This window comes from Pinus tabuliformis, chromosome 2_1, assembly GCF_031772625.1.
Source record: "Pinus tabuliformis cultivar Carrire ecotype Pingquan chromosome 2_1, CPIR1, whole genome shotgun sequence".
Taxonomy (NCBI): domain Eukaryota; kingdom Viridiplantae; phylum Streptophyta; class Pinopsida; order Pinales; family Pinaceae; genus Pinus; species Pinus tabuliformis.
In genome coordinates this window covers 368,876,747-368,937,061 of record NC_142299.1, presented here as the reverse complement: position 1 = coordinate 368,937,061, position 60,315 = coordinate 368,876,747, and the positions used below count along the sequence as shown (strand labels likewise).

At 37.4% G+C, this 60,315-nt stretch overlaps 1 protein-coding gene and 7 long non-coding RNA genes across 9 annotated transcripts; all 8 read right to left on the bottom strand.

The window, feature by feature from the left end:
• Positions 1-13,890: 13,890 nt before the first annotated feature.
• LOC149200404 (topless-related protein 1-like) lies at positions 13,891-16,016 on the bottom strand. 2 transcript variants are annotated; one of them, XM_089399569.1, is made up of 5 exons: positions 15,879-16,016; positions 15,595-15,766; positions 14,834-15,169; positions 14,279-14,714; positions 13,891-14,158 (listed from the first exon to the last, which is right to left on the bottom strand). In XM_089399569.1, the coding sequence occupies exons 2-3, from the start codon at positions 15,721-15,723 to the stop codon at positions 15,023-15,025; spliced, it is 276 nt and encodes a 91-aa protein (XP_089255695.1). In that variant the 5' UTR covers positions 15,724-15,766; positions 15,879-16,016; the 3' UTR covers positions 13,891-14,158; positions 14,279-14,714; positions 14,834-15,022. The 2 variants fall into 2 exon arrangements, with proteins under 2 accessions (XP_089255695.1, XP_089255694.1); XM_089399568.1 differs by having other exon boundaries at positions 15,595-15,782; positions 15,879-15,991.
• Positions 16,017-16,074: 58 nt separating this feature from the next.
• LOC149200403 (uncharacterized) lies at positions 16,075-36,280 on the bottom strand. The gene is made up of 21 exons (XR_016253364.1): positions 36,022-36,280; positions 35,742-35,862; positions 35,469-35,542; positions 34,885-35,378; positions 34,678-34,744; positions 34,427-34,537; positions 30,671-30,901; positions 30,537-30,568; positions 30,220-30,434; positions 29,991-30,079; positions 28,827-28,900; positions 28,246-28,736; positions 28,007-28,105; positions 27,792-27,866; positions 20,133-20,628; positions 19,895-19,992; positions 19,680-19,754; positions 16,781-16,901; positions 16,611-16,675; positions 16,432-16,503; positions 16,075-16,208 (listed from the first exon to the last, which is right to left on the bottom strand). It is a non-coding gene; the product is annotated as an uncharacterized LOC149200403 (long non-coding RNA).
• A 618-nt stretch (positions 36,281-36,898) lies between these two features.
• LOC149200402 (uncharacterized) lies at positions 36,899-42,225 on the bottom strand. The gene is made up of 6 exons (XR_016253363.1): positions 41,906-42,225; positions 41,667-41,765; positions 41,452-41,526; positions 37,275-37,352; positions 37,110-37,184; positions 36,899-37,007 (listed from the first exon to the last, which is right to left on the bottom strand). It is a non-coding gene; the product is annotated as an uncharacterized LOC149200402 (long non-coding RNA).
• A 1,573-nt stretch (positions 42,226-43,798) lies between these two features.
• On the bottom strand, positions 43,799-44,314 carry LOC149200401 (uncharacterized). Its single transcript, XR_016253362.1, has 3 exons — positions 44,238-44,314; positions 44,104-44,132; positions 43,799-44,001 (listed from the first exon to the last, which is right to left on the bottom strand). It is a non-coding gene; the product is annotated as an uncharacterized LOC149200401 (long non-coding RNA).
• An 80-nt stretch (positions 44,315-44,394) lies between these two features.
• LOC149200400 (uncharacterized) lies at positions 44,395-49,139 on the bottom strand. Its single transcript, XR_016253361.1, has 4 exons — positions 48,724-49,139; positions 48,485-48,583; positions 48,270-48,344; positions 44,395-44,468 (listed from the first exon to the last, which is right to left on the bottom strand). It is a non-coding gene; the product is annotated as an uncharacterized LOC149200400 (long non-coding RNA).
• An 882-nt stretch (positions 49,140-50,021) lies between these two features.
• LOC149200399 (uncharacterized) lies at positions 50,022-55,785 on the bottom strand. Its single transcript, XR_016253359.1, has 8 exons — positions 55,573-55,785; positions 55,334-55,432; positions 55,119-55,193; positions 50,830-50,907; positions 50,665-50,739; positions 50,534-50,562; positions 50,218-50,431; positions 50,022-50,077 (listed from the first exon to the last, which is right to left on the bottom strand). It is a non-coding gene; the product is annotated as an uncharacterized LOC149200399 (long non-coding RNA).
• A 52-nt stretch (positions 55,786-55,837) lies between these two features.
• LOC149200398 (uncharacterized) lies at positions 55,838-56,065 on the bottom strand. The gene is made up of 2 exons (XR_016253360.1): positions 55,992-56,065; positions 55,838-55,906 (listed from the first exon to the last, which is right to left on the bottom strand). It is a non-coding gene; the product is annotated as an uncharacterized LOC149200398 (long non-coding RNA).
• A 642-nt stretch (positions 56,066-56,707) lies between these two features.
• On the bottom strand, positions 56,708-57,624 carry LOC149200397 (uncharacterized). The gene is made up of 3 exons (XR_016253358.1): positions 57,450-57,624; positions 57,228-57,309; positions 56,708-56,790 (listed from the first exon to the last, which is right to left on the bottom strand). It is a non-coding gene; the product is annotated as an uncharacterized LOC149200397 (long non-coding RNA).
• Between the last annotated feature and the right edge of the window lie 2,691 nt (positions 57,625-60,315).

Sequence of the window (60,315 nt, the reverse complement as noted above, 5' to 3'; positions counted from 1 at the left end):
AGTGACATATCATTGAGCCTAACCTCACTGATGTTAAGTTGTCCTTTTGTTATCAATGTGGTATTATATGTGCTATTGACATGCCCTTTGGACAATAGCTTTTCTTCTAATGATGTTCCTGGTCCAAGTGGAACTGGCACATTAGACATGAGTCAAGATGGGGTAATTGGTGGTGTAATTGATTCTTTTAAATCATGCTATCAGTTGCCAATTACACCTAATTACATATTTAACTCACCTTACCCTAATTCAACTAATGCCATCCTTTGGTGGTGTAATTGAGTTGTAAATTACACCTTACCCCAATTGAACTGATGCCATCTATTGGTAGTTTAATTGATTCTTTTAAGTCACTCTCTCAGTGGTCAATTACACCTTATTACATATGTAACTCTCCTTACCCGAATTCAACTAATGCAATCCTTTATTGCATATGTAACTCTCCTTACCTGAATTCAACTAATGCCATCCTTTGGTGGTGTAATTGGTTCATTTAAATCACTCTCTCAGTTGTCAATTACACCTTACTACATATTTAACTTACCTTACTCCAATTCAACTAATGCCATCCTTGAGAGTGACTTTGATGTATCCTTTATCTCATCATTCTTAGCATTCCTTTACCTATTGGACCTAGTCATTTCTTAAACAACATGATTGTCTTGCTTTTTAAGTGGCAGTGATAGTGGGCCACTAGTTGAAAAATTCCACAAATTCCACACTTATAAAGGTTGCAATTCATGTAAAATAGTTCATAATCAAACAAATTAATATTTAATTGTGTTGCTTTGTAAGTGGCAGTGATAGTGGGCCACTAGCTCAAAAAATCCACAAATTCCACACTTTTAAAGCTTGCAATTCAAGTAAAATAGTTCATAATCAAACAAATTAATATAATAAGTTGACAAATAGATTGACAATTGCTAGCATCATAGCCATCTTCACTTGTATATAGATCTCAAACAACTACTCTATTAGGTTGTTGACTAATTGGATTAGGTTAGGTTCATCTATTGACTAATTGTATTAATCTTAGTGAGACACCTTTGAGCTAGGTTGCGATCCAGTGTTGACACTTTGATTGTACGTAGATGTGAAATCTTTCAATTTGCAGGGTTCTTTAGTGATCGATGAGAATGTGGAGATTGTTGATCTAGTGGCTACTACAATTCGATATAGCTAGGCTTCAACAACTTGTACTTGCAATGGATTTATCAATCATTTAGCTAGGTGCAAGAACTAGTAGTTCTCCTTTTTATGTTTTTTCTCGGCAATAACAATTCCACTTTTGTGTTTTATCTTCTCAACAGTAACAATCCCACTTTTTTTGTGTCCTCTTCAATTTATTAGTTGGATTGCTTGTCAATTTGCTTGGATTTGCCAACCTTTTCATGTTAATATAGACAACTAGTAACTTGTCCTTTTGCTTTTCGATTGATGTGTGACTTATTCTAGATGGATTTGGCTTCTTTCTCCAATTATTCTTGGCTATAATAGTCAGTGCCTTACTATCAATATCTTTCAATGTCTATACTTCGAACTTGAAGTTGACCTCTCATTGGAGAAATATTTAGGTATTCCAATAGGACATGCTCTTCACATTCAAGAACTTTTGTGATTTTTTGTCAAGATCGCTGAAATTCACGGAAAGAAATTAACACTCTAGGCTCATACATACCTCAATTTCTCTATATAGATGTTAAATATTTCATTTAAACATAATATAGAAAAGCAAACAATTTATAAAACCATTTCATTAGAAAATGACAAAATTTGTCAAGAAATTAACACTCTAGGCTCATACATACCTCAATTTCTCTATATAGACGTTAAATATTTCATTTAAACATAATGTAGAAAAGCAAATATTTTGTAAAACCATTCATTAGACAATGACAAAATTTGTCGACATAACACAAAAGCAAATATAGATGATTTTATCTTTTTATTATACATTGTGCTTTAACTTAAGCTTTCCATCCCTTCCTTGCATTAAATCAAGTTTTCCAATTTCTATAAGCATCTACCTTCACAAAATTTTTGCTGGATAAAAAATACTCATAAAAATAACTAAAAATCCATAACAATAGCACAAATCAACTCTCAACTAGATATTTTCTTTTTATGAAAAATGAAATGAAAATCAATGTCAATTGTTGAAGCATTAATTCATGATCATGCAATTTAGCTTTGCTTTTTCATATATTTAGAAGAATTTCATGAGCAATAAGAAATTTTTTTAAACACTATCAATAAGTAATCAACTCTCAACTAGATATTTTCTTTCTATGAAAAATGAAAAAAGAAGGCCCTTCGGTTATGAATAATCTCTAATGAAATGAAAATCAATGTCAATTGTTGAAGCATTAATTCATGATCATGCAATTTATCTTTGCTTTTCCATATATTTAGATGCATTTCATGAGCAATAAGAAATTTTATTAAACACTATCAATAAGTAATCAACCTTTCATCAATTAAATTTTTTTGATTATGTGTCTAAACCTCTAAGAAATCCACTGTGTCTAAACCTCTAAAAAAATCTACAATGTCTAAACCTCTAATACAACCACTGTGTCTAAACCTCTAAAAAAAATCCCCTATGCCTAAACCTTTAATGCAAGGCTTAACAAGTGGAGAAGATTTCCAAATTGACATTGTTTCTCCCTTATTCACACTCCAAGAAACAAAGTTGTATGCTAAAACAAGGCTTAACAAATGGAGAAGAGGAAACAATAAGTAGTAAATCAGGCACATTCTAACAATGACCTTTTGTTAGATTGCTTCCCAGCAGCGCTAGCACTAGTGCAAGCGCAACCAATTTATAATAAGCGATATTCTCTCCATGTTATCAAAGCAGCTAGAATTCATGCATTCAGAGATATACAAATTCAAATTGACTCCAAGAAACAAAGTTGTGTGCTATAAAGCAAGGCTTAACAAGTGTAGAAGATTTCCAAATTGACATTTTGTGTGATAAAACAAGGCTTAACAAGTGGAGAAGAAGAAACAATGGGTAGTAAATCAAGCACATTCTAATAATGACCTTTTGTTAGATTGCTTTGCTTCCCAACCCTAGGGCAACCAATTAAGACCTGTAATTAGGGGGACCGTTTCTTTGCTTCCCAACCCTAGGGCAACCACTTAAGACCTGTAATTAGGGGGGCCATAGAGTTAGGGGGCGCTGTAGTTCACAATCTTTTCAGTCAAAGGGAAAGCTGCAGATTGAGTTAAAGAAACCACTCTTAACTAATAGAAAAAACCTTCTCATTTGCCCCTTTAAGCGCGTTATATCACCGTTTACACTCGACCTTGGACACAACTCTCTCTCTAGCCATCCACATGTGATCGCCTAACGTTTTGTACTAGGCTGGGTATAGACTAGCCCTCAGTTCCCCTCCCAGCAAGCAGGTGTCCTGTCCGTGTTCTTCAAGTCCGCAATCTCGCAAGCCAACCGCCCTTTCACCCGCCATCAATCTAGCAAACAGCGAGGGGGTCAACCAATTTATAATAAGCGATATTCTCTCCATGTTATCATAGCAGCTAGAAATCATGCATTCAAAGATATACAAATTCATGCATTCATAGATAGTTACAAGTGCTATAAGCATGCAAGTCAAATTCATGCATTCATAGATAGTTACAAGGGCTATAAGCATGCACGTCATGCAAGTCCTGTAAATTGCAACTACCGATGGTATAAATGAAGCCTTTACAACTTCCACAGGACTAGAGCAATTAAAAAATAAAAAACATTAGCAGTATTCCATCAACTTGTAAATGTGTTAGAAAAGCTGCATAGATGAATCTAGCTAGTAAAGGTTGAACACACAGCTTTGCAGAGCAAAAACACTAAAAGAAAATGGAAAGAAGAAAAGAATGATCCATTCGAAAATATGTTACAATGCTCATGATATAGCATCACTGGGTGAAGATCCCAAGGTAATGCACTATAGTGGTGATCAATGAGAAGACTCAACACCTACAACAAGTTCCGGAGATAACTAGTTAGTTGCGGAGTTAAAGAGAGCAAATCAAGGAGTAAATCATGCAAAAGGAATCTTGCATGCAATCCCATGCTCTAACTAAGAGTCTGCATGTAGGTGTGTAATAGTTCCACCCCCCCCCCCCGAACACCACTATGGGGAAAAATAGAAAATGGGCCCTGGCAACTAAGGCCAAAGGTCACCCAAAATACAATGCAACTTGTACTAAAATTGAGGAAAGAGGGAAAACCTCGTGGGAAAACCCCCCCCCCAAATACAATGTAATCAAAAGAAAAGAGGAAGAAAAATACAGTTGCTAAGCAATTGTGTCCTTCACTCCAAGACAATCGCACAAAGAGCGAAACTTCTGCTCAGTGAATGTCTTGGTGAAGATGTCTGTAGTCTGTTCTGCTGAAGGACAGAACTGCAAATCAATGACCCGATCATGTACAAAGTCTCTGATGTAGTGCATATGGATCTCTATGTGCTTCGTCCGCTGTTGCTGTACTGGATCCCAGCAAAATTTGGGAGTGCTCTGGTTGTCACAGTAGATGACAATGGGCTGGTGGAACTGGACGCCCAACTCAGTGAGGAAGTGTTGTAGCCACAGAGCCTGAATAGTGATGTTGACTACTCCTCGGTACTCAGCCTTAGCTGAAGAGAGAGCAATAGTAGCTTGCTTCTTGCTCGACCAACAGATAGGGCCAGATCCTAGACTGAGTGAATATTCGGAGGTGGACTTGCGATCAATGCTGTCTCCCGCCCAATTAGAATCTGTGAAGCCAAGGAGATTCAATGCAGTGCCTGCTGCATAGTGAATCCCGAAGGTGATGGTGCCCTGCACATATCGAAGGATGCGCGCAACATTCCAATGTAGCTCATGCGGCTCCTGCATGTATCTGGAAACTGCCCCTACTGCATATGAGAGATCTGGTCTGGAGTGGGTGAGGTACAATAAGCTCCCCACTAGCTGTTGGTACAGAGTGTTGTCAACTAATGGAGTGTCACCTCCATCCTCAAGGCGGACCCCAAATAGAAAAGGAGTCGGCGCTGGCTTGCAGTCACTCATGCGAAATCTCTCGAGGAGATCCCGTGCATACTTAGCCTGAGAGAGTTTGATGCCTGTGGCATTCTGGCTGATCTCAAGACCAAGAAAGAAGTGTAGTGGACCCATGTCCGTCATCAAGAACCTATCATGCAAGGCCCTCTTGACTATAGCAATGGCTGAAGCTGAGCTGCCAGTGATTAGGAGATCATCTACATACAAAACTAAGATAAGAAGAGAATCATGTGTCCTAAGCATGTAAACATTCGGATTAGACTTACATCTTTCAAATTTTTGTGATAAGAGAAAAGAATCTATCTTTGGGTACCAAGCTCTCGGGGCCTGCTTAAGGCCGTAGAGAGATTTCTTCAGTCTGCAGACCAAAGATGAATCCTGAATGAAACCATGTGGCTGCTCCATGTAGATCTCCTCAGATAGGTCTCCGTGAAGAAAGTCATTCTTCACATCCATCTGATGTACTTCCCACCGCTGGGCAACCGCAATGGCAAGTGTAAGGCGTATGGAATCCATCTTTGCTACTGGAGCAAAGGTCTCATCATAATCAATGCCATTCACTTGTTGGAAGCCTTTGGCTACTAGCCTTGCTTTCCGTCTGGTGATTTGCCCATCTACAACACTCTTGGTCCTGTAGACCCATTTGCATCGGACAAGTTTTCTTCCTGAAGGAAGGGGGACCAGATCCGAAGTTTGGTTCTCGAGGAGGGAGTTATACTCCTCCTCCATGGCGGACTCCCAAGATGGATGCCCAACAGCCTCAGTATAAGACTGTGGATCAGAAGACTGAACCAAATGACAATGCCAGGAGGGCGATGGTTTAGTGGCAGTGAGGACAAGAGGAGGCTCAATAAACTCTGAGCTAGTCCTCTGCAAATCAGAATTATCCCCCACAAGACCATTTCTAGCAGCTGGTTGGTCTTGTGCATATATCTCACGTAAGCTCCTTGTTCTCTGATTTATGATAGGGGAATATGATTCACTGCTGAAAGCTCGATCTGGGCTTGGATGTGGATCATCTGGTCTTGTGCATATATCTCACGTAAGCTCCTTGTTCTCTGATTTATGACAGGGGAATATGATTCACTGCTGGAAGCCCGATCTGGGCTTGGATGTGGATCATCATTTGCATGCACTAGATTTGTATCTGAAGACTCTGTCTTTGCATCTGCATGCTCTTCCTCGGCATCTGCATGATCTGTATCTGCATCTGAGTGCACTGAGTCATCATCGCGGACATGAGGTAGATAAAAAGTGTCTACATGCGGCGCTTGAGATGCATGCAAGAGACTTTCCTCAAATTTGACACTTCGCTCAATGATGAGCTTGTCCGTAGAGGGAATCAGGAGTCTATATCCCTTCACACCATCAGGGTATCCAATAAAGATGCACTCAATGCTCTGTGGATCAAGAGCTTTCCTCTTTTCAGAGGGGATCCGGGCCCATGCTCGAGAGCCGAAAACACGGAGGTGAGTGACCTCTGGTTTAGTGCCGCTCCAAGCCTCAAAGGGGGTCTGATCCTTGATAGACCTATGAGGAGATCTGTTCTGGATGTAGTTAGCACAATTAAGTGCTTCGGCCCAGAGCTTATGAGGTAGTGACTTGGCATGCAACATGCAGGAAGCCATCTCTTTGAGAGATCGGTTCTTTCTCTCAACAACTCCATTCTGCTGCGGAGTGTATGGAACTGTGTACTACAACTGTATGCCGGACTGAAGGCAAAGGTTCCAAAGTGCTGTGTTAACATATTCCCCCCCATTGTCTGTACAAAGGGCTTTGATCTTTCTCTTTGACTGTGTCTCAACTAGTGCTTTAAAATCTTCAAAGTGCTCAAAAACTTCAGATTTGTTCCTGAGAAGATACACCCAAGTATACCGTGAGAAATCATCAATAAATGTAAGCACATACATTGGTTTGTTGATGGAAGGATGAGGAAAAGGCCCCATGAGATCACTATGAATTAGATCTAGAGGAGAGGATGCTCTGTGAGTCTTGCCGGTGTCAAAATTTTCTCTGGGATGTTTGCCAAGAACACACCCTTCACAAACTCCTTTGGAGAAACTGATATTTGGCAAGCCTTCCACCATCTCATTCTTGCTTAGCTGCTGCATATACCTGTAATTTAAGTGACCAAACCTCTCGTGCCAAAGCCTACTACTATCATCAACATGTGTAAGCAATAAGGAGGATTCAGATTCAATAAATTCAGAAAATGTATACAGTCTGGCTCCATTGTTTACCTCACCAGTTGCAATTTTGGCACTGCTATGTAGATCATATATGTTCACTACATCTGGAGTGAATTCCAATCCCTTTCCGGTGTCGGGATGAGTGATCTGATAAACTAAAAGCAGGTTTACCGAAAGTTTTGGAACATGAAGCACATCTTCAAAGCTTCCGTGTAAAAGTTCCACTCTACCTTTTCCGGTGACCTCAATAGGTGAGTCATCTCCCATGAGGATGGGAGGTCCTTTGCATGCATCCAAAGAAGAATAGACTTCCTTTGCAACAACCATATGATGTGATGCACCAGAATCTATAATCCATGCATCAGGAGAAGAATTAATTGCAACTAAAGCATGAAAATTGTTACCTTTCTCATGTGGCGGATCCTCAGTTTTCTTCTTGGCGCCCTGAGGGATGTGGTCCCCAAGGTTGTGCTTCTGAAGGATTTCTGCCATTTGGTCAATTTGTTTCTTCATGCAAGAGGATTTTGGATGGAATCCTCTTTGACAGTAGGTGCATCTGTTTCCTTTCTTCCCTTTCTCATTTCTCAAGTCGGAGGAGTCATTGAAGGGCTTGGTGTACCCTTCCTTCTTTGGATGGGAATGTGCTTTTCCTTTGTCTTTTTGCTACTGATTTTTCTGATTTGAATCAGATCTGTGATTTTTATTGTGGCTGCCATCATGCACAACAAGTGCATGTGCTTTTGGAGGTTTGATTTTCCCCATGCCAATGAGTTTATCTTGCTAAAAAATAAGGGACTTCATAAATTCTTTGAGAGAAGGCATAGTGTAGTATTTACCAGTTGCGAGCCTTACTGAATGAAATGTAGACACGAAGACGGAGTATTCCGGTCCGAGCTTTGACATAATAGAGAGAACTTGGCGACTCTCCTCCTTGGATTTGTCAATTCCACAACACTTGAGTTGCAACAATAGATCATTATATTTGGTGAAGAAGTCTTGAATTCTATCATAGTTCCGTGGATCCAATGATAGCAGCTCCACTTCGAGCAGATGTCCTTTCATCTCATCCTGTTTTCCATAGAGATCTTCAACCTTTTTCCAAATCTCATTGCGAGTATTGCAGGAAGATAGATGAAATTGCAACTCTGGAGAGATGCACATGCATATGGATCCGTGGGCCTCATCCATACGGTTGAGGTACTTGGATTTCTCTATGGCTGAAGTGGGTTCCACTTCTGTAGCCATGGTAATCCTGTACAACCCTTTATGGCGAAGGTATCGAGGTCCTTCCATTCATGATAGTTGTACGGTGTTAAGATCGATGCTTTGGGAAACTCCATTTTTCTGTCAATTTTCGATCTCCAAGCTGTAATACTTGCAAAATAAAGTATTGGTGCGCCTTTTATCTAGCAACCTGTGGGCTCTGATACCATGTAAATGTGTTAGAAAACCTGCACAGATTAATCTAGCTAGTAAAGGTTGAACACACAACTTTGCAGAGCAAAAACACTAAAAGAAAATCGAAAGAAGAAAAGAATGATTCATTCGGAAATATGTTACAATGCTCATGATATAGCATCACTGGGTGAAGATCCCAAGGTAATGCACTATAGTGGTGATCAATGAGAAGACTCAACACTTACAACAAGTTTCAAAGATAACTAGTTAATTGCGGAGTTAAAGAAGGAGCAAATCAAGGAGTAAATCATGCAAAAGGAATCTTGCATGCAATCCCATGCTCTAACTAAGAGTCTGCATGTAGGTGTGTAGTAGTTCCAACACAACTGAGATTCTTGAATGTTACTAAGATTGTGTCTATGAACCCCGAGGGGAAATCCTCAACCTCTCTTCATCACATTTGAACATTCAAATTTGATGGACTAAGAGCCATACAAATCAATTCTCTTGAAACAACCAATTTTGATTGTCCGTTGATGTCAAGTCTATCCATCCATTTTTATTTTCGATCTTTTCTTTGGATTATCATCTCATCCACTTTTCTGCCCTCCTTGTTCCTCTCCTCTCTGCCCTACACAATCCTCGGCATACGCTGCAGATCACTCTGTTTTCGCTTATCTAGGATGCCTATCGATTTTAACAGGGAGTTCTCCACTTTCCAACATATTTCGGACTTCAAAAAAAGGGGGCCGAGTGTGTAAGCGCGGATTGCAGGTGACGGTGACAAGAATGGCGGGGAAGTGAGAAGTACCCGACGACATCCAAGGATGAATGTAGACGGACAGGGATAATCCTTCTGGAGGAGGAGACTCACCCATTTAACTCGTTTGTTTGGCAAACAAGTCGAGACATTTGTTTATAGTATTTCCAAAGGACTAGAGCAATTAAAAATTAAAAAATATAAGCAGTATTCCATCAACTAAAAGATTCTTGCACTCATATATAGTTACGAGAGCTCTGAAAGATTCTTGCATTCATAGATAGTTACGAGAGCTGCAACTACCGATGGTATAAACGAAGCCTTTACAATTTCCAAACAATTAAAAAATTAAAAATATGAACAGTATTCCATCAAGTGAAAGATTCTTGCTTTTGGTAGATATATGTATCAATAAGTTTTTATTGATAGTAAACAAAAATGAAAAAGAAAAACGAAAAATGAAAAAAATTATTGAAATATCTGAAAGATTCTTGCTTTTGGTAGATATATGTATCAATAAGTTTTTATTGATAGTAAACAAAAATGAAAAAGAAAAACGAAAAATGAAAAAAATTATTGAAATATCTGTGTCAATATGTTTTTTAACAGAAGTCCATAAAAACAAAAATGAATTTGTTTATAGTATTTCCAAAGGATTAGAGCAATTAAAAATTAAAAAATATGAGCAGTATTCCATCAACTGAAAGATTCTTGCATTCATATAATTTCCAAACAATTAAAAAATTAAAAATATGAACAGTTCAACTGAAAGATTCTTGCTTTTGGTAGATATATGTATCAATAAGTTTTTATTGATAAAATTATTGAAATATCTGAAAGATTCTTGCTTTTGGTAGATATATGTATCAATAAGTTTTTATTGATAGTAAACAAAAATGAAAAAGAAAAACGAAAAATGAAAAAAATTATTGAAATATCTGTGTCGATATGTTTTTTAACAGAAGTCCATAAAAACACAAATGAATTTGTTTATAGTATTTCCAAAGGACTAGAGCAATTAAAAATTAAAAAATATGAGCAGTATTCCATCAACTGAAAGATTCTTGCATTCATATATAGTTACGAGAGCTCTCAAAGATTCTTGCATTCATAGATAGTTACGAGAGCTGCAACTATCGAGGGTATAAACAAAGCCTTTACAATTTCCAAACAATTAAAAAATTAAAAATATGAACAGTATTCCATCAACTGAAAGATTCTTGCTTTTGGTAGATATCTGTATCAATAAACTGAAAGATTCTTGCTTTTGGTAGATATCTGTATCAATAAGTTTTTATTGATAGTAAACAAAAATGAAAAAGAAAAACGAAAAATGAAAAAAATTATTGAAATATCTGTGTCAATAAAGAAGTCCATAAAAACAAAAATGAAAAAAAAATACGAGAGCTCTCAAAGATTCTTGCATTCATAGATAGTTACGAGAGCTGCAACTACCGATGGTATAAACAAAGCCTTTACAATTTCCAAACAATTAAAAAATTAAAAATATGAACAATATTCCATCAACTGAAAGATTCTTGCTTTTGGTAGATATCTGTATCAATAAGTTTTTATTGATAGTAAACAAAAATAAACGAAAAATGAAAAAAATTATTGAAATATCTGTGTCAATAAAGAAGTCCATAAAAACAAAAATGAAAAAAAAATACGAGAGCTCTCAAAGATTCTTGCATTCATAGATAGTTACGAGAGCTGCAACTACCGATGGTATAAACAAAGCCTTTACAATTTCCAAACAATTAAAAAATTAAAAATATGAACAATATTCCATCAACTGAAAGATTCTTGCTTTTGGTAGATATCTGTATCAATAAGTTTTTATTGATAGTAAACAAAAATGGAAAAAAATTATTGAAATATCTGTGTCAATATGTTTTTTAACAGAAGTCCATAAAAACAAAAATGAATTTGTTTATAGTATTTCCAAAGGACTAGAGCAATTAAAAATTAAAAAATATGAGCAGTATTCCATCAACTGAAAGATTCTTGCATTCATATAATTTCCAAACAATTAAAAAATTAAAAATATGAACAGTATTCCATTATTGAAATATCTGAAAGATTCTTGCTTTTGGTAGATATATGTATCAATGAGTTTTTATTGATAGTAAAAACAAATGAAAAAGAAAAACGAAAAATGAAAAAAATTATATATGTATCAATGAGTTTTTATTGATAGTAAAAACAAATGAAAAAGAAAAACGAAAAATGAAAAAAATTATTGAAATATCTGTGTCAATATGTTTTTTAACAGAAGTCCATAAAAACACAAATGAATTTGTTTATAGTATTTCCAAAGGACTAGAGCAATTAAAAATTAAAAAATATGAGCAGTATTCCATCAACTGAAAGATTCTTGCATTCATATATAGTTACGAGAGCTCTCAAAGATTCTTGCATTCATAGATAGTTACGAGAGCTGCAACTACCGAGGGTATAAACAAAGCCTTTACAATTTTCAAACAATTAAAAATTAAAAATATGAACAGTATTCCATCAACTGAAAGATTTTTGCTTTTGGTAGATATCTGTATCAATAAGTTTTTATTGATAGTAAACAAAAATGAAAAAGAAAAACCAAAAATGAAAAAAATTATTGAAATATCTGTGTCAATAACAGAAGTCCATAAAAACAAAAATGAAAAAAAAATACGAGAGCTCTCAAAGATTCTTGCATTCATAGATAGTTACGAGCGCTGCAACTACCGATGGTATAAACAAAGCCTTTACAATTTCCAAACAATTAAAAAATTAAAAATATGAACAGTATTCCATCAACTGAAAGATTCTTGCTTTTGGTAGATATCTGTATCAATAAGTTTTTATTGATAGTAAACAAAAATGAAAAAGAAAAATGAAAAAAATTATTGAAATATCTGTGTCAAACAGAAGTCCATAAAAACAAAAATGAAAAAAAAATTCATATGTTTTTTATATAAGTCCATAAAAGCAAAAATGAAAAAAAAAAAAAAAAAAATTCATATGTTTTTTTTACGTAAGTCCATAAAAGCAAAAATGAAAAAAAATCTTGCTTTATCTGTATCAATGTATCAATGTTTTTTTACAGAAGTCCGTCAAAACAAAAAACAAAGGCTGCGACAATAGAAAAAAAATATTAGTAAATATATGTATCAATGCTTTCAATAGATATCTGTATCAATATGATTTTCTATTTTTCAATAGATATTTGTATCAATATGATTTTTTTTTTACAGAAGTCCGTCAAAACAAAACACAAAGGCTGCGGCAATGGAAAAATATTAGTGTAAATTTTTTACAGAAGTCCATCAAAACAAAACACAAAGGCTGCGGCAATGGAAAAATATTAATAGTAGATATATATATCAATGTTTAAACAATAGCCATCAACTGAAAGATTCTTGCTTTCAGTTGATATCTGTATCAATGTTTCAACAATATTCATCAAGCTTTCCATAAATATATGTATCAATGTTTAAACAATAGTCATCAAGCTTTCCATAGATATCTATGTCAGTGTTTAAACAATAATATTGCAGAAACTCGTGCATTTTTCCTCAATTGAATTACTTGAATCTGAGCTCCAATAGTATTCCCAAGTCTGACAAAGTTTCGGCATAAACGAGATTTAATAAATATAATATTCCCGAGTCTGGCAAAGTTTCGGCATAGACCAGATTTGTCTGAATGCATATGAACATATGAAAATACTCGTGGTACAAAGAAAGGGTAGATATATGTATCAATGTTTAAACAATAGCCATCAACTGAAAGATTCTTGCTTCCGTAGATATCTGTATCAGCCTTTAAACAATATTCGTCATATCTGTATCTGTATCACTGCTTAAACAATATTCGTCATATCTGTATCTGTATCACTGTTTAAACAATGATATTGCAGAAACTCATGCATTTTTTCTCAATTGAATTACTTGAATCTGAGCTCCAATAGTATTTAACCCAAAAATGCTGACCGAGTTACTAAATATAATATTCCCGAGTCTGATAAAGTTTCGGCATAAACCAGATTTGTTTGAATGCACATGAACATATGAAAATACTCGTGGTACAAAGAAAGGTTAGGTTTCAAAAATAGAAACTGAGAAACCCTCGGCAAGAATATTCATGAATTACACTCCAAAAACAGACCATCAATTTTTACACGACCTAGAAAGATATAATGACCAGGATTGCCCCTAAATACTCAAGTAGCATTTACAGTTGCTTAATCTCCATGTATAGTACTAAACAATATCTGATGAAAATTACAATCTTGGTAGGAATGCCTCGAAAACTGGAACACAAGTGAAGCATTTCAGTCAAAATACGCTACCATTATTCATGGTATTCTTGTAAATAAAGAGTCGGTAGACACTTGTTCTTATGTTCCCATTGAACTACCTTGACGGTGGTTCCGAACCCTGGTTACTTGGTGTTGGATTTGATCCGACAGTTCCATTATCTGGGGGAGGTCCAACACCCCATTTCCCTTCTTACTCTGAAGGCTCAATAACATGAACTCCTCCATCTGTCATTCCAAGAACAAATTGATTCGATTCGGATGGATGTAAAGCGACGACTAGGGGATAGGGATTACTGCTGCATAAATAACCCGACAGTTCCATTATCTGGGGGAGGTCCAACACCCCATTTCCCTTCTTACTCTGAAGGCTCAATAACATGAACTCCTCCATCTGTCATTCCAAGAACAAATTGATTCGATTCGGATGGATGTAAAGCGACGACTAGGGGATAGGGATTACTGCTGCATAAATAACCCAAACAATAAATTAACTCGTAATATGCCTCTGAACAATAAATCAAATCATAGTATGCGCTTAAAAATATATGTATCAACCATGACACAATGAAAGAGCCCATTTACCGGTTCATTCCCGATGGTAAATATGCAGAAGGTGCAATGCGACAATGAGGCATCAAGCTTTCTGCATCAAACACTCCAACTGCACCATCACAGAAGCTCGCCTAAACTAGGACGTTGTCACATGAGTATATGGTGCGTGGCGCTTGAAATAGGAGTAGATAGGGAATCATGAGGAGACCACTGCAATGCAACCATGTAACAAGGTCATCCAATCAGATACAGAAAGTATCTATGTTTGAATTGAAGAATGCGTGCAAGTGCTCCAAATTGAAAGCATCATATATAGTAGACTCTCATGCACAACGAACAAGTGAATTTAATTATTATGAAACTGTATTGTTGTATCCTCGACTGGTGGTGATGATCTTCCTGGCTGTACTGGTACAACTTTTGACTTCTGCTAGTCCCACCCATCTATGCCCCATAATAGACGTAACTGCCAAAAGACGTGGTTGTGAGTACATGAACTTTTTTACTCGGTAAATTATGGATTTTTTAAAGTGAACATCATGGACATATAGTTTCTTTTAAAATAATAATAAAAAAACTATATACCTGGGCATCAGTTTCAGAAAACACTAACACATTCAAAATATGTGAAAAGGCCAGGTCTGTGATTTTCTTTTCCTTCAGCTTTTTTTAGCTTTAAAGATTGCAGCAAGTTCAGAGCATGCCGCTTAAATGCCATTTTTGGTAAAAGGGCACAATGAAGAAAAATGATAAGAATTTTAAATTCAAAGATATTCACAGGCAACACCTCATCAACTCAAACATTGTGTATTGTGTATTTGAATTGATGAATCCTCCATGCCTTGCAATGATGTTATTGTCTTGAGGGTGGAAAGCCAGAAAAGTGGCTCCGGGAGGAGGTCGCATGAAAGTTGCCATGACCTGCAATGAATCACTAATTAGCATGCCGTGAAACCGACGATTCAGATAAATTGAGAGCCTTTGAATTCTTAGCCTATAGCGAGGAACGTTACACAAGAGCCTTCTAGAGTGATCCTGAACTGAACACCATTACCCCATAATTTGAAAGTTGAAGGTGGGATTAGAGAATAAACCCCTAATTAGCATGCCATGAGACCAGTGATTTAGATAAATTGGGATCCTTTGAATTCTTAGCCTATAGTGAGAAACATTACACAGGACCTTCTAGAGTGATCCTGAACTGAACACCATTACCCACATAATTTGAAAGTTGAAGGTGAAGACATTAGAGAAAAAATCCCTAAGAAGATTAATGTACCAAGAAATTATATATATGATCGGAAACATTGAAATGAAACTGGTCTTTAGGTAAAAGGCTCTGTTACCTTAAATGTCATCATATTGAACAAGGAGACCTTGTCACCAAAAGCAGACATCATATGTGAATCATTCTTAGACAAAGCTATACAAGCAGCCGCTTCTTCTGGATTTGTGTCAACAATGTCATTATTCATAACGACCCACTAGCTTGCTGCCACATCCGTGGTGGAATCATTACTACATAAAAAAGCAGCTGCAAATCATATGTCAAAAATTATAACTAACAAATAAATATATAAAACAAGCTAAAATAAAAAGGAAGCAAATAACAACTATTAAAGAACCCCACCTTTCCAGATGGATTCTAGTCACTCCGCGGCCATTTTCATAGGTTATGGAGAGCATTGGATGCCAGTGCTAAAACAGCAACACTGGAATTGGTGTATATCATTCTTACTACCTGCAAGAAATAGCAGGTTACTTGTTTGGATCGACCAATATCGACAGAATTTAGTGTTTTTTGTAATAGAAGGATGATTGCATACCTTGTGTCAGGCAACCTAGAGGACCTACACTGACCCGAATCATTGATTCAGTCAATTTCCAGTTCTTGCTTGTCTGTAACTTCATCTAGAAGCCTTGGTTTAACATATGGGGTGGGACTGCTATCTATACTACTCTGCACACGTCTCGAGTGTAGATAATTGTTAGAATCCATTGATCATATCATCCTATTCAAGATATGCCAAAATAATGGTTAATAGAACATTTGAAAGGGGAAAAGAACAAAATCCTATGGTATATGGAAACTTGAAAACAACAATATATGGACTCGAGTGAAAGTTTAGAAAATGATAAAAGTTTAGAAAATGGATATGGCTGGACAAATATGAAGCTCTTACAAAATTGGTCATTGACACTGTAGGTGGAAGTCTCCCCGAAAATAGCGCTGGGCAGGGAGCCAGGAGCATTGACTGCTGGAAGCATGGCATATAGTAAAAAAGATCTAGTTACAATTTAAACTTTACCATTAATTAGCAGTGCATATACATAGTAAATGTGTATGGAAGAAGCAATTTACCTTTGTTGTCATTGTCTCTGGTGGCACCGTCGTTCCCTCAAAGGATCACTCTCCAGGAGCATTGACTGTTGGAAGCATGACATAGTAAAAGAGATCTAGTTACAATTTAAACTTCACCATTAATTAGCAGTGCATGTACATAGGAAATGTGTATGGAAGAAGCAATTTACCTTTGTTGTCATTGTCTCTGGTGGCACCCTCATTCCCTCAAAGGATCACTCTCCTGCATGCAAATTAAGTGAAATCCCTCTGCATTGGCTAAGATATTTATGCCATTGTCATTAGTTGTGACTGCCAACAAGGAACCATCTTTACTGAAATGAAGGCAACGACTAGCCTGCAACTTTTTGGAAATAAGCACAAAGATTATACACTGAGATGAGATGTGATCAAGACAACTTAAAATAATGCGTTGAAACTTTTTCAGTCAAAGTCATTCTCTGAAACTCTAAAAATAAACCATCCTCATCTTCAAAAATAACTTCTTACCGAACTACTCTCAACATCAATTGTTACCCTCAACATCAATTCTTGTTAGGATATTGGTGTTATCCAGCGGCAAAGAACTTATTTTGTAATATTCATTTTTTTAATAAGGTCAAAGTCGACAAAATCTGCCCATACAAGGAACCATCTTTACTAAAATGAAGGCGAGGACTAGCCTGCAACTTTTTGGAAATAAGCACAAAGATTATACACTGAGATGAGATGTGATCAAGACAACTTAAAATAATGGGTTGAATTCTTGTTAGGATATTGGTGTTATCCAGCGGCAAAGAACTTATTTTGTAATATTCATTTTTTTAATAAGGTCAAAGTCGACAAAATCTGCCCATACAAGGAACCATCTTTACTAAAATGAAGGCCCTGCAGCTTTTTGGAAATAAGCACAAAGATTATACACTGAGATGAGATGTGATCAAGACAACTTAAAATAATGGGTTGAAACTTTTTCGGTCAAAATCATTCTCTCAAACTCTAAAAATTAACCATCCTCATCTTCAAAAATAACTTCTTACCGAACTACCCTCAACATCAAACCATCCTTATCTTCAAAAATAACTTCTTACCGAACTACCCTCAACATCAATTGCAATATTCTAGTTGCCCATAACTTATTTTGTAATATTCCTTTTTTTTAATAAGGTCAAAGTCGACAAAATCTGCCCATAGTATTCACAGTGGTAGAACTTATTTTGTAATATTCCTTTTTTTTATAAGGTCAAAGTCGACAAAATCTTCCCATGGTATTCATAATGGTATTTGCCCATGGTATCAACCCATGGTATTTTCCCTCAGTTTTTGAGGGAAAATGATAAAATAAAGTTTCTAGAGAGTCCATCAAGCCGATAAAAGGGGATAGGAGCCTGTCAATGGGATCAACCCGAGTTTATCTATATTATTGTGTTTTCTTGAGAACTTGGCACAACCAACTCCAGTGTGATCCCAAGGACGAAAACGCTATGGATGTGATTTGTTTAGTGGATCCATTCAGGATCCACGAAAAACGCTATGGATGTGATTTGTTTAGTGGATCCATTCAGGGTCCACGAAAAACGCTATGGATGTGATTTGTTTAGTGGATCCATTCAGGGTCCACGATTGTGCTTCAGTCTTTTGTTTTCTCTTTTGTTGCGCAGCCATGCATGCCATTGCAGGGGCTCCAATATTTTGTATGGGCATGTACTATCTTCTTCTGTTAATAATATAAATAAACGCTGCATTTCTTTTAGGTTCTTATGTTCTATGTTTGGCTTGTCAATATTTCATTTATAACGCTAAAACATTCCAGATTTGTTGATTATTTGGCCATTTGGGATCTTCTGGTATCAAAGATGTGCATCTTGCCAACCTAAGGGTTCTTGCCACAAGTTAAGGTTTATATTTGCAGTATTAAAACATTCTTATTGTCACTTCAATGGGATTTCTTCTCACCCTAGCTAGCATTTTCCTATCTTCAGTGATACCAGTTGTCACCCTAGATTGGTCTATTTTATTAATTTTATTTGGTTCGCACAGGTGGTTTGAGTGCCTGTAGGACCGAGTTGTAGTGATGGTGGCCCGTTTATTACTTGTATCTTATTGATGTTGTTTGCTAGTAGATGGTTTTCATAATTTGGAAAGACTTTGAATGGCATCTAAAGGTTTGTTTGGAGGGGAGAAGAAGGTGTCCTTACAACCCTAGATCTGTTTGACAAGAAGAACTTTGACAATTGTAAGAAGGGCAGACTTTAAGAAGCCTAAGGCTTATGAATCATCACTAAGTTCATTGTTGGAGAAAGATTTTTGATAGTCATAATGGGTAGCCCTCCATGCCCTAAGATCTTCATTGGAGCAATACAAGAAGGCAATAATGGGAAGATGTCCCAAAGAGTTGAAGAGAAGTAGTGGGCAGTCTAGGAGTTGTTTACAAACAGAGTTGTAAACAACTCATAAGAAGAACCTATGTGTTGATTCGTTTGATGGACTAATGATCAACTAGAGGGCAATTGGTGAGCCATGTTCAATGACTAAAAGGAGAAAGATTCATTGATAGAGGTAGATGAAGTTATGGAACGCTACATTAGCAAGTAGGTGAAGTGTTGTTTTGTTCACGGTATATTGGTTAATGAAGGGCTGACATCAAACCCTAGTTTGTATTTCCTGTATCAATGATTGTATGAGGGCCATGATCCTTGGTACAGGAGGCCTAGACAGTTGTACTACAATTTGTTAATATAACGAAGTTGGGTTGTTGAAAAATGGTAAAAAGTTGCCTATTTATGTACATGTTGATCTATTGTTGTATTTATTCCACTGTGCAAAGTAGTTTGTTGTGGCATTTGAGTTGGTCGTGTCATAGATTCAAAGACCCTAACATAGATACTCTAGTACCACGGAAAATCAACATCCTCATCTCGAGGGCACATTGTGTGGGGGTGTGCATGTGATGTGGAGCAAGAAATCACATAAATTTAAACATACCAATAACTAACTAAGTGGTACTACCTGAGAACCATGCTAGAAGGAGAAAACTTAAAGTAAACAAACAATAATAACATTAATTTGTTGGAAAACAACATCACTCACCCATCCTTTGGGCTGCATCTACATTGCCTCTCTTCTCCCCTCGACCCTCGAAGGCACTACAATTGTAGTCACTCACTACACAAAGTAATATTATATATGAGATCATGAATAAACCACGAGATTTAAGACCAAATACACGAAGTGATTTATTAAACATACACATACCTGCCCTCCCTTGGGTAATATTATAGAAGCGAATAGAATAAATCACTTACAATTTGTAGAATGTCTCGCCCATCCTCTACCACATTTGTAGAATATCCAAGGCATCTTCACCACTTCACCTTCATAGATTGTACAATGTAGCTCTTCACTACATACAGAAGATCAATATTGTTGATTTTGAGAGCATAGATAAAGCATATAATAAATTGAATAGCAAACAAATGGAGCCACAAATTAGCAAAATATTTTTTTAATTGAAGTGCATTGCATATAGGTATGTTGACTCACCCTCATTTACGAACAATAACCTCAACTTTTCTTGTTTGCTTCCTTCCCTTTTCCGCACTCAACAAATGAAACCGAGACCAAATTACAAAGAACATGAACAAACAAAAAGGAAAACGAGTACAACAAACCCAATAAACGAAACCAAGAAAGAAGCACAAAAAACAAGAAAAAAGAAGGATGAAACAAAGAAAGACAATTATAACACAAAGCATGGCCATGCTCAAACTCAACAAAAGAAAACATGCAAATCAGAACAAAAAAAAAAAATGCAAACATCCCCTCTGCACATAACCTCTCCTCTCCTGTAATGTGCCCTCCTCCGCTAGAAGGAAAATAAGTCATTGAATAAGGTTAAAACACACAGTCAGTAATGGTAAGCATATTTCAAAACCAATAATTATTCATAATAGGAAACAAACCTTCCCTAGAGTTTGTTTTATAACAATGAACACTCTCTTTTGTATTCCATTTCCTCGTGCTGATTAGAACAAGTCATCTACAGAAGATACAAAATAAGATCTTAGAATTGTTATATAAATTAAGCTAAAGATTTGAATGCAATTATTAATCATAATAAGAAACACACCTCTCTTTGAGTATGTTATATAAAAAGAGAGGCCATTTATTCTGCAATAAATACATAATAAAATATTAAATTTCTAATAAAAGTTAAACTAGAGAGTTTGGAGGCATGAACTTGGCTTGCAACTTCGAGTCCGGTTATATTCCATGCTATATCACAAAAAAATATAAATTATCACAAAAAGATAAATTTTCTAAAGTGGATGTACTTCTATTAGGAATAATAGAAACAATGCTTTCATACAATAGGGTCCACAAGGTGATAGTGTTGTATGTTAGCGCGATGGTTGATTGGTTGAAGGGTCAGTATGCTTGTTTGCTCAACATTATCCACATCTATTATAGGGCATGCACTGTGGGGGTGTCTGTGTCATGTGGAGCAAACAAAATGCAAATTTAAAGATACCATGTGATGTATATGTCAATCAACTAATTGAGTAATACAACCGAAGAACCATGCTCGAAGGGGAAATAGTAGTGCAAACAAATAATAAAAATACTATTTTATTGGAAAATTACGACTGACCCATCCTCTATGATGCATTAGCATTGCTTAAAGTATCTTCTCCACTCGACTATCCCAGACAATACCACTGTAGTCACTTATGCACAAAGTAATTTTGTATATGAAATCATAAATAAACCACAAAAGAAATTGATTAAAAAATATACGGAGAGATAAATTAATCATACACATATCTACTCGCTCTTCACTAATGTTATAGTGACAACGACCATGAAAAATAAGCCCTGAAAATGTGAACCCATGTATAACTTTTCTCTTTATTTTGTATCAAAGTTTTCAAAAAAATATCAAACCTCAAACCCATTAACAAGATCATACTACCCATAGTTTTAAAACTCCGACTCCGACTCCGACTCCGACTCCGACTCCGACTCGGAATCGACTCGGCCGGCTCGATTTCAATGATTCGGTCGTTGTAAAAAATACATTAAATATTTATTTTTTATAAAAACACATAATTTTAAAGATTTTCATTCATGTTTCCAAACACACAACATTAGAATATAGATAGAAGACAACATATGATCAAAGTAGGCTCATGAATATATCCATTATATCAAAATGGCACCCAGTGCATTGTCCAATACATACACGATGATGATATAGAGATCAAAACAAAAACACATAACCAAGGAGGCTATAAATGACCTCTACAACAAAAGTTTGTGACCAGTACTACTGGCTAGTGGCTACTGCTAGAGTTGCCAACATCATCTAGCTCAGTGTTACTTGGGAGTAGGAGCGAAAGTGGGGAGCGAGAGCGAAAACGGGAGCGGGAGTGACATTTTCAGAAGCTCTTGGTTTGGGAGCGAATCCCAGAGGAGTTCGACAACCAATGTCACTAACATCAAGGTACATAGAGGGATTGGTGCTCTTGATTAAATACGAGTTCCATACCCTAATACATGACAAAATTCAATGGAAACATTGCAATCCTCCAATCCTGAAATCCTGAAAAACTGATAAGGCTACTGGATTTTGAATGAAATTAAAAATTATACTTTCTCCATATGAAATCCAATGAGGCTGAAACCACTCTCAAACATCCTGAGTCATTTAATGGTAATGTTAAAAATTTAAGTAAAAGGATGAAAATGAAGATTAAGGAGAATGTCACTTTTACTTTAAGAATTTAACATTACCATGAATTTTGAATAGCATATCAATAGTACAGAGCATTTGAGTGTGTTAAATAGGGTTTGGGAGGGGGAAATGGACCCCAAATAACATTTAACTAATTCATAAAACATATTGGAGTCCAAACCAATCAGCAAACACCTTAAAAAATCATTAAAAAATTGTTAAATCGTTGTTTTACTGGGGTTAAGGGCCGCTGTTTGTGAGTCGGCCGAGTCAGTATGGAAACGGCCGAGTTGGCCGAGTCAGCCATGACTCGGCCAAACGAACCGTTTCTTCTACCGAGTCACTTCTGAGGGCAACGAAACGGATCAACTCGGCCGTTTCGGTTTCGAAACGGCCAAATTTTAAGACTATGATACTACCTTGAGACCATGACAAAACGATAAATCATCATGCAAACAACATATATTACGGCGGATTAAAGCACAATATTATTATGTTGGAAAAAAATATGGTTCACGAATCGTTTGTGATGCGTTTGTAGAATCTCTAAGGTCTTTTCGCCACTTTGACCTTCATAGACTATAGAACTGTGGTCGTTCACAACACAAAGAAAATCAATATAAATTGATTTGAGACCACATATAACACATATAATAAATTGAAAAGCAAGCAAATAGTCACAAATGAGGAAAAGATAATTGTGAGTGAAGTGCATTGCGTATAGTTAAGGTGATTCACCTTCATTTATGAACAATAACCTCCATCTCATTTCTTTCATTTTCTCTCCCTACAAACAAAACCAAGACCAAACTACAAGAAATGAGAAAACGAGTACAACACAAAGCATGGTTGCACTCAAACTCTACAAAAACAAAATATGTAGACAACAACAAACAAAAACTTGGAAACTCCCCCCTTGCACATTATTTCTATTGTAGTGTCCTCTCCTCTGTTGGAAAGACAAAAAGTGGGGTGAATAAGGTTAAAATACAAATATAGATAGTAATGATAAGCATATTTCAAAACCGATAATTATTTATAATAGGAAACATACCTCCTAAAGGAGGAGTATCCTCTCCTCTACTGAAAAGAAAAATAGTGCGGTGAATAAGGTTAAAATACAAACATAGATAGTAATGATAAGCATATTTCAAAACCGATAATTATTTATAATAGGAAACATACCTCCTAAAGAACTTGTTATATAACGATAGACACTATTTTGTTTTGTTATATAAAGGGGGATAATCCATATTGTATTTCACATATCCGTGCTCACTGGAATCACCCGAATGGATACACAATAAACTATTAGCATTCTAATAAAAGTTAAACTAGAGAATTGAAGGCAGGAATTTGTCATCCAACTTAAGTGCAGTCCATTTATATTCCATGCTATATCGCGAAATATATAAATTTTCTAAATTAGAAGTAATTCTACTAGGAATAACGCAATTAATGTTGTCATAAGAGAAATAATTATTTTTTAGAGGGATTTAAGCATATTTATAACATATTGAACACCTAAAATCCTAGGGGCCACAGGGCAATAGTGTTGTCTAGTAGCACAATAGTTGATTTGTTGAAGGGTATGTATGCAATAGTGTTGTCTATTAGCACAATGGTTGATTTGTTGAAGGGTATGTATGCTTGCATGCTCAACCTTACCATCCTTTGTTGATATTTGTAGTTTGGGAGGTACTCCAAACCCTTACAAGGTTGTGGAGGATTTGGACACACATGGACTTTGTGGGCAAGAGTACCCAAGCTGTGGGTTTTGCACCCAAAATTGTGGTTGTGAGTCCATGAAGAGATTTGATGACTTGGCACTTGGACATGATATAGCACCCTTAACGGAGAAAGGGGTTGCTTCAACCACCAAGAGAGTCCTTGTCATTGTGGAGAAATGAATTTTTATATGTTTTAAGTGGGTGAAATGTCTTAAATATCAATTCTGACTTTGTTAAAGAGATCCTTCATGAAAGGCTAGATGTCAACCTAAGAGAAAGATATAAATATGTGAGGGGAGAGACATCATTCCACCCATCCAAGGAGCAACACATCAAAGAATATACCTCTGAATTAGTTGCAAATCACAAGGAGCTCAAGGGAAGTAGAGATTCGAGAACGAGTATTTTGTGTGTTCTTGAGACTGTTTTTGGGTCAATATTGATACGCAATTGGCTGAGGGCTAAGAGGGGAATTATGGGAAGATTTTGTGGACATTTGAGGAGGTTTTCCTCTGTATTTCAGGCTGCAAGTCCTCTGGGTTGATTGCAGGTGAATGACATATATATTAGGGAAGGTTGAGAGGCCTAGTAAGAGGCCTAACGTAGGCGGAAATCACAGCAGGGGATAACATAGTTAGAAGAGGCTTGAAGTGACGAAAAACATAAGGTTTCGAGAAGAATTTAGGGTTGACGTGTGCCCTAACCACAACTCAGAAAATACAAAATGCACAAAAGCCGAGGTGAAGGAGAGCAGCAGTGGGTTGCAGAACAAGGTATGTTTATCCTGCTGTATTAATGTTGTTGCTAGTGGATGGTTGTCCTTGTTTGGTCAGAGTTTGAAGGGCATCTGAAGGACAATTTGAAGGGTAGAAGGTGTCCTTGTAACCCTAGATCAGTTTGACAGGGAATTCGATTGTTATAAGAAGGGCAGACTTTGAGAAGCCTAGTGGTTTAGTTCTTGGAGAAATAAGGGCAACCAAGTACGCTTATGAATCATCCCTATGCTGATTGTTGGAGAAGGACTTTTAACAGTCAGAGTGGGCAACCCTCCATGCCCTAAGATTGTCTTCGTTGGAGCAACACAGGAAGGAAATAGTGGAAAGAAGTCCCAAAGAGATGAGGAGCAGCAGTGGGCAGTTTAGGAATTGTCCACAAACGAAGTTGTGAACAACTCACAATAAGACACTATGTGTTGATTCAATGATGGACTAATGATCAACTAAAGGGCACTTGGTGAGTTGTATTTAGTGCCCTAAAGGAGCAAGATTTAGTGAATTAGAGTTCGCACGACGAAGCAACTTAGTGAGAGCTGAGATTGTCTAGATCATGGGGCAGAGGATTTAGTTGAAGACATGGAGGTGCGCTCTTGACTTGCTTGGCAATGAGATTGGCTTGGAGTTCTCGTGGATTGGTAGTGAACCTGGTGAACAACAGTTTGTTGTATGGCAAGTTGTTGATCATGGACTTCCTTTGACTTGCCATGGATCGTTGGGACAACTCGAGGATTGCTTTAGCATATATGAGATTGGCATGGACAAGATTGCTTCGTGTGATAGACAGGATGGTGGCAGGCTAGTTTCTTCATCAGATTGTGATGTTGCATATCCGATATTGGAGGGATGTGCACGTGTTGTGTTTGACCTGGGAGTATGAGTGCTTGCAGGATTGAGTTGTAGTGATGGTGGCCCGTGTTTGACCGTCGCTCGAACAGACCTTGTAGGACATAAGATCAATAGTAGTATGAGCCAATGGAGACCATGTTGACTCAAAGGGAGTCTAGCTTAAGAGGAAGTGACCCTATGGAAGTTTCAGATCTTCAGGTTTTGTAGATGGTGACGAGTAACTTCCTAGTGTTGGAAGTACCTCCCTCGCTAAGGAGGAGTGTTGAGATTTGTAGCTTGGAGGGTACTCTAGACTCTAGGGTACAGGGTTGTTGAGGATTTGGACCCACATGGGCTTTGTGGGCAATAGTACCTAAGCGGTGGGCTTTGCACCCAAAGTTGTGGGTGTGAATCCATGAGGATATTTAATGGCTTTGCACTTGGACATGATAGAGCACACTTAGAGGAGAAAGGGGTCGCTTCAACAACCAAAAGAGCCCTTGTCATTGTAGAGAAATGAATTTTTATATATTATGAGTGGGTGAATTGTCTTAAAGATCAAGTTGGCCTTAGTTAAAGAGACCCTTCTTTAAGGGCTAGAAGTCACCCTAAGCGAAAAATATAAGTATGTGAGAGGAGAGACCTCATTTCACACATCCAATGAGCGACATATCAAAGAATATACCTCTGAGGTAGCCGCAGATCAGACGGAGCTCAAACAATGTGGATAAGGAGCATTTTTGTGTCTTCTTGAAACTGTTTTGAGGGCCAAGATTGATATGCAACAAACCGAGGGCTAAGAGGTTAATTTTGGGCAGATTTCACTCATATTTGAGGGTTTTCTCTGTGTTTCAGGCCTCTAGTTCTCTGGGTTGACTGAAGGTCGAGAACATATCTTTTGGGGAGGGCAGAGAGTCCTATTAAAACGCCTAACCTAGGCCGAAATCACAGCAAGGGACACCACAATTAGAAGACTTTTGAAGTGATGGAAAACACAAGTTTTGGATCAGAATTTAGGTCTGACATGTGCCCTAAACAAAGCTCAGAAATTACAAAAAAGTCGAGGTCAAGGCGAGCAAGAGGAGGTTGTAGAACAAAGTATGTCTGTCAATTCTTATTGATGTTGTTTGCTAGTAGATGGTTTTCCTACTTTGGACAAAGTTTGAATGGCATCTAAATGATTGCTTGGAAGGGAGCAGAAGGTTCCTTACAACACTAGATCTTTTTGACAAGAAGAATTTTGACAGCAATAAGAAGGGCAGACTTTGAGAAGCCTAGGGGTTTGGTTCTTGGAGAAATAAAGGCAACAAAGTAGGCTTATGAATCATCACTAAGTTGATTGTTGGAGAAATATTTTTGACAGTCATAATGGGTAGCCCTCCATGCCCTAAGATCTTCATTGGAGCAATACAAGAAGGCAATAATGAGAAGAGGTCCCAAAGAGCTGAATAGAAGCAGCGAGCAGTCACGGAGTTGTAAAAAACTCACAAGAACCTATGTGTTGATTCATTTGATGGACTAATGATGAGCTAGACGGCAGTTGGTGCGTCATGTTCAATGACTTAAAGGAGCAAGATTCATTGATAGAGGCAGATGAAGTTGTGGAACGCTACATCAGCGAGTAGGTGAACTGTTGTTTTCTCCACGGTAGATTGGTTAATGAAGGACTGAAATCAAGCCCTAGTTTGTATTTCCTATATCAGTGATTGTATGAGGGGCATGATCCTTGGTAGAGGAGGCCTAGATAGTTTCACTACAATTTGTTAATATAACGAAGTTGGGTTGTTGAAAAATGGTAAAACGTTGCCTATTTTTGTAGATGTTGATTTATTGTTGTATTTATTCCAGTGTGCAAAGTAGTTTGTTGTGGCATTTGAGTTGGCCCTGTCATAGATTCAAACACCCTAACCTAGATACTCTAGTGCCATCGAAAATCAACATTCTCATCACTAGGGCACATTGTGTGGGGGTGTGCGTGTGATGTGGAGTAAGAAATCACATAAATTCAAGCATACCATTTGATGTATATGTCAAACCACTAACTAAGTGGTACTACCCGAGAACCACGCTAGAAGGAGAAAACTTCAAGTAAACAAACAATAAAAACAATATTTTGTTGGAAAACAACATCACTCACCCATCCCTTGCGCTGCATCTACATTGCCTCTCTCCTCCCTTCGACCCTCCAAGACACTACAAATGTAGTCACTCACTACACAAAGTAATATTATATATGAGATCATGAATAAACCACGAGATTTAATACCAAATACACAGAGCGATGTATTAAACATACACATACCTGCCTTCCCTTGGATAATATTATAGAAGCGAATAGAATAAATCACTTACAATTTGTAGAATGTCCCGCCCATCCTCTACCACATTTGTAGAATGTCTAAGGCATCTTCACCACTTCACCTTTGTAGATTGTACAATTGTAGCTCTTCACTACATAAAGAAGATCAATATAGTTAATTTTGAGAGCATAGATAACACATATAATAAATTGAATAGCAAGCAAATGGAGCCACAAATTAGCAAAATATACTTTAAATTGAAGCGCATTGCACATAGGTATGTTGACTCACCCTCATTTATGAACAATAACCTCGACTTTTCTTGTTTGCTTCCTTCGTTTCCTTTTCACATACAACAAATGAAACCGAGACAGAATTACAAAGAACATGAACCAAAAAAAAGGAAAACGAGTACAACAAACCCAATAAACGAGACCAAGATAGAAGTACAAAAAACAAGAAAAAAAAAAGATGAAACAAAGAAAAACAATTACAACACAAAGCATGGCCATGCTCAAACTCAACAAAACAAAACATGCAAATAAGAACACAAAAATGCAAACATCCCCTCTGCACATCACCTCCCCTGTAACGTGCCCTCCTCCGCTAGAAGGAAAAGAAGTCACTGAATAAGGTTAAAACACACACAGTTAGTAATGGTAAGCATATTTCAAAACCAATAATTATTCATAATAGGAAACAAACCTTCCCTAGAGTTTGTTTTATAACAATGAACACTCTCTTTTGTATTCCACTTTCTCGTGCTAATCAGAACAAGTCATCTAGAAAAGATACAAAATAAGATCTTAGAATTGTTATATAAATTAAGCTAGAGATTTGAATGCAATTATTAATCATAATAAGAAACACACCTCTCTTTGAGTTTGTTATATAAAAAGAGAGACCATTTTGTATTTCATGTGTTCACACTCACTGGACAAGTATTCTGCAATAAATACACAATAAAATATTAAATTTCTAATAAAAGTTAAACTAGAGAGTTTGGAGGCATGAACTTGGCTTGCAACTTCTAGTCCTGTTATATTCCATGCTATATCACAAAAATATATAAATTATCACAAAAAATATTAATTTTCTAAAGTAGATGTACATGTACTAGGAATAATACAAACAATGCTTTTATACCATAAAAAATATAAATTATCACAAAAAATATTAATTTTCTAGAGTAGATGTACATCTACTAGGAATAATACAAACAATGCTTTTATACCATAGGGTCCACAAGGCGATAGTGTTGTATGATAGTGTTGTATGTTAGCACGATGGTTGATTGGTTGAAGGGTTGGTATGCTTGCTCGCTCAACATTACCCTCCTCTACTATAGGGCATGCACTGTGGGGGTGTTTGTGTCATGTGGAGCAAATAAAATGCAAATTTAAAAATACCATGTGATGTATATGTCAATCAACTAATTGAGTAATACAACCCAAGAACCATGCTCGAAGGAGAAATAGTAGTGCAAAGAAATAATAAAAATACTATTTTATTGGAAAACTACGACTCACCCATCCTCTATGCTGCATTAGCATTGCTTAGACTATATTCTCCACTCAACCATCCCAGACACTACGATTGTACTCACTTACTGCACAAAATAATTTCGTATATGAAATCATGAATAAACCACAAAAGAAATTGAATAAAAAATATACAGAGAGATAAATTCATTATACACATACCTACTCGCTCTTCACTAATGTTATAGCAACAACAACCATGAACAATAAGCCTTGAAAAGGTGAACCCAGGTATAACTTTTCTCTTCATTTTGTATCAAAGGTTTCAAAAAATATCAAACCTCACACCCATTAACAAGATCATACTACCTTGAAGCCATGACAAACAGGTATAACTTTTCTCTTTATTTTGTATAAAAGTTTTCGAAAAATCTCAAACCGCACACCCATTAACAAGATCATACTACCATGACGAAAGGATAAATCATCGTGCAAATGACATATTACGGTGGATTAAAGCACAATATTATTATGTTGGAAAAAAATATGGCTCACCAATCGTTTGTGATGCGTTTGTAGAATCTCTAAGGTCTTTTCGCCACTTGACCTTCATAGACTAGTCACTATAGAACTGTAGTCGTTCACTACACAAAGAAAATCAATATAAATTGATTTGAGATCACATATAAAACATATAATAAATTGAAAAGCAAGCAAATAGAGTCACGAATGAGGAAAAGATAATTGTGAGTGAAATGCATTGCATATAGTTAAGGTGATTCACCTTCATTTATGAACGATAACCTCCATCTCATTTCTTTCATTTTCGCTCCCTACAAACAAAACCAAGACCAAACTATAAGAAATGAGAAAACGAGTACAACACAAGGCATGGTCACTCTCAAACATGACAAAAACAAAATATGTAGACAACAACAAACAAAAACATGGAAACTCCCCCCTTCCACATTATTTCTATTGCAGTATCCTTCTCCTCTGCTGAAAAGAAAAAAAGTGGGGATAATAAGGTTAAAATACAAACATAGATAGTAATGAAAAGCATATTTCAATACCGATAATTATTTAGAATAGGACACATACCTCCTAAAGAAGGAGTGTCATCCTCTCCTCTACTAGAAAGAAAAAAACTGGGGTGAATAAGGTTTAAATACAAACATATATAGTAATGATAAGCATATTTCAAAGCCGATAATTATTTACAATAGGAAACATACCTCCTAAAGAACTTGTTATATAACGATAGACACTATTTTGTATTCCATTTACTTCTGCTCACCAAAACAAGCCATCTACAAAAAATATTACAATCATTATAAAAATTATATTAGGGAGATGAATGTAATAATCAATCATAATATGAAATATACATGCCTTTGAGTTTTGTTATAGAAAGGGGGATAATCCATATTGTATTTCACATATTCGTGCTCTCTGGAATCACCCATCTGAAATGGATAGACAATAAACTATTAGCATTCTAATAAAAATTAAACTAGAGAATTGAAGGCAGGAATTTGTCATCCAACCTAAGTACAATCCATTTATATTCCATGCTATATTGTGAAATATATAAATTTTCTAAATTAGAAGTAATTCTAGTAGGAATAATGCAATTAATGTTGTCATAAGAGATAATTCTTTCTGTAGAGGGATTTAATCATATTTAAACATATTGAACACGTAAAATCCTAGTGGCCACAGGGCAATAGTGTTGTCTATTAGCACAATGGTCGATTTCTTGAAGGGTATGTATGCTTGCTTGCTCAACCTTACCATCCTTTGTTGAGATTTGTAGCTTGGGAGGTACTCCAAACCCTAAGGTACAAGGTTGTGGAGGATTTGGACACACATGGACTTTGTGGGCAAGAGTACCCAAGTTGTGAGTTTTGCACCCAAAATTGTGGTTGTGAGTCCATGAAGAGATTTGATGAGTTGGCACTTGGACATGATAGAGCACCCTTAAAGGAGAAAGGGGTTGCTTTAACCACCAAGAGAGACCTTGTCATTATGGAGAAATGAATTTTTATATGTTTTGAGTGGGTGAAATGTCTTAAAGATCAAGTCTGACTTTGTTAAAGAGACCCTTCATGAAAGGCTAGATGTAAGCCTAAGAGAAAGATATAAATTTGTGAGAGGAGAGACATCATTCCACACATCCAAGGAGCAACACATCAAAGAATATACCTCTGAACTAGTTATAGATCACAAGAAGCTCAAGGGAAGTAGAGAAGGAGCATTTTTGTGTCTATTTGAGACTATTTTTGGGACAACATTGATAGGCAACAAGACAAGGGCTAAGTGGTGAATCATGGGAAGATTTTGTGGACGTTTGAGGATGTTTTTCTTTGTATTTCAGGCCGCAAGTTCTCTGGGTTGATTGCAGGTGAATGACATATATATTAGGGAAGGCCGAGAGGCCTAATAAGAGGCCTAAGAGGCCTAACGTAGGCGCAAGCACAACAGGGGATAACATAGTTAGAAGATGCCTGAAGTGAGGGAAAACACAAGGTTTGGAGAAGAATTTAGGGCTAACATGTGCCCTAACCACAACTCAGAAAATGCACAAAAGTCGAGGTCAAGGGGAGCAGCAGGAGGTTGCAGAACAAGGTATGTTTGTCCTCTTGTATTGATGTTGTTGCTAGTGGATGGTTGTCCTTGTTTGGATAGAGTTTGAAGGGCATTTGAAGGGTAGCAGAAGGTGTCCTTGCAACCCTAGATCACTTTGACAAGGAATTTGACTATTATAAGATGGGAAGACTTTGAGAAGCCTAGGGGTTTGGTTCTTGGAGAAATAAGGGCAACCAAGTAGGCTTATGAATCATCCCTAAGTTGATTGTTGGAGAAGGACTTTCAACAGTCAGAGTGGGCAACCCTCCATGCCCTAAGATTGTCTTAGTTGGAGCAGCGCAGGAAGGCAATAGTGGAAAGAAGTCCCAAAGAGATGAGGAGCAGCAGTGGGCAATTTAGGAATTGTCCACAAACGAAGTTGTGAACAACTCACAATAAGATACTATGTGTTGATTCAGTGATGGACTAATGATCAGCTAAAGGGCACTTGGTGAGTCATGTTTAGTGCCCTAAAGGAGCAGGATTTAGTGAATCAGAGTGTGCACAACGAAGCAACTTAGAGAGAGCTGAGACTGTCTAGATCATGGGGCAGAGGATTCAGTTGAAGACATGGAGGTGTGGTCTTGACTAGCTTGGCAGTGGGATTGGCTGGGAGTTCTCGTGAATTGGTAGTGAACCTGGTGAACAATAGTTTGTTGTATAAGAGGTTGTTGAAAATGGACTTCCTTTGACTTGCCATGGATCGTTGTGACAACTCGAGGATTGCTTTAGCATATATGAGATTGGCATGGACAAGATTGTTTCGTGTGATGGACAAGATGGTGACAGGCTAGTTTCTTCATTGGATTGTGATGTTGCATATCCGATATTGGAGGGATGTGCATGTGTTGTGTTTGACCCGGGAGTATGAGTGCTTGCAGGACTGAGTTGTAGTGATGGTGGCCCGTGTTTGACCGTAGCTCGGACTGACATTGTAGGACACGAGATCAATAACAGTATGAGTCAGTGGAGACCATGTAGACTCAGGAGGAGTCTAGCTTAAGAGGGAGCGACCCGATGGGAGTTTCAGATCTTAAGGTTTTGTAGATGGTGACGAGTAAATTCCTAGTGTTGGAAGTACCTCCCTCGCTAAGCAGTGTTCAGATTTGTAGCTTGGAGGGTACTCCAGACTCTAAGGTATAGGGTTGTTAAGGATTTGAACCCACATGGGTTTTGTGGGCAAGAGTACCCAAGCCGTGGGCTTTACACCCAAAGTTGTGGGTGTGAATCCACGAGGAGATTTAATGACTTTGCACTTGGACATGATATAGCACACTTAGAGGAGCAAGGGGTCGCTTCAACCACTAAGAGAGCCCTTGTCATTGTAGAGATGAATTTTTATATGTTTTGAGTGGGTGAATTGTCTTAAAGATCAAGTCGGCCTTAGTTAAACAGAGCCTTATTTAAGGGCTAGAAGTCACCCTAAGCGAAAAATATAAGTATGTGAGAGGAGAGACCTAATTTCACACATCCAATGAGCGACATATCAAAGAATATACCTCTCAACTAGCCACAGATCAGACGAAGATCAAACAAAGTGGATAAAGAGCATTTTTGTGTCTTCTTGAAACTATTTTGAGGGCCACGATTGATAGGCAACAAACCGAGCGCTAAGAGGTGAATTTTGGGCAGATTTCGTTCATATTTGAGGGTTTTCTCTGTGTTTCAGGCTGCTAGTTCTCTGGGTTGATTGAAGGTGGAGAACATATCTTTTGGGGAGGGCAAAGAGGCGTATTAGGACGCCAAACCTAGGCCGAAATCACAGCAAGGGACACCGCAGTTAGAAGATGTCTGAAGTGAGGGAAAACACAAGTTTTGGATCAGAATTTAGGGCTGACATATGCCCTAACCAAAGATCAAAAATTGCAAAATAGTCAAGGTAAAGGCGAGCAGCAAGAGGTTGTAGAACAAGGTATGTATGTCCTCTCTTATTGATGTTGTTTGCTAGTAGATGGTTTTCCTAATTTGGACAGAGTTTAATTGGCATCTAAAGGATTGTTTGGAGGGGAGCAGAAGGTTTGCTTACAACCCTAGATCAGTTTGACAAGAAGAACTTTGAAACTTGTAAGAAGGGCAGACTTTAAGAAGCCTAAGGGTTTTTTTCTTAGATAAATAAGACCAACCAAGTAGGTTTATGAATCATCACTAAGTTGATTGTTGGAGAAAGATTTTTAACAGTCATAATGGGAAGCCTTCCATGCCCTAAGATCTTCAATGGAGCAATACAAGAAGGAATAATGGATTCAAAGACCCTAACCTAGATACTCTAGTGCCATGGAAAATCAACATCCTCATCTCTTAGGCACATTGTGTGGTGGTGTGCGTGTGATGTGGAGCAAGAAATCACATAAATTTATACATACCATTTGATGTATATGTCAAACCACTAACTAAGTGGTACTACCCGAGAACCACACTAGAAGGACATGTCTTCTCCCCTCGACTCTCTAAGACATTACAATTGTAGTCACTCACTACACAAAGTAATATTATATAAGAGATCATGAATAAACCACGAGATTTAATACCAAATACACAAAGCGATGTATTAAACATACACATACCTGCCCTCCCTTGGGTAACATTATAAAAGCGAATAGAATAAATCACTTACAATTTGTAGAATGTCTAAGCCATCTTCACCACTTCACCTTTGTAGATTGTACAATTGTAGCTCTTCACTAGATAAAGAAGATCAATATAGTTGATTCTGAGAGCATAGATAAAGCATATAATAAATTGAATAGCAAACAAATGGAGCCACAAATTACCAAAATATACTTTTAATTGAAGCGCATTGCATATAGGTATGTTGACTCACCCTCATTTACGAACAATAACCTCGACTTTTCTTGTTTGTTTGCTTCGTTTCCTTTTCCACACCCAACAAATGAAACCAAGAGCAAATTACAAAGAACATGAACCAAAAAAAAAGGGAAAACGAGTACAACAAAGCCAATAAACGAAACCAAGATAGAAGTACAAAAAACGAGAAAAAAAAAGATGAAACGAAGAAAAACAATTACAACACAAAGCATGGCCATGCTCAAACTCAACAAAACAAAACATGCAAATAAGAACAAAAAAAAAATGCAAATATCCCCTTTGCACATCACCTCTCCTGTAATGTGCCCTCCTCCGCTAGAAGAAAAAGAAGTCACTGAATAAGGTTAAAACACACACAGTCAGTAATGGTAAGCATATTTCAAAACCAATAATTATTCATAAAAGGAAACAAACCTTCCCTAGAGTCTGTTTTATAACAATGAACACTCTTTTGTATTCCACTTCCTCATCCTGATCAGAACAAGTCATCTACAGAAGATACAAAATAAGATCTTAGAATTGTTATATAGATTAAGCTAGAGATTTGAATGCAATTATTAACCATAATAAGAAACACACCTCTCTTTGAGTTTGTTATATAAAAAGAGAGGTCATTTTGTATTTCATGTGTTCATGCTCACTGGACAAGTATTCTGCAATCAATACACAATAAAATATTAAATTTCTAATGAAAGTTAAACTAGAGAGTTTGGAGGCATGAACTTGGCTTGCAACTTCGCGTGCAGTTATATTCCATGCTATATCACAAAAAAATATAAATTATCACAAAAATATAAATTTTCTAAAGCATATGTACTTCTACGAGGAATAATACAAACAATGCTTTCATACCATAGGGTCCGCAAGGCGATCGTGTTGTATGTTAGCAAGATGGTTGATTGGTTGAAGGATCGGTATGCTTGCTCGCTCAACAGTACCCACCTCTACTATAGGTCATGCATTGTGGGGGTGTCTGTCATGTGGAGCAAATAAAATGCAAATTAAAAGATACCATGTGATGTATATGTCAATCAACTAATTGAGTAATACAACCCAACAACCATGCTCGAAGGAGAAATAGTAGTGCAAACAAATAATAAAAATACTGTTTTATTGGAAGATTACGACTGACCCATCCTCTATGCTACATTAGCATTGCTTAAAGTATCTTCTCCACTCGACCATCCCAGACACTACCACTGTAGTCACTTACAGCACAAAGTAATTTTGTATATGAAATCATGAATAAACCACAAGAAAAATTGAATGAAAAATATACAGAGAGATAAATTAATCATACACATACCTAGTCGCTCTTCACTAATGTTATAGCAACAACAACCATGAACAATAAGCCCTGAAAGTGTGAACCCAGGTATAACTTTTCTCCTTATTTTGTATCAAAGTTTTCAAAAAATATCAAACCTCACACCCATTAACAAGATCACACTACCTTGAAGCCATGACAAAAGGATAAATCATCATGCAAACGACATATATTACGGTGGATTAAAGCACAATATTATTATGTTGGAAAAAAATATGGCTCACTAATCATTTGCGATGTGTTTGTAGAATCTCTAAGGTCTTTTCACCACTTGACCTTCATATACTATAGAATTGTAGTCGTTCACAACACAAAGAAAATCAATATAAATTGATTTGAGACCACATATAACACATAAAATAAATTGAAAAGCAAGCAAATAGAGTCACGAATGAGGAAAAGATAATTGTGAGTGAATTGCATTGCGTAGAGTTAAGGTGACTGACCTTCATTTATGAACGATAACCTCCATCTCATTTCTTTCATTTTCTCTCCCTACAAACAAAACCAAAACCAAACTACAAGAAATGAGAAAATGAGAACAACACAAGGCCTGGTCACTCTCAAACTCGACAAAAACAAAATATGTAGACAACAACAAACAAAAACTTGGAAACTCCCCCCTTGCACATTATTTCTATTCCAGTGTCCTCTCCTCTGTTGAAACGAAGAAAAGTGGGGTGAATAAGGTTAAAATACAAACATAGATAGTAATGATAAGCATATTTCAAAACCAATAATTATTTAAAATAGGAAACATACCTCCTAAAGAAACAGTGTCCTCTCCTCTACTGAAAAGAAAAAAAGTGGGGTGAATAAGGTTAAAATACAAACATAGATAGTAATGCTAAGCATATTTCAAAACCAATAATTATTTATAATAGGCAACATACCTCCTAAAGAACTTGTTATATAACGATTGACACTATTTTGTATTCCATTTACTTCTGCTCACAAAAACAAGCCATCTACAAAAAATATGTAATAAAATATTAGAATCATTATAAAAATTATATTAGAGAGTTGAATGTAATAACCAATCATAATATGAAACATACATGTCTTTGAGTTTTGTCATATACAGGGGGATAATCCATATTGTATTTCACATATCCGTGCTCACTAGAATCACCCATCTGAAATGGATACACAATAAACTATTAGCATTCTAATAAAAGTTAAACTAGAGAATTGAAGGCAGGTATTTGTCATCCAACTTAAGTACAATCCATTTATATTCCACGCTATATCGCAAAATATATAAATTTTCTAAATTAGAAGAAATTCTACTAGGAATAATGCAATTAATGTTGCCATAAGAGAAATAATTCTTTTTGTAGAGGTATTTAAGCATATTTAAACATATTGAACACCTAAAATCCTAGGGGCCACAAGGCAATAGTGTTGTCTATTAGCACAATGGTTGATTTCTTGAAGGGTATATATGCAATAGTGTTGTCTATTAGCACAATGGTTGATTTGTCGAAGGGTATGTATGTTTGCTTGCTGAACATTACCATCCTTTGTTGAGATTTGTAGTATGGGAGGTACTCCAAACCCTAAGGTACAAGGTTGTGGAGGATTTGGACACTCATGGACTCTGTGGACAAGAGTACCCAAGTTGTGGGTTTTGCACCCAAAATTGTGGTTGTGAGTCCATGAAGAGATATGAAGAGATTTGATGACTTGGCACTTGGACATGATAGAGCACCCTTAAAGGAGAATGGGGTTGCTTCAACCACCAAGAGAGTCCTTGTCATTGTGGAGCAACACATCATTCCACCCATCCAAGGAGCAACACATCAAAGAATATACCTCTGAACTAGTTGCAGATCAGAAGGAGCTCAAGGGAAGTAGAGAAGGAGTATTTTGTGTGTTCTTGAGACTGTTTTTTGGCCGATATTGATAGGCAACAGGCCGAGGGCTAAGGGGGGAATTATGGGAAGATTTTGTGGACATTTGAGGAGGTTTTTCTCTGTATTTCGGGTTGCAGGTTCTCTGGGTTGATTGCAGGTCAATGACATATATATTAGGGAAGCCCGAGAGGCCTAGTAAGAGGCCTAGCATAGGCGGCAATCAAAGCAGGGGATAGCATAGTTAGAAGAGGCCAGAAGTGAGGGAAAACACAAGGTTTGGAGAAGAATTTAGGGTTGACATGTGCCCTAACCACAACTTAGAAAATAATAAATGCACAAAAGCCGAGGTGAAGGCGAGCAGCAGGAGGTTGCAGAACAAGGTATGTTTGTCCTCTTGTATTAATGTTGTTGCTAGTGGATGGTTGTCCTTGTTTGGTCAGAGTTTGAAGGGCATCTGAAAGACGGTTTGAAGGGTAGAAGGTGTCCTTGGAACCCTAGATCAGTTTGACAATGAATTCGACTACTACAAGAAGGGCAATCTTTGAGAAGCCTAGGGGTTTGGTACTTGTAGAAATAAGGGCAACCAAGTAGGCTTATGAACAATCCCTAAGTTGATTGTTGGCGAAGGACTTTTAACAGTCAGAGTGGGCAACCCTCCATGCCCTAAGATTGTCTTCGTTGGAGCAGCACAAGAAGGAAATAGTGGAGGAAATAGTGGAAAGAAGTCCCAAAGAGATGAAGAGCACAATGAGGAGTTTAGGAATTGTCCACAAATGAAGTTGTGAACAACTCACAATAAGACACTATGTGTTGATTCAATGATGGACTAATGATCAACTAAAGTGCACTTGGTGAGTCGTCTTTAGTGCCCTAAACGAGCAAGATTAAGTGAATCAGAGTTCGCATGACAAAGCAACTTAGAGAGAGCTGAGATTGTCTAAATCATGGGGCAGAGGATTCAGTTGAAGACATGGAGGTGTGGTCTTGACTAGCTTGGCAATGAGATTGGCTTGGAGTTCTCGTGGATTGGTAGTGAGCCTGGTGAACAACAATTTGTTGTATGGCAAGTTGTTGATCATGGAATTCCTTTGACTTGCCATGGATCGTCGGGACAACTCGAGGAGTAATTTAGCATATATGAGATTGGCATGGACAAGATTGCTTCGTGTGATAGACAGGATGGTGGCAGGCTAGTCTCTTCATCGGATCGTGATGTTGCACATTCGATATTGGAGGGATGTGCACGTGTTGTGTTTGACCTCGGAGTATGAGTGGTTGTAGGATTGAGTTGTAGTGATGGTGGCCCGTGTTTGACCGTAGCTCGGACAGACCTTGTAGGAAACGAGATCAATAGCAATGTGAGCCAGAGGAGACCATGTAGACTCAGAAGGAGTCTAGCTTAAGAGGGAGTGACCCTATGGAAGCTTCAGATCTTCAGGTTCTGTAGATGGTGACGAGTAACTTCCTAGTGTTGGAAGTACCTCCGTCGCTAAGGAGGAGTGTTGAGATTTGTAACTTGGGGGGTACTCTAGACTCTAGGGTACAAGGTTGTTGAGGATTTGGACCCACATGGGCTTTGTGGGGAAGAGTACCCAAGCGGTGGGCTTTGCACCCAAAGTTGTGGGTGTGAATCCATGAGGATATTTAATGGCTTTGCACTTGGACATGATAGAGCACACTTAGAGGAGCAAGCGGTCACTTCAACCACTAAGAGAGCCCTTCTCATTGTAGAGAAATGAAATTTTTATACGTTAGGAGTGGGTGAATTGTCTTAAAGATCAAGTCGGCCTTAGTTAAAGAGACCCTCCTTTAAGGGCTTGAAGTCACCCTAAGCGAAAAATATAAGTATGTGAGAGGAGATACCTCATTTCACACATCCAATGAGCGACATATCAAAGAATATAGCTCTGAACTAGTCGCAGATCAGACGGAGCTCAAACGAAGTGGATAAGGAGCATTTTTGTGTCTTTTTGAAACTATTTTGAGGGCCAAGATTGCTAGGCACAAAACCTAAGGCTAAGAGGTGAACTTTGGGCAGATTTCATTCACATATTTGAGGGTTTTCTTTGTGTTTCAGGCCGCTAGATCTTTGGGTTGATTGAAGGTCGAGAACATATCTTTTGGGGAGGGCAAAGAGGCCTATTAGGACGCCTAACCTAGGCCGAAATCAGAGCAAGGGACACCACAGTTAGAAGACGTCTGAAGTGACGGAAAACACAAGTTTTGTATCAGAATTTAGGGCTGACATGTGCCCTAACCAAAGCTCATAAATTGCAAAAAAGTCGAGGTCAAGGCGAGCAACAGGAGGTTGTACAACAAGGTATGTCTGTCAGTTCTTATTGATTTTTTTGTTAGTAGATGGTTTTCTAGTTTGGACAGAGTTTGAATGGCGTCTAAAGGATTGTTTGCAGGGGAGCAGACGGTGTCCTTACAACCCTAGATCTTTTTGACAAGAAGAACTTTGACAGCTATAAGAAGGTCAGACTTTGAGAAGCCTAGGAGTTTGCTTCTCGGAGAAATAAGGGCAACCAAGTAGGTCTATGAATCATCACTAAGTTGATTGTTGGAGAAATATTTTCTACAGTCATAATGGGTAGCTCTCCATGCCCTAAGATCTTCATTGTTGCAATAGAAGAAGGCAATAATGTGAAGAGGTCCCAAAGAGTTGAATAGAAGCAGTGGGCAACCTACGAGTTGTATACAAATGGAGTTGTAAACAACTCACAAGAAGACCCTATGTGTTGATTCATTTGATAGTCTAATGATTAGCTAGAGGGCAGTTGGTGAGCCATGTTCAATGATTTAAAGGAGCAAGATTCAATGATAGAGGCAAATGAAGTTGTGGAACGCTACATCAGCGAGTAGGTGAAGTGTTGTTTTCTCCATAGTAGATTGGTTAATGAAGGACTGATATCAAATCCCTAGTTTGTATTTCCTGTATCAGTGATTGTATGAGGGGCATGATCCTTGGTAGAGGAGGCCTAGACAGTTCTACTACAATTTGTTAATATAATGAAGTTGGGTTGTTGAAAAATGGTAAAAAGTTGCCTATTTATGTACATACTAATTTATTGTTGTATTTATTCCACTGTGCAAACTAGTTTGTTGTGGCATTTGAGTTGGTCGTGTCATAGATTCAAAGACCCTAACCTAGATACTCTAGTGCCATGGAAAATCAACATCTTCATCTCTATGGCACATTGTGTGCGGGTGTGCGTGTGATGTGGAGCAAGAAATCACATGAATTTAAGCATACCATTTGATGTATATGTCAAACCACTAACCAAGTGGTACTACCCGAGAACCACGCTAGAAGGAAAAAAACTTCAAGTAAACAAACAATAAAAACAATATTTTGATGGAAAACAACATCACTCACCCATCCTTTGCGCTGCATCTACATTGCCTATCTTCTCCCATCGACCCTCCAAGACACTACAATTGTAGTCACTCCCTACACAAAGTAATATTATATATGAGATCATGAATAAACCACGAGATTTAATACCAAATACACAAAGCGATGTATTAAACATACACATACCTGCCCTCCCTTGGGTAATATTATAGAAGCGAATAGAATAAATCACTTACAATTTGTAGAATGTCTCGCCCATCCTCTACCACATTTGTAGAATGTCTAAGGCATCTTCACCACTTCACCCTTGTAGATTGTACAATTGTAGCTCTTCACTACATAAAGAAGATCAATATAGTTGATTCTGAGAGCATAGATAACGCATATAATAAATTGAATAGCAAGCAAATGGAGCCACAAATTAGCAAAATATACTTTAAATTGAAGCGCATTGCATATAGGTATATTGACTCACCCTCATTTACGAACAATAACCTCGACTTTTCTTGTTTGCTTCCTTCGTTTCCTTTTCCACACCCAACAAATGAAACCGAGACAGAATTACCAAGAACATGAACCAAAAAAAAAAGGAAAACGAGTACAACAAACCCAATAAACGAAACCAAGATAGAAGTACAAAAAACGATAAAAAAGAAGATGAAACAAAGAAAAACAATTACAACACAAAGCATGGCCATGTTCAAACTCAACAAAACAAAAAAATGCAAATAAGAACAAAAAAAATGCAAACATCCCCTCTGCACACCACCTCTCCTGTAATGTGCCCTCCTCTGCTAGAAGAAAAAGAAGTCACTGAATAAGGTTAAAACACACACAGTCAGTAATGGTAAGCATATTTCAAAACCAATAATTATTCATAATAGGAAACAAACCTTACCTAGAGTTTGTTTTATAACAATGAACACTCTCTTTTGTATTCCACTTTCTCATGCTGATCAGAACAAGTCATCTACAGAAGATACAAAATAAGATCTTAGAATTGTTATATAAATTAAGCTAGAGATTTGAACGCAATTATTAATCATAATAAGAAACACACCTCTCTTTGAGTTTGTTATATAAAAAGAGAGGCCATTTTGCATTTCATGTGTTCATGCTCACTAGACAATGTTTCTGCAATAAATACACAATAAAATATTAAATTTCAAATAAAAGTTAAACTAGAGAGTTTGGAGGCATGAAATTGGCTTGCAACTTCGAGTCGAGTTATATTCCATGCTATATCACAAAAAAATATAAATTATCACAAAAAATATTAATTTTCTAAAGTAGTTATACATCTACTAGGAATAATACAAACAATGCTTTTATACCATAGGGTCCACAAGGCAATAGTATTGTATGTTAGCACGATGGTTGATTGGTTGAAGGGTCGGTATGCTTGCTCGCTCAACATTACCCTCCTCTACTATAGGGCATGCACTGTGGGGGGTGTTTGTGTCATGTGGAGCAAATAAAATGCAAATTAAAACATACCACATGATGTATATGTCAATCAACTAATTGAGTAATACAACACAAGAACCATGCTCGAAGGAGAAACAGTAGTGCAAAGAAATAATAAAAATACTATTTTATTGGAAAACTATGACTCACCCATCCTCTATGCTACATTAGCATTGCTTAAACTATCTTCTCCACTCGACCATCCCATACACTACAATTGTAGTCACTTACTGCACAAAATAATTTTTTATATGAAATCATGAATAAACCACAAAAGAAGTTGAATAAAAAATATATAGAGAGATAAATTAATCATACCAATACCTACTCGCTCTTCACTAATGTTATAGCAACAACAACCATGAACAATAAGCCCTGAAAAGGTGAGCCCAGGTATAACTTTTCTCTTTATTTTGTATCAAAGTTTTCAAAAAATCTCAAACCTCACACCCATTAACAAGATCATACTACCTTGAAGCCATGACAAACAAGTATAACTTTTCTCTTTATTTTGTATCAAAGTTTTTGAAAAATCTCAAACCTCACACCCATGAACAAGATCATACTACCTTGAAGCCATCACAAAAGGATAAATCGTGATGCAAACGACATATATTACGGTGGATTAAAGCACAATACTATTATGTTGGAAAAAAATATGGCTCACCAATCGTTTGCGATGCGTTTGTAGAATCTCCAAGGTCTTTTCGCCACTTGACCTTCATAAACTATAGAACTGTAGTCTTTCACTACACGAAGAAAATCAATATAAATTGATATGAGATCACATATAACACATATAATAAATTGAAAAGCAAGCAAATAGAGTCACGAATGAGGAAAAGATAATTGTGACTGAAATGCATTGCATATAGTTAAGGTGATTCACCTTCATTTATGAACGATAACCTCCATCTCATTTCTTTCATTTTCTCTCCCTACAAACAAAACCAAGACCAAACAACAAGAAATGAGAAAACGAGTACAACACAAGGCATGGTCACTCTCAAACTCGAGAAAAACAAAATATGTAGACAACAACAAACAAAAACATGGAAACTCCCCCCTTGCACATTATTTCTATTGCAGTATCCTTCTCCTTTGCTGAAAAGAAAAAAAGTGTGGTGAATAAGGTTAAAATACAAACATAGATAGTAATGATAAGCATATTTCAAAACCGATAATTATTTATAATAGGAAACATACCTCCTAAAGAAGCAGTATCCTCCTCTCCTCTACTAAAAGGAAAACAACTGGGGTGAATAAGGTTTAAAGACAAACATAAATAGTAATGATAACCATATTTCAAAACCGATAATTATTTATAATAGGAAACATACCTCCTAAAGAACTTGTTATATAACGATAGACACTATTTTGTATTCCATTTACTTCTGCTCACCAAAACAAGCCATCTACAAAAAATATTAGAATCATTATAAAAATTATATTAGAGAGTTGAATGTAATAATCAATCATAATATGAAATATACATGCCTTTGAGTTTTGTTATATAAAGGGGGATAATCCATATTGTATTTCACATATTCGTGCTCACTGGAATCACCCATCTGAAATGGATACACAATAACTATTAGCATTCTAATAAAAGTTAAACTAGAGAATTGAAGGCAAGAATTTGTCATCCAACTTAAGTACAGTCCATTTATATTCCGTGCTATATTGCGAAATATAAATTTTCTAAATTAGAAGTAATTCTACTAGGAATAATGCAATTAATGTTGTCATAAGAGAAATAATTCTTTTTGTAGAGGGATTTAAGCATATTTAAACATATTGAACACCTAAAATCCTAGGGGCCACAGGGCAATAGTGTTGTCTATTAGCACAATTGTCGATTTTTTGAAGGGTATGTGTGCTTGCTTGCTCAACCTTACCATCCCTTGTTGATATTTGTAGCTTGGGAGGTACTCCAAACCCTAAGGTACAAGGTTGTGGAGGATTTGGACACACATGGACTTTGTGGGCAAGAGTACCCAAGCTGTGAATTTTGCACCCAAAATTGTGGTTGTGAGTCCATGAAGAGATTTGATGACTTGGCACTTGGACATGTTAGAGCACCCTTAAAGGAGAAAGGGGTTGCTTCAACCACCAAGAGAGACCTTGTCATTATGGAGAAATGAATTTTTATATGTTTTGAGTGGGTGAAATGTCTTAAAGATCAAGTCTGACTTTGTTAAAGAAACCCTTCATGAAAGGCTAGATGTCAGCCTAAGAGAAAGATATAAATTTGGGAGAGGAGAGACATCATTCCACCCATCCAAGGAGCAACACATCAAATAATATACCTCTGAACTAGTTGCAGATCAGAAGAAGCTCAAGGGAAGTAGAGAAGGAGCATTTTTGTGTCTTCTTGAGACTGTTTTTGGGACAATATTGATAGGCAACAAGACGAGCTCTAAGTGGTGAATCATGGGAGTATTTTGTGGACGTTTGAGGATGTTTTTCTTTGTATTTCAAGCCGCAAGTTCTCTGGGTTGATTGCAGGTGAATGACATATATATTAGGGAAGGTCGAGAGGCCTAGTAAGAGGCCTAACGTTGGCGGCAATCACAGCAGGGGATAACATAGTTAGAAGAGGCCTGAAGTGAGGGAAAACACAAGGTTTGGAGAAGAATTTAGGGTTGACATGTGCCCTAACCATAACTCAGAAAATGCACAAAAGCCGAGGTCAAGAGGAGCAGCGGGAGGTTGTAGAATAAGGTATGTTTGTCCTCTTGTATTGATGTTGTTGCTAGTGGATGGTTGTCCTTGTTTGGACAGAGTTTGAAGGGCATTTGAAGGTAGCAGAAGGTGTCCTTGCAACCCTAGATCAGTTTGACAAGGAATTCGACTATTATAAGATGGGCAGACATTGAGAAGCCTAGGGGTTTGGTTCTTTGAGAAATAAGGGCAACCAAGTAGGCTTATGAATCATCCCTAAGTTGATTGTTGGAGAAGGACTTTCAACAGTCACAGTGGGCAACCCTTCATGCCCTAAGATTGTCTTAGTTGGAGCAGCACAGGAAGGCAATAGTGGAAAGAAGTCCCAAAGAGATGAGGAGCAGCAATGGGCAGTTTAGGAATTGTCCACAAACGAAGTTGTGAACAACTCACAATAAGACACTATGTGTTGATTCAATGATGGAGTAATGATCAGTTGAAGGGCACTTGGTGAGTCGTGTTTAGTGCCCTAAAGGAGCAGGATTCAGTGAATCAAAGTGTGCACAACGAAGCAACTTAGAGAGAGCTGAGATTGTCTAGATCATGGGGCAAGGGATTCAGTTGAAGACATGGACGGTGGCAGGCTAGTTTCTTCATTGGATCGTGATGTTGCATATATGATATTGGAGGGATGTGCATGTGTTGTGTTTGACCCGGGAGTATGAGTGCTTGCAGGACTGAGTTGTAGTGATGGTGGCCCGTGCTTGACCGTAGCTCGAACTGACCTTGTAGGACACGAGATCAATAATAGTTTGAGTCAGTGGAGACCATGTAGACTCAGAAGGAGTCTAGCTTAAGAGGGAGCGAACCTATGGAAGTTTCAGATCTTCAGGTTCTGTAGATGGTGACGAGTAACTTCCTAGTGTTGGAAGTACCTCCCTCGCTAAGGAGTGTTGAGATTTGTAGCTTGGGGGGTACTCCAGACTCTAGGGTACAGGGTTGTTAAGGATTTGCACCCACATGGGATTTGTGGACAAGAGTACCCAAGCAGTGGGCTTTGCACCCAAAGTTGCGGGTGTGAATCCATGAGGAGATTTAATGACTTTGCACTTGGACATGATAGAGCACACTTAGAGGAGCAAGGTGTCGCTTCAACCACTAAGAGAGCCCTTGTCATTGTAGAGAAATGAATTTTAATATGTTTTGAGTGGGTGAATTGTCTTAAAGATCAAGTCGGCCTTAGTTAAACAGACCCTTATTTAAGGGCTAGATGTCACACTAAGCGAAAAATATAAGTATGTGAGAGGAGAGACCTAATTTCACACATCCAATGAGCGACATATCAAAGAATATACCTCTCAACTAGCCACAAATCAGACGGAGCTCAAACGAAGTGGATAAAGAGCATTTTTGTGTCTTCTTGAAATTGTTTTGAGGGCCAAGATTGATAGGCAACAAACCGAGGGCTAAGAGGTGAATTTTGGCCAGATTTCGTTCATATTTGAGGGTTTTCTCTATGTTTCAGGCCGTTGGTTCTCTGGGTTGATTGAAGGTGGAGAACATATCTTTTGGGGAGGATAGAGAGGCCTATTAGGACGCCTAACCTAGGCCGAAATCACAGCAAGGGACACCTGAGTTAGAAGATGTCTAAAGTGAGGCAAAACACAAGTTTTGGATCGGAATTTAGGGCTGACATGTGCCCTAACCAAAGCTCAAAATTTGCAAAATAGTTGAGGTCAAGGCAAGCAGCAGAAGGTTGTCCTTACAACCCTAGATCAGTTTGACAAGAACTTTGACAATTGTAAGAAGGGAAAACTTGAAGAAGCCTAAGGGTTTTTTTCTTAGATCAATAAGACCAACCAAGTAGGCTTATGAATCATCACTAAGTTGATTGTTGGAGAAAGATTTTTAACGATCATAACTGGTAGCTCTCCATGCCCTAAAATCTTCATTGGAGCAACACAAGAAGGCAATAATGGGAAGAGGTCCCAAAGAGCTGAATAAAAGCAGTGGTCAGTCTAGGAGTTGTTTACAAGCGAAGTTGTAAAAAACTCACAAGAAGACCCTATGTGTTGATTTGTTTCATGGACAAATGATCAGCTAGAGGGAAGTTGGTCAGCCATGTTCAATGACTTAAAGGAGCAAGATTCATTGATAGAGGCAGATGAAGTTGTGGAATGCTACATCAGCGAGTAGGTGAAGTGTTGTTTTGCTCATGGTAGATTGGTTAATAAAGGACTGACATCAAACCCTAGTTTGTATTTCCTATATCAGTGATTGTATGAGGGCAACGATCCTTGGTACAGGAGGCCTAGACAGTTGTACTACAATTTGTTAATATAACGAAGTTGGGTTCTTGAAAAATGGTAAAAAGTTGCCTATTTATGTACATGTTGATTTATTGTTGTATTTATTCCACTGTGCAAAGTAGTTCGTTGTGGCATTTGAGTTGGTCGTGTCATAGATTCAAAGACCCTAACCTAGATACTCTAGTGCCATGGAAAATCAACATCCTCATCTCTAGGGCACATTATGTGGGGGTGTGCGTGTGATGTGGAGTAAGAAATCACATAAATTTAAACATACCATTTGATGTATATGTCAAACCACTAACTAAGTGGTACTACTCGAGAACCACGCTGGAAGAATAAAACTTCAAGTAAACAAACAATAATAACAATATTTTGTTGGAAAACAACATCACTCACCCATCCTTTGCGCTGCATCTACATTGCCTATCTTCTCCCCTCGACCCTCCAAGACACTACAATTGTAGTCACTCACTAAACAAAGTAATATTATATATGAGATCATGAATAAACCACAAGATTTAATACCAAATACACAAAGCGATGTATTAAACATACACATACCTGCCCTCCCATGGGTAATATTATAGAAGCGAATAGAATAAATCACTTACAATTTGTAGAATATCTCACCCATCCTCTACAACATTTGTAGAATGTCTAAGGCATCTTCACCACTTCACCTTTGTAGATTGTACAATTGTAGCTCTTCACTACATAAAGAAGATCAATATAGTTGATTCTGAGAGCATAGATAAAGCATATAATAAATTGAATAGCAAACAAATGGAGCCACAAATTAGCAAAATATACTTTTAATTGAAGCGCATTGCATATAGGTATGTTGACTCACCCTCATTTACGAACAATAACCTCGACTTTTCTTGTTTGCTTCCTTCGTTTCCTTTTCCACACCCAACAAATGAAACCAAGACCAAATTACAAAGAACATGAACCAAAAAAAAGGGAAAACGAGTACAACAAAGCCAATAAAAGAAACCAAGATAGAAGTACAAAAAACGAGAAAAAAAAAAGATGAAACAAAGAAAAACAATTAGAACACAAAGCATGGCCATGCTCAAACTCAACAAAACAAAACATGCAAATAAGAACAAAAAAAATGCAAATATCCCCTTTGCACATCACCTCTCCCATAATGTGCCCTCCTCCGCTAGAAGAAAAAGAAGTCACTGAATAAGGTTAAAACACACATAGTCAGTAATGGTAAGCATATTTCAAAACCAATAATTATTCATAATAGGAAACAAACCTTCCCTAGACTCTGTTTTATAACAATGAACACTCTCTTTTGTATTGCAGTTATATTCCATGCTATATCACAAAAAGATATAAATTATCACAAAAATATAAATTTTCTAAAGCATATGTACTTCTACTAGGAATAATACAAACATTGCTTTCATACCATAGGGTCCGCAAGGCGATCGTGTTGTATGTTAGCAAGATGGTTGATTGGTTGAAGGATCGGTATGCTTGCTCGCTCAACATTACCCACCTCTACTATAGGTCATGCATTGTGGGGGTGTCTGTCATGTGGAGCAAATAAAATGCAAATTAAAAGATACCATGTGATGTATATGTCAATCAACTAATTGAGTAATACAACCCAACAACCATGCTCGAAGGAGAAATAGTAGTGCAAACAAATAATAAAAATACTATTTTATTGGAAGATTACGACTGACCCATCCTCTATGCTGCATTAGCATTGCTTAAAGTATCTTCTCCACTCGACCATCCCAGACACTACCACTGTAGTCACTTACTGCACAAAGTAATTTTGTATATGAAATCATGAATAAACCACAAGAAAAATTGAATGAAAAATATACAGAGAGATAAATTAATCATACACATAGCTAGTCGCTCTTCACTAATGTTATAGCAACAACAACCATGAACAATAAGCCCTGAAAGTGTGAACCCAGGTATAACTTTTCTCCTTATTTTGTATCAAAGTTTTCAAAAAATATCAAACCTCACACCCATTAACAAGATCATACTACCTTGAAGCCATGACAAAAGGATAAATCATCATGCAAACGACATATATTACGGTGGATTAAAGCACAATATTATTATGTTGGAAAAAAATATGGCTCACTAATCATTTGCGATGTGTTTGTAGAATCTCTAAGGTCTTTTCACCACTTGACCTTCATATACTATAGAACTGTAGTCGTTCACTACACAAAGAAAATCAATATAAATTTATTTGAGACCACATATAACACATAAAATAAATTGAAAAGCAAGAAAATAGAATCATGAATGAGGAAAAGATAATTGTGAGTGAAGTGCATTGCGTAGAGTTAAGTTGACTCACCTTCATTTATGAAGGATAACCTCCATCTCATTTCTTTCATTTTCTCTCCCTACAAACAAAACCAACACCAAACTACAAGAAATGAGAAAACGAGAACAACACAAGGCCCGGTCACTCTCAAACTCGACAAAAACAAAATATGTAGACAACAACAAACAAAAGCTTGGAAACTCCCCCCTTGCACATTATTTCTATTGCAGTGTCGTCTCCTCTGCTGAAAAGAAGAAAAGTGGGGTGAATAAGGTTAAAATACAAACATAGATAGTAATGATAAGCATATTTCAAAACCAATAATTATTTAAAATAGGAAACATACCTCATAAAGAAACAGTGTCCTCTCCTCTACTGAAAAGAAAAAAAGTGGGGTGAATAAGGTTAAAATACAAACATAGATAGTAATGCTAAGCATATTTCAAAACCAATAATTATTTATAATAGGAAACATACCTCCTAAAGAACTTGTTATATACCGATTGACACTATTTTGTATTCCATTTACTTCTGCTCACAAAAACAAGCCATCTACAAAAAATATGTAATAAAATATTAGAATCATTATAAAAATTATATTAGAGAGTTGAATGTAATAATCAATCATAATATGAAACATACATGTCTTTGAGTTTTGTTATATACAGGGGGATAATCCATATTGTATTTCACATATCCGTGCTCACTGGAATCACCCATCTGAAATGGATACACAATAAACTATTAGCATTCTAATAAAAGTTAAACTAGAGAATTGAAGGCAAGAATTTGTCATCCAACTTAAGTACAATCCATTTATAGTCCACGCTATATCGCAAAATATATAAATTTTCTAAATTAGAAGTAATTCTACTAGGAATAATGCAATTAATGTTGTCATAAGAGAAATAATTCTTTTTGTAGAGGGATTTAAGCATATTTAAACATATTGAACACCTAAAATCCTAGGGGCCACAAGGCAATAGTGTTGTCTATTAGCACAATGGTTGATTTCTTGAAGGGTATATATGCAATAGTGTTGTCTATTAGCACAATGGTTGATTTGTCGAAGGGTATGTATGCTTGCTTGCTCAACATTACCATCCTTTGTTGAGATTTGTAGTTTGGGAGGTACTCCAAACCCTAAGGTACAAGGTTGTGGAGGATTTGGACACACATGGACTCTATGGACAAGAGTACCCAAGTTGTGGGTTTTGCACCCAAAATTGTGGTTGTGAGTCCATGAAGAGATATGAAGAGATTTGATGACTTGGCACTTGGACATGATAGAGCACCCTTAAAGGAGAATGGGGTTGCTTCAACCACCAAGAGAGTCCTTGTCATTGTGGAGAAATGAATTTTTATATGTTTTGAGTGGGTGAAATGTCTTAAAGATCAATTTTGACTTTGTTAAAGAGACCCTTCATGAAAGGCTAGATGTCAGCCTAAGAGAAAGATATAATTATGTGAGAGGAGAGACATCATTCCACCCATCCAAGGAGCAACACATCAAAGAATATACCTCTGAACTAGTTGCAGATCAGAAAGAGCTCAAGGGAAGTAGAGAAGGAGTATTTTGTGTGTTCTTGAGACTATTTTTTGGCCGATATTGATAGGCAACATGCCGAGGGCTAAGGGGGGAATTATGGGAAGATTTTGTGGACATTTGAGGAGGTTTTTCTCTGTATTTCGGGTTGCAGCTTCTCTGGGTTGATTGCAGGTCAATGACATATATATTAGGGAAGCCCGAGAGGCCTAGTAAGAGGCCTAGCATAGGCGGCAATCAAAGCAAGGGATATCATAGTTAGAAGAGGCCAGAAGTGAGGGAAAACACAAGGTTTGGAGAAGAATTTAGGGTTGACATGTGCCCTAACCACAACTTAGAAAATACTAAATGCACAAAAGCCGAGGTGAAGGCGAGCAGCAGGAGGTTGCAGAACAAGGAATGTTTGTCCTCTTGTATTAATGTTGTTGCTAGTGGATGGTTGTCCTTGTTTGGTCAGAGTTTGAAGGGCATCTGAAAGACGGTTTGAAGGGTAGAAGAAGGTGTCCTTGGAACCCTAGATCAGTTTGACAATGAATTCGACTACTATAAGAAGGGCAGTCTTTGAGAAGCCTAGGGGTTTGGTACTTGGAGAAATAAGGGCAACCAAGTAGGCTTATGAATAATCCCTAAGTTGATTGTTGGCGAAGGACTTTTAACAGTCAGAGTGGGCAACCCTCCATGCCCTAAGATTGTCTTCGTTGGAGCAGCACAAGAAGGAAATAGTGGAAAGAAGTCCCAAATATGAAGAGCAGCAGTGAGGAGTTTAGGAATTGTCCACAAACGAAGTTGTGAACAACTCACAATAAGACACTATGTGTTGATTCAATGATGGACTAATGATCAACTAAAGGGCACTTGGTGAGTCGTCTTTAGTGCCCTAAAGGAGCAAGATTAAGTGAATCAGAGTTCGCACAACAAAGCAACTTAGAGAGAGTTGAGATTGTCTAGATCATGGGGCAGAGGATTCAGTTGAAGACATGGAGGTGTGGTCTTGACTAGCTTGGCAATGAGATTGGCTTGGAGTTCTCGTGGATTGGTAGTGAGCCTGGTGAACAACAATTTGTTGTATGGCAAGTTGTTGATCATGGACTTCCTTTGACTTGCCATGGATCGTCGGGACAACTCGAGGAGTACTTTAGCATATATAAGATTGGCATGGACAAGATTGCTTCGTGTGATAGACAGGATGGTGGCAGGCTAGTTTCTTCATCGGATCGTGATGTTGCATATCCGATATTGGAGGGATGTGCACGTGTTGTGTTTGACCTGGGAGTATGAGTGCTTGCAGGATTGAGTTGTAGTGATGGTGGCCTGTGTTTGACCGTAGCTCGGACAGACCTTGTAGGAAACGAGATCAATAGCAATGTGAGCCAGAGGAGACCATGTAGACTCAGAAGGAGTCTAGCTTAAGAGGGAGTGACCCTATAGAAGCTTCAGATCTTCAGGTTCTGTAGATGGTGACGAGTAACTTCCTAGTGTTGGAAGTACCTTCGTCGCTAAGGAGGAGTGTTGAGATTTGTAGCTTGGGGCGTACTCTAGACTCTAGGGTACAAGGTTGTTGAGGATTTGGACCCACATGGGCTTTGTGGGGAAGAGTACCCAAGCGGTGGGCTTTGCACCCAAAGTTGTGGGTGTGAATCCATGAGGATATTTAATGGCTTTGCACTTGGACATGATAGAGCATACTTAGAGGAGCAAGCGGTCACTTCAACCACTAAGAGAGCCCTTCTCATTGTAGAGAAATGAAATTTTTATACGTTAGGAGTGGGTGAATTGTCTTAAAGATCAAGTCGGCCTTAGTTAAAGAGACCCTCCTTTAAGGGCTTGAAGTCACCCTAAGCGAAAAATATAAGTATGTGAGAGGAGATACCTCATTTCACACATCCAATGAGCGACATATCAAAGAATATAGCTCTGAACTAGTCGCAGATCAGACGGAGCTCAAACGAAGTGGATAAGGAGCATTTTTGTGTCTTTTTGAAACTGTTTTGAGGGCCAAGATTGCTAGGCACAAAACCTAAGGCTAAGAGGTGAACTTTGGGCAGATTTCATTCACATATTTGAGGGTTTTCTTTGTGTTTCAGGCCGCTAGTTCTCTGGGTTGATTGAAGGTCGAGAACATATCTTTTGGGGGGGGAAAAGAGGCCTATTAGGACGCCTAACCTAGGCCGAAATCAGAACAAGGAGCACCACAGTTAGAAGACGTCTGAATTGACAAAAAACACAAGTTTTGTATCAGAATTTAGGGCTGACATGTGCCCTAACCAAAGCTCAGAAATTGCAAAAAAGTCGAGGTCAAGGCGAGCAACAGGAGGTTGTACAACAAGGTATGTCTGTCAGTTCTTATTGATTTTTTTGTTAGTAGATGGTTTTCCAGTTTGGACAGAGTTTGAATGGCGTTTAAAGGATTGTTTGCAGGGGAGCAGACGGTGTCCTTACAACCCTAGATCTTTTTGACAAGAAGAACTTTGACAGCTATAAGAAGGTCAGACTTTGAGAAGCCTAGGGGTTTGCTTCTTGGAGAAATAAGGGCAACCAAGTAGGGAAATGAATCATCACTAAGTTGATTGTTGGAGAAATATTTTCTACAGTCATAATGGGTAGCTCTGCATGCCCTAAGATCTTCATTGTTGCAATACAAGAAGGCAATAATAGGAAGAGGTCCCAAAGAGTTGAATAGAAGCAGTGGGCAGCCTACGAGTTGTATACAAACGGAGTTGTAAACAACTCACAAGAAGACCCTATGTGTTGATTCATTTGATGGTCTAATGATTAGCTAGAGGGCAGTTGGTGAGCCATGTTCAATGATTTAAAGGAGCAAGATTCAATGATAGAGGCAGATGAAGTTGTGGAACGCTACATCAGTGAGTAGGTGAAGTGTTGTTTTCTCCATAGTAGATTGGTTAATGAAGGACTGATATCAAATCCCTAGTTTGTATTTCCTGTATCAGTGATTGTATGAGGGGCATGATCCTTGGTAGAGGAGGCCTAGACAGTTCTACTACAATTTGTTAATATAATGAAGTTGGGTTGTTGAAAAATGGTAAAAAGTTGCCTATTTATGTACATATTGATTTATTGATGTATTTATTCCACTCTGCAAAGTAGTTTGTTGTGGCATTTGAGTTGGTCGTTTCATAGATTCAAAACCCTAACCGAGATACCCTAGTGCCATGGAAAATCAACATCTTCATCTCTATGGCACATTGTGTGCGGGTGTGCGTGTGATGTGGAGCAAGAAATCACATGAATTTAAACATACCATTTGATGTATATGTCAAACCACTAACCAAGTGGTACTACCCGAGAACCACGCTAGAAGGAAAAAAACTTCAAGTAAACAAACAATAAAAACAATATTTTGATGGAAAACAACATCACTCACCCATCCTTTGCGCTGCATCTACATTGCCTATCTTCTCCCATCGACCCTCCAAGACACTACAATTGTAGTCACTCCCTACACAAAGTAATATTATATATGAGATCATGAATAAACCACGAGATTTAATACCAAATACACAAAGCGATGTATTAAACATACACATACCTGCCCTCCCTTGGGTAATATTATAGAAGCGAATAGAATAAATCACTTACAATTTGTAGAATGTCTCGCCCATCCTCTACCACATTTGTAGAATGTCTAAGGCATCTTCACCACTTCACCCTTGTAGATTGTACAATTGTAGCTCTTCACTACATAAAGAAGATCAATATAGTTGATTCTGAGAGCATAGATAACGCATATAATAAATTGAATAGCAAGCAAATGGAACCACAAATTAGCAAAATATACTTTAAATTGAAGCGCATTGCATATAGGTATATTGGCTCACCCTCATTTATGAACAATAACCTCGACTTTTCTTGTTTGCTTCCTTCGTTTCCTTTTCCACACCCAACAAAAGAAACCGAGACAGAATTACAAAGAACATGAACCAAAAAAAAAGGAAAACGAGTACAACAAACCCAATAAACGAGACCAAGATAGAAGTACAAAAAACGAGAAAAAAAAATGAAACAAAGAAAAACAATTACAACACAAAGCATGGCCATGCTCAAACTCAACAAAACAAAAAATGCAAATAAGAACCAAAAAAATGCAAACATCCCCTCTGCACACCACCTCTCCTGTAATGTGCCCTCCTCCGCTAGAAGGAAAAGAAGTCACTGAATAAGGTTAAAACACACACAGTCAGTAATGGTAAGCATATTTCAAAACCAATAATTATTCATAATAGGAAACAAACCTTACCTAGAGTTTGTTTTATAACAATGAACACTCTCTTTTGTATTCCACTTTCTCATGCTGATCAGAACAAGTCATCTACAGAAGATACAAAATAAGATCTTAGAATTGTTATATAAATTAAGCTAGAGATTTGAACGCAATTATTAATCATAATAAGAAACACACCTCTCTTTGAGTTTGTTATATAAAAAGAGAAGCCATTTTGTATTTCATGTGTTCATGCTCACTGGACAATGTTTCTGCAATAAATACACAATAAAATATTAAATTTCAAATAAAAGTTAAACTAGAGAGTTTGCAGGCATGAACTTGGCTTGCAACTTCGAGTCGAGTTATATTCCATGCCATATCACAAAAAAATATAAATTATCACAAAAAATATTAATTTTCTAAAGTAGTTGTACATCTACTAGGAATAATACAAACAATGCTTTTATACCATAGGGTCCACAAGGCAATAGTATTGTATGTTAGCACGATGGTTGATTGGTTGAAGGGTCGGTATGCTTGCTCGCTCAACATTACCCTCCTCTACTATAGGGCATGCATTGTGGGGGGTGTTTGTGTCATGTGGAGCAAATAAAATGCAAATTAAAAGATACCATGTGATGTATATGTCAATCAACTAATTGAGTAATACAACCCAAGAACCATGCTCGAAGGAGAAATAGTAGTGCAAAGAAATAATAAAAATACTATTTTATTGGAAAACTATGACTCACCCATCCTCTATGCTGCATTAGCATTGCTTAAACTATCTTCTCCACTCGACCATCCCATACACTACGATTGTAGTCACTTACTGCACAAAATAATTTTTTATATGAAATCATGAATAAACCACAAAAGAAATTGAATAAAAAATATATAGAGAGATAAATTAATCATACAAATACCTACTCGCTCTTCACAAATGTTATAGCAACAACAACCATGAACAATAAGCCCTGAAAAGGTGAGCCCAGGTATAACTTTTCTCTTTATTTTGTATCAAAGTTTTCAAAAAATCTCAAACCTCACACCCATTAACAAGATCATACTACCTTGAAGCCATGACAAACAAGTATAACTTTTCTCTTTATTTTGTATCAAAGTTTTTGAAAAATCTCAAACCTCACACCCATGAACAAGATCATACTAACTTGAAGCCATCACAAAAGGATAAATCGTCATGCAAACGACATATATTACGGTGGATTAAAGCACAATATTATTATGTTGGAAAAAAATATGGCTCACCAATCGTTTGCGATGCGTTTGTAGAATCTCTAAGGTCTTTTCGCCACTTGACCTTCATAGACTATAGAACTGTAGTCGTTCACTACACGAAGAAAATCAATATAAATTGATATGAGATCACATATAACACATATAATAAATTGAAAAGCAAGCAAATAGAGTCACGAATGAGGAAAAGATAATTGTGACTGAAATGCATTGCATATAGTTAAGGTGATTCACCTTCATTTATGAACGATAACCTCCATCTCATTTCTTTCATTTTCTCTCCCTACAAAAAAAACCAAGACCAAACAACAAGAAATGAGAAAACAAGTACAACACAGGGCATGGTCACTCTCAAACTCGAGAAAAACAAAATATGTAGACGACAACAAACAAAAACTTGGAAACTCCCCCTTGCACATTATTTCTACGGCAGTATCCTTCTCCTTTGCTGAAAAGAAAAAAGTGGGGTGAATAAGGTTAAAATACAAACATAGATAGTAATAATAAGCATATTTCAAAACCGATAATTATTTATAATAGGAAACATACCTCCTAAAGAAGCAGTATCTTGCTCTCCTCTACTAAAAAGAAAACAACTGGGGTGAATAACGTTTAAAGACAAACATAGATAGTAATGATAACCATATTTCAAAACCGATAATTATTTATAATAGGAAACATACCTCCTAAAGAACTTGTTATATAACGATAGACACTATTTTGTATTCCATTTACTTCTGCTCACCAAAACAAGCCATCTACAAAAAATATTAGAATCATTATAAAAATTATATTAGAGAGTTGAATGTAATAATCAATCATAATATGAAATATACATGCCTTTGGGTTTTGTTATATAAAGGGGGATAATCCATATTGTATTTCACATATTCGTGCTCACTGGAATCACACATCTGAAATGGATACACAATAACTATTAGCATTCTAATAAAAGTTAAACTAGAGAATTGAAGGCAAGAAATTGTCATCCAACTTAAGTACAGTCCATTTATATTCCGTGCTATATCGCGAAATATAAATTTTCTAAATTAGAAGTAATTCTACTAGGAATAATGCAATTAATGTTGTCATAAGAGAAATAATTCTTTTTGTAGAGGGATTTAAGCATATTTAAACATATTGAACACCTAAAATCCTAGGGGCCACAGGGCAATAGTGTTTTCTATTAGCACAATTGTCGATTTTTTGAAGGGTATGTGTGCTTGCTTGCTCAACCTTACCATCCTTTGTTGATATTTGTAGCTTGGGAGGTACTCCAAACCCTAAGGTACAAGGTTGTGGAGGATTTGGACACAGATGGACTTTGTGGGCAAGAGTACCCAAGCTGTGAATTTTGCACCAAAATTGTTGTTGTGAGTCCATGAAGAGATTTGATGACTTGGCACTTGGACATGTTAGAGCACCCTTAAAGGAGAAAGGGGTTGCTTCAACCACCAAGAGAGACCTTGTCATTATGGAGAAATGAATTTTTATATGTTTTGAGTGGGTGAAATGTCTTAAAGATCAAGTCTGACTTTGTTAAAGAAACCCTTCATGAAAGGCTAGATGTCAGCCTAAGAGAAAGATATAAATTTGGGAGAGGAGAGACATCATTCCATCCATCCAAGGAGCAGCACATCAAATAATATACCTCTGAAGAAACCCTTCATGAAAGGCTAGATGTCAGCCTAAGAGAAAGATATAAATTTGGGAGAGGAGAGACATCATTCCACCCATCCAAGGAGCAACACATCAAATAATATACCTCTGAACTAGTTGCAGATCAGAAGAAGCTCAAGGGAAGTAGAGAAGGAGCATTTTTGTGTCTTCTTGAGACTGTTTTTGGGACAATATTGATAGGCAACAAGACGAGCTCTAAGTGGTGAATCATGGGAGTATTTTGTGGACGTTTGAGGATGTTTTTCTTTGTATTTCAAGCAGCAAGTTCTCTGGGTTGATTGCAGGTGAATGACATATATATTAGGGAAGGTCGAGAGGCTAGTAAGAGGTCTAATGTTGGCGGCAATCACAGCAGGGGATAACATAGTTAGAAGAGGCCTGAAGTGAGGGAAAACACAAGGTTTGGAGAAGAATTTAGGGTTGACATGTGCCCTAACCATAACTCAGAAAATGCACAAAAGCCGAGGTCAAGAGGAGCAGCGGGAGCTTGCAGAATAAGGTATGTTTGTCCTCTTGTATTGATGTTGTTGCTAGTGGATGGTTGTCCTTGTTTGGACAGAGTTTGAAGGGCATTTGAAGGGTAGCAGAAGGTGTCCTTGCAACCCTAGATCAGTTTGACAAGGAATTCGACTATTATAAGATGGGCAGACTTTGAGAAGCCTAGGGGTTTGGTTCTTTGAGAAATAAGGGCAACCAAGTAGGCTTATGAATCATCCCTAAGTTGATTGTTGGAGAAGGACTTTCAACAGTCACAGTGGGCAACCCTTCATGCCCTAAGATTGTCTTAGTTGGAGCAGCACAGGAAGGCAATAGCGGAAAGAAGTCCCAAAGAGATGAGGAGCAGCAATGGGCAGTTTAGGAATTGTCCACAAACGAAGTTGTGAACAACTCACAATAAGACACTGTGTTGATTCAATGATCGACTAATAATCAGCTAAAGGGCACTTGGTGAGTCGTGTTTAGTGCCCTAAAGGAGCAGGATTCAGTGAATCAAAGTGTGCACAACGAAGCAACTTAGAGAGAGTTGAGATTGTCTAGATCATGGGGCAGAGGATTCAGTTGAAGACATGGACGGTGGCAGGCTAGTTTCTTCATTGGATCGTGATGTTACATATCTGATATTGGAGGGATGTGCATGTGTTGTGTTTGACCCGGGAGTATGAGTGCTTGCAAGACTGAGTTGTAGTGATGGTGGCCCGTGCTTGACCGTAGCTCGAACTGACCTTGTAGGACACGAGATCAATTATAGTTTGAGTCAGTGGAGACCATGTAGACTCAGAAGGAGTCTAGCTTAAGAGGGAGCGAACCTATGGAAGTTTCAGATCTTCAGGTTCTGTAGATGGTGACGAGTAACTTCCTAGTGTTGGAAGTACCTCCCTCGCTAAGGAGTGTTGAGATTTGTAGCTTGGGGGGTACTCCA

Coding starts and splice junctions, on each gene's coding strand:
- LOC149200404 (XM_089399569.1), bottom strand. CDS start 15,723: ATGAATAATGACATTGTTGACACAAATCCAGAAGAAGCGGCTGCTTGT. Junction 15,170..15,594: donor TCAATATGATGACATTTAAG/GTAACAGAGCCT, acceptor GATTCATTGCAG/GTCATGGCAACTTTCATGCG.